The sequence below is a fragment of the Danaus plexippus genome (assembly GCF_018135715.1).
Source record: "Danaus plexippus chromosome 18 unlocalized genomic scaffold, MEX_DaPlex mxdp_20, whole genome shotgun sequence".
Lineage (NCBI taxonomy): Eukaryota > Metazoa > Arthropoda > Insecta > Lepidoptera > Nymphalidae > Danaus > Danaus plexippus.
The window spans coordinates 1,136,569-1,208,657 of record NW_026869853.1 but is presented as its reverse complement, the minus strand read 5'-3'; the positions used below and the strand labels follow the sequence as shown (position 1 = coordinate 1,208,657).

Here is a 72,089-nt window from a genome sequence, read left to right as displayed (position 1 = left end):
AGACAAATAACCAATTTAATCGTATATAGGTAATTATCAAGCGACACTTTGTCTTTAACAGACGCTGCTTTCCGACATTATCGCCATAAGATACGGAGCCTATCTGAGAAGAAAAATAGCTATTTCTGTCGACGAAGCGCTCGGGAATCATTTCTCAACTGCGTCTTAGAGAGAATATTGGACATGTGTAAAAATAAAAGACTGGTTTAAGACAGTAACAGAGATCTGAGTCTGAGTTTAGCAGTAATCATTGTCAGTTATTAGCATTTTAAAATAAATATAAACACTAACCTAACCAATTTTAGTTTATTACCAATATTTTATCGCTAATGGGTAGCTATTTCTATTTCAATGTATCTTGCTTTTAAACATTCATTATACAAATATACGAATTGACGCCATCTTTTTTTACCTTGATAATGTTTAAAAATATATATTAAACGATAGTCAATGTAAATAAAAACAAAACTGTTACATTTTAAAGTGCAGTATCACTTCTGTTTATTACAAGCGAATATTTGTTTGTTGTTATCCTAGTTCCTAAACTGTTGAAATTTCCGAATGAAAGGAATAAGTGATAGAAGAGAACGATGGAAATTATGAGCTTATACAAATAAAATAAACTATTTGATTTTTTTTACAAACATAAAGTGTTGGTCACAATAACGTTTATTAAAAATCAAACTTAGTGATGGTTTTAAGCCTAGTATTCAATAAATTTCCTCATATTTCATTTCATTAACCAGGTTGGTTAATGTCAGTAATTAGAATAATAAAAAATAGAGAAGCGAGTACAGGGTTTCCAAAACATCTCTAAGGGTGAAAATAGCCTTATGTTTAATAGTATGGAGAACAGCATCAAATTAAGTGCTGCAAATAGTAGGTATTAAAAATGTAATAATTAGCAATGATATGTCACAATTTAATAATTTGTGAAAATGTTCTGGTTAAAACCATCAGAATTTGTAATTTTTTAAATGCAATACTTAAAGGAGTCTTGCGATATCAAATAATTCACTTATAATAAACCATTAATGTTTATAGCCAAGAGGTTAGTCCTCAAGAGTAATTAGTACCTGTTTTTGTATTTAAATGTTCATTTACAATTGCCAACTATGTATACAAAGGTATGTTTATAAATTATTTGATAATGCAGCATCGGATTGTGAGGGCAGCCATCGAATGTACGGAAGCACAATGTACTGGACCACTATTGAACCCTATTAAGTATATATAAATATGACTAGCTTACTTTACTAGGATGCCGTCAGAACACGGCCGATATACAATCAATGCTAAAACTTTCTTAAGATTAAATTATACAATTTTCACGGTTAATTCTATTTTTTCTTTTCTTTTCTATTTTCTAATTCTATTCTAATTAATATTTTTCATGCAAGTGATGATTGTTGTTTACATAGAAAACGCAATTCCAGTTAGTTCTAATTTACATTTTTATTTCAACCTCAATAATAAAGGTAACTTGGAAGTTTAATTTTCAATTTAGTTCCTAATGGAAATATTTTATTGTTAACTACGTTAGTGCGTAATTAGCTAGGTCCACTACAAAGATGAAGTCTAGATTTGTTTGTGATTCAAGTACTTTGTTGCGAGCCATCGTTAATATCTGCCATAGAAGCGTGCCTTATCACGTCAGAGCGAGGCAAGAAAATTCCCTTCCTAATATAAGATTTTATAATTTATTACTATCACAATTCTTCTAATGATTATTATAAATTTAATCAAGTTAATACATTTTTTGTATCGCAATTAACGGTAGCAAAATTATATGCATGCCTCTAAAAGTTAAAGTTTACAATTTACTTACAAATAGAAATATTTAAAATTCTTTAAATTAATACGTACAATAATAATTCAATAATGGAATTTAAAATTATTTTGGACAAACAGAAGACAAAATTCATCAAGCATACTTTACAGTTTCAGTGAATTATTTTCGAAAAAAGCCTTAATATTCGAATAAAAGCCTTATATGATGGCCAACCATCATATAAATAACTTATCAAGCAAATATCAGAGTAGTTTCCGACAGAAATTTGCAAAAAAAATAGTAACCCCATCCTTTCGCTAATAAAATAAATATTCACCCAAAAACATCATATATATATCAATTGTAAATATTTTAACTTATAATGAAATGCCGCAATGAACTGCAAATATTTAATTGCTAAAATGTCCTTCAATTATGGTTACTTAATTTCCTCATATTTCAGACAAATGTCTATATGGCGGTGGTAATGCAAGTGACACAGTCTTTACAATCTTTAATTCAGTTACTTAAATACTATCGCTGAAGATGTATGAGTGACAAACTGAAAATTTACTGTGTTTAGAATAACGGTACAAACTATTAGTAAGTGTACATTCAAATGTTATTTTCAATACGGTTAAGTTAGATGATGTCGTGTTTTTAAAACATTTCCCATTGTTTCTACATTTTAGTCGAAAATTTCATTTTTAATCTATTTTATGTTAAAGTTTGTTAAAATTTAGATAAATAATAAGTATCTAAATAAGCTATAAGTCAGAAAGGCAAGAAACTAAATATATTATCATCGGAATCATCGCATTATACACAAAAATTACTATACAACCTTTAAATAAATAGTATCTCGTATATAAGACTAATACCTTAAGAATTTGCTCAATAAATAGGAATTCACCTCGTTCTTTCGGTAAATGTTGAAACTCACGTAGCCTTGCTTTGTGTAAAATGATTCCGGTGCGATGGTGATGAAGCTTTGTATCCGTGTACCGTCTACACAAACCCACCATTTAAACATAGTTCCTCAAATAGCACACGAATTTCTGGAGCCTTGACGATTTCTATTTGTTTTTTATTTACTTTTCCATAAATTTATTTTAGGAATATAATTATGTGGTTATTTTTAAGGAACATTTTTTTTATTCCAATAAGAGAGCCCTTTATTTTTCTAAAGACATTTCTTTTTGCTATTGCATATTTGAGGTTGTTTTAAAAATAAATCTATCTTCAAGTTGGACAATCAACTAATAAATATTTATTTTTCTTTAAATTTATATTTGGATTTATATTTATTTATTAAGTATATACAGATAAAATCCTTAAGGCGTCATTTTAAAGATAAAATATCTTCAAATCTTTTGTGGTAGAATCATTACTACTGCACTATTCTATATTTTGGAAAGTACTTCTGTTAAATAATAAATTATCACGAAATATTTCACTTAAATAGGTTTAGCTGTATATATATTAGTTTTGCAGAGCGGCGATGCCCCCTGTAGGACGTCCCCCCCCGCGGGGAGCGGTGTACTGGTGGTCGGAGAATATCTCCAACCTCCGGGTCGCCTGCAACGGGGCCAGGAGGGCATATACCCGGAGTAGGCGACGCCGCCCCCAGGACGAGGAGCGAGATGGCCGGCTGTACAGGATCTACGTCGCGAAAAAGTTGATCCTGCAGCAGGCCATCTGCCGGGCCAAGGAGGCAGCCTGGCTGGAGCTGGTGGAGGGTCTCGATCGAGACCCTTGGGGCCGACCATACAAGCGGGCGCGGAACAAGCTCTGCGCCCAGTCGGCCCCCATAACGGAAGTGCTCCAGCCAGCTGTTCTGAGGGGGATCGTGGGGGAACTCTTCCCCGACGCTCCTGCGGGATTCACTCCCCCCAGAATGGCCCGGCTGACGTTGGAAGAGGGCGACCGCGTTCCGCCCACCGTCACGGAGTCTGAAATGGAGGCGATTCTGACTCGCCTCCAGAGTAAGAAGAGCGCACCGGGTCCGGACGGGGTGCACGGGAGAGTTCTTGCTCTCTCCCTGGTGCACCTCGGGGAAGCCCTCAGGGAGCTGTTCGACCTCTGTCTGAGGTCCGGGCAGTTTCCGAGGGCCTGGAAGGAAGGCCGGCTTTGCCTACTCCCAAAAGGCAGCCGGCCTCTGGACTCGGCTTCGGCGGTGCGACCGGTGGTTGTGCTGAACGAGGCGGGGAAGGCCCTGGAGAAGATAATGGCCACCCGTCTCGTTCGGCACCTGGAGGAAGGCTCGGGCCCGGGACTGTCAGAGTCCCAATTTGGGTTCCGAGCCCGTCGGTCGACCGTCGATGCCCTCAAACGCCTGAGGGCGGTGACGGAAGAGGCGGAACGCAGAGGAGAGGTAGTGTTGGCAGTGTCGTTGGACATCGCCAACGCCTTCAACAGCCTCCCACACAGCGCGATACAGGTGGCGCTCGAGTACTTCGGAGTGCCCCTGTATCTGAGGAGGCTGATAGGCGACTACCTCTCCCAGAGGAGGGTGGCAGTCGAGAACCGGAGGGGGTCCATAGAGTGGTGGACAGTCGAAAACGGCGTTCCACAGGGTTCGGTCTTGGGACCTGTCCTGTGGAATGTCGGGTATGACTGGGTCCTGCGGAGTCGCCTCCTCCCCGGGATGGGTGTCATTTGCTATGCAGATGACACCCTCGTCTTATCCCGGGGACGGAGCTACAAGGAGGCGGCGCGGCTGGCCGAGGTCGGTACTGATCTCGTGGTCAGCCGCATAGAGAGGTTGGGGCTTCGGGTCAGAATCGACAAGACCGAAGCCCTCCTCTTCCGCGGGACTGGGCGGAAAGGACCCCCGCCGGGTGCCACCCTTCTCATAGGAGGAGGGAGGGTCAGGGTGAGCCCGACCATGAAATATCTGGGGCTCACCCTTGACGGAGGGTGGACCTTCGTGCCCCATTTCAGGGAGTTGGGGCCGAAGGTCATGAGGACGGCAGGTGCGCTGGGGAAATTCCTCCCGAACCTCGGAGGACCCAGCGCAGCTTGCAGGCGGCTATACTCTGGGGTCTGTCGGAGTATAGCCACGTACGGTGCTCCCGTTTGGGCTGATCGACCGATGAGCCGCGGGGTCAAGGCCCTACTGCGCTCGGCGCAAAGGGCACCCGCGGTGAGGGTGATTAGGGGGTACCGTACGGTCTCCTGGGCCGCAGCGACGGCTCTTGCTGGCGATCCGCCCTGGGATCTTGTGGCGTCGGTTCTCGCCGAGGTGTTCTCTTACGTCTCGGGTAGGAGGGCTCTCGGAGAGAACCCTTCGTCAGAGGAGATCCGGGCGGTTCGCCGGCAGGGGGAGTCGCGCCTTATGCGGGAGTGGGGGGAGGACCTGGCGGGCCAGCCGTACGGTAAACGTACAACGGCTGCGCTCCGTCCGGTCCTAGAGCGTTGGATGAGGCGGAAACGCAAACCCCTTACTTTCCGTCTGACGCAGGTTTTCACCGGGCACGGCTGTTTCGGTGACTACTTGTGTCGGGTGGCCAGGAGAGAGCCGGGAGGAGGCTGCCATGAGTGCGGCGCTGCGGTGGACTCAGCCCAGCACACCCTCGAGGTGTGCCCGAGATGGGCTGCGCAGCGCCAAGACCTTGTGGCGGCGCTCGGCGGAGTGGGCTTGTCGCTTTCGAGTGTCGCGGAGAAGATGCTCGAGAGTGACAGGTCCTGGATGGCGGTGTCCTCCTTCTGTGAGACGGTACTGTCCATGAAGGAGGCATCTGAGTGGAAACGGGAGGTTGCGGTTGATGCACCTTCCCTCCGCAGACGACGGACGGGGGCGCGCCGGGGGCGATATCAACGCCTCCTATAGCGCCCTTGCGCCCCGGGCTGGGGTCGGGCTGGTAACCCGGCTCCTGTGAAAGCCTGGCGTCGTCAGGGCGGTCCCAATTGCCGGGATCGCCCCCTTTTTCCGAGGGAGTAAGTCCGGTCTTTGCCAGGACCGGCCAGTCGCTGCTGTGCCCTGTCGCTGACAGATCCGGGGTGCACCAACATAGCGGCCGATGGCTTTCGCAGTGGTTTTAGTGAGTAGGGACCTGCCCAGGTCGAGTCTCACACATCCTCTCCGGCCCCACCAAGGCCGGTGAGACGGCTCGTAAAAAGAGTTTCCCTGCGTCATCAAAAAAAAAAAAAAAAAAAAGTTTACAAACTGGATTTACATAGATATATAAGAGAATTCCGAGTTTCTCAAATTAATTAAATTAAAACGCCAAAGTTAGTTATACTAAGAAATGCTAAGTAATCTCAGTGTTTCTGTTAAATTATTTATCTAATACCATTATAAGAGTTTATCAGTTTAACATTAAATTTTCTAATTTTCATAGTATTTGTACAAAATAACGTCCATGTTGAGGATGCACTGACATATTCATTGAATTGAAGATGTCTCTCTGTTCTGTTAGAAACATAGTAAAGATCAAAACATTATACTATTTCTATTCATAGTAGAAAAAACGAGAAGGTGGTATATGAAATTATTTTTATAGTATTGAATCGAGATGTGTAACGAAAGCTGTCGAGTTGCGCCGAGGTTAGCCGAAATCCTCACCTTTAGAAAACATCGTCCAATGCCGAATCAGTGCTCGTTCGAACATCAACGCAGACGGTTGTGCTGCATCGCGATATTAACGTTCACACGAGAGTCAAATAGAATAATAACGTAATTTTAGTTTTGTGACACCGACATCTCGCATGTTATTTCAATACGATATTCTACATAAAGTGGTATCTTTGTCATGTTTCTGTTGTGTCGATTTTTATTGTTTTATAAATAAGTTTAATTAGGAAAAGTTGTCTGTTGTGTTACACTTTTCGTGTTTTGTTAGGATAACTTAAGACACAATAAGGTAAACAAAATATTTAAAATTAATTGAATTGAAAACAATGTGAGGACAGTTACTTAAATCGTTAGTATATATGTATATTGTATATATATACGAACGATGGCTAAAATGGTTAAATGGCTAAAATGGTTTATGTAGCATAAATTTCACTTCATATGCCAGTAAAATTGATATTCGGAATACCTATTGTATTTTAATGGACTAATTTGTTAAATGCTGTGACAATTCAAGAGTTATCTAAATAAACCGTCACTTATCGACCTCTCAGAGATAAAGTCTGATAATATTTTTGCAAAACAGCTTTGATACTGCAAAATCAAACCAAAGCTCAATAATTACTCAAAGCTCTGATAAATTATTTGTATAGCACATACATATTTTTTAATTACATATCAGAATAACACTAAACACATTCACAAGGGACTTTGGTATGTGTACTAAAAAGTACAAGAAAATTTGCTAGTAGCGTGATTACAAAACTAATTTACATACAATTTTCTTTCTTGCATAATTCAATAGTAATATCATTAATTGAGGTAAACATTTTTAAAATTTTACTCAAACTTAAAATATGTTTCATACAAACTCATTCCAGGCAAAGGATGTTATATACAATTCTATATTATATTAGCTACATCTAGAGTATATAATAAACTTACAATTAAACATACGATTAAGATATTTGCTTGTAATTTTGCCTGTAAAAAGGTATTAGGCATGTAATTGTGTGACACTTCGTCTTAGTCTCGCGTTAAACAATTGGTATAAATGCATTTATACGTCCATAAGAAAAGAGAGGTTATAAAGTATAAATACGTAACCTTTAAATGGATAATGAACATTAATTAAAGCGCGAAGCTTTCGCGAATAATGAATATGGTTGTTTTATTCGTAAAAAACTATAAACCGAAACGTAAACAAATTGATATTGTAACTATTGTATTATATCATAAAAATAACAAGAAATATAATAGATTATTTTTAAGGGTAAGAACATAGAGAAAGGCGAAGGTTAAACTTGTGACTTTTGGGTACCTAATTTGAAAACTTTTGTATACGTTTTCACAGAAACAGGAGTACTTTTGTTGTCATATTGAATAAAGTTTTATCTTGGTACTGCGATACTTCTATTAAAGAGTTAAAAATGCACCTTTTATTATTGTTTGCTATATTTACTAAGATCATCAAAGTAATTGAAGAACTCGAACTTGTTATATTTAAATAAACGGTATTTCAATTAAATATAAGAATTATATTATAACAAATTAAGAGAAATATTAAGAAAATCGTTAATCCAACTTAAATAATATTGAAAAACTAGATTTTTCTATTTAAATAATTTTCATAAAACATAAATGAGGCTGAGACAAATATTTTATTCCATCAAAATTCACTCATAACATAAAATAATAGTTCCAATGAATTTTGGAATCCGATATATCGTATATTATATCTCAAAACAAAGCCATATCAAGTTTATTGAAACGTACGTCCGCCAACTGCACTGTAAAATGTTAGATTGATATATTCCATACATTTGTCCAATGTATTACTCACTCACATTGACAGGGAATGTTTTTCTGCTGTTATGACGGTTTACTCAAAAACAATCCATCATTTCATTATTAAAAGAAATTATTTTTTTTTTTCAAAAATGTTTATTCAATAGAAAGGTTTTAATATCGTCCGCTTAAATTCTGATAGAAGACATTTAAATATTGTAAGAATTTTTTAAGTCACACTGTGTTATAGTTTATAAAATGTTGCTATAATAAAAAATAATAATTCTATACGAGATGTTCCGAATTATTATTACTTTTATTATTATTCTAATACACGTCTATTAGTCTCTCTGGATAGTATCAACATACTTGTAAATATTGTTTTGTAGAGACTTGAACAGCATTTATTAATTCAACTCACAATTACACAGCCGCGAACAACTATATTAAAACATTAATATAAGTCCTAAATAATATTAAATACTACTAAAATTATGTAAATTTTCTTTGAATGTAATTAAAATTAAAATGAATTAATATAATTTGAATAGAACCTAAAATTACTCAAGGTTTAATCAGTCTTATTGCCCATTTATTAGTACCTACGATTGGAGGTACGACACTTTAATGGGCTTCTACTACCTTTTTAGGAACTTTGAAGTAGGTAATCTAATTTAACCGTCTAGAGTGGGGCGGTCGGAAACACGTTCACTATTACAAGTATAAGACGTTCCTGACAAAAGGAAGGGACGTTTATTTTCATAGAAAAAAATATCGGATATATGCAGAACAAATTTTGGGACAAATATTATAAGGTATATGTTATTCTTATATAAACACATGCTAATTGAATAGTTTAAGGAAACAGAAAAGTCGTGAGATTAAATAAAGTAACCGTATTTTTCTACAATGAATATTAATTTGTTTCATTAAATCAATCAAGTAATTATTCAAAACCGGATTCATTAATCTGAAATTATATTCCGACCCATTCTATACGTAGAGTTTATATAGAAGTGAAAAAATAAAGAACTATGACAAAACCCAATCAGGAAAGGTTCTATACATGTCACCCGTTATACAGAGAAAAACTCGAAGACATTATTTGATAATGAACAATTACCAAGACCACTTTGAATCAAATCAAATTAAAGTGGTATTGATTGGGTAGATTTTAATATTAAGGGTATAATAACAAAAATTGTAACGATGGAACGGACTATATATTATTGGAATCGCTAGAAATACCAACTTTATTGCTCACAAGGTTATTATTAAAACAAAATCATGTATTCTTTAAAATGGTGACTAAAATTGTAAAGTGTGAGGACCTACAACTGTAAATAATTGTAGACATAAAAAAAACTGTGGCCGTAAATCAATACGTATCGATAAGTTACTATTACTTGTTTAACTCCTCCAACCAATGTCAAAATGAAATGAAAGTCTATGTCCCACACCAGCCTTAAGGCTGGACCTATATTATTTAAGAATTGTTATAAATATAATAAATATATAATTTAAAAAACATGATATACTCCTGATAATGATTTCTACGATTTTGACTTATAGATTTTAACTAAAACGAGTCAAGTCAGATTTTACACGTACATTTTTTACACTTTCCTTACTACTATTACTTCTGGGCACCTTTGATTAAGGAATGAGGTAATGAAAATGTCTACTCATTTCCATTTAATCACATTTACTGAAATATTTTAGTTTTATTGAAAAACACTTCTTTTCAACATTTGACAAATTAATTACGCAATCGTCAATAAAAATTTGTTACTTTTGATAATATGATCAAGTTATAGATACATTTCTAACGATTATAAATACAGACCTATAGAAAGGTACACATTTGTAGAAAAGTAAAATATTTGAAAATATGTGTAAAGAATGAATGACAAAGAGAAATAAATATTATTTATTTAAATGTATAGTAAGTTTTCATACATTTCATCTGTTTATAATTTCAAGCTAAACAAGTGCAATAATAAAGTATGATTAGCTTTATGCGGCACAGTCCAATAATTAACTGTTAGTTCATACATGTGTGTTTAACCTGAAAGGTCATTAATTTTAAGGAGATTACGTTGATAATATGTCCTAAGCCTTCTAACCAGAATAGTAGATAAAACTTATAGCATAGTACGACCCTAAAGACAATTTAACAGCCAGTTAACCAAGCGCGGCAATGTTTGTTTGTTAAACGTGGTTGAAAAAGATTTTCTTTCTGTTCCATTGCCTTGTTGCAAGGCTTCGTGACTAAGGTAACATGACGTGTGGAATCATTGACGATGTTTAGCCAACAATCAATCTAAGTCGGCTTGTTGTATAGATTTTCAAGTAAACTGATTTAAATTTATTTAATATTTTACTCTGGAAATTTGAAAAATTTTACTCGTTAGTTTTAATTTTCATATATATATATAACGTTTTCAATAAACGTTTTCAAGTACAACGAACAAAATCAAGTTAAACATTTGACAGCAAATAAATAAAGCAAACCATTATTAGACTCCACCAAGGGTGAATACAATTTTGTTTAAAGTCCTGGTTAGAGTCCCATTCATGTAGATGAAACCTAATTATTAAAAAAAAATATTTATTACTTTTTACATGTGACTTAATTCAGAGATAAATATGTAAAGTATGCTAAAATAATAGATATCGTAACCCACTGCCAGCGACATTTTCACGCCAGTTTCACGGGATTTCATATATATTATAAAACAACGGTTATAAAATAATGCTGGAAAAACCAAAAGGAATTTCGGTATAAACTATGGACTATGTATTTTTTTAATGCTTAGGCTTTATTAAATTAAATTCTATTATCTATTAATCAATAGTAACAAATATACATCCATACTACCTCAATTCCATATATTCATTCAAAATAGATCATACAAAAAGCGATTTTTATCCACGGTGGATTAGGGATAAGGTTGAATGTTGTTCTTACAATTTTTCCCCCTATAATCTCCAAATTCAACTAAGTTTATTAAAAATGAATTACGTATTTTATGTTTCATTTTCAGAAAATTATTCAAGAATTGATTTAAATACAATTGAATAAAAAAAAAAATTGTAATAAAAAAATTAAACTTGCAGTGTATATAGTATGGCCCCGTGACTTTTGAAATAAATAGTAGGTAATGTAAGTAACAAAAATGTAAATCACCAGGAATTGTCGTTCATTATTTAATAACTTATTGTCTCAGCTAAAAGTATAAGTCACAGAAATTATAAATTTCAAATAAAACTGATAACACAATTTTTATTTTAACCGAAGCGTCGCCAAAATCCTCTTAATAAGCCAAGGTTTAAAACAAATCCGGAGTTTTTCACCAAATGAAATTAGTTGAAAAGGCACCGCCATTAAAATTACATTAGCATAAATAAGAATGCTAATCTTAAAGAAATAAATCTTAGCTGAGTAATAAAAAATACGTCGCCGGTCAATGACTGTGTGACAGATTTGTTTTTCCCATTATGTAGCCCGTTTAAGCTCTTTCCCACTCAAATGAACTAAATTATCGAAATTAAAAGCGCTACCAATTATTTTAAAAAACATTTTGTAATTTTCTTTGTATATTTTTTTTCAGTTTAGATACAATTTTAATATTAAACCAATTAACTCAAAATATAGGCCTTATATGTATGAAGCACATCTTGTTACTGAAATTATAACAAACTGATTATACTTCACACCTGTCATCCTAAGGTGACATAATTTATTAAAGATGTTAGAATGAATGGTTTAGGTAAACGAACCATATCAAGTGACGGGCAAGGAACTCCTATTCATATAACAGACATAAATTATTCATGTCGTCAAAACCCGGAAAGGTACTCCTCTGAGACCTGCCCAAAAGCGGCCATCAACTGACTAGTAGTGACTTTAACACTCTTCTACTAATTAGTCCTCAGAGAGAAAACTGTTCGCAACTGGTTGGGTCCCGTTTAATTTTGGGGATTCCTTTAAAATCTATTTTCAACAATATGCGTGTATCTGTGTCTAGATTTATTTTAAATCTCACTTTATATATGGAAAAGCCATAGATTTATGATTATTTGTTATTCTTTTAGGCAAAAATTACTCTACAAGTAGTTTCTATTTAGGGTCTTTTTAATACACACAAAAATCCTCTCATATTTAAAACAATTTTTTCTTTTTACAGAGTTCTGCGATAAAGCTGAACATTAAACGGTCTGAAAAAGGGACCAAAAATATTTCGCAAATGCTCACTGATTTTGGTCTGAGCTGCTTTTATTATAAGAAAACATTCGTTTCGAAAATATGCAAAATAAAGTGGGTAAAACAAGACTGTTTCGATAATAGATATATAGAAAACGATTACTTATATAAAAAAAGAATAATTTCTACTGATATATTATGATGCTCTTAGAATTACTTTTATCAAAAACTTTTCTTTATATTAAGATCTTACAAGTAAAAGACATGTTCCATACATTACGAATACATATTTTTGCAAAAATAACAACGCTGATATCATTTTCCTTGTATTTCAGTACAGGTTAACTATTTACATTAATAATAAAGAATAAAAAAACGTATTTCACCTAACAAGGATTAACGGATATTTGCCGCTGGGATATTGAATTTAGAAAAATACCTATTCCACAAGTTTTGTGACGACGCACAATACATTCATATCTGCTATTTCAGCTGTATTTCCTCTCACGGATATCGTTGGTTCCAAGGCCTATATTCCACGTGAATCCAAGAAAATAGGTCCACCCAAATAGAATGAACGACCTCTGTAGAAGATGGCGTAATATCACAACAGCTGTCGACGACGGTTATGTCAACTGGCCATCCATTCACGAAACTAATAAAAGATTCAGCATCGTCGTTCACCCGAAAGGGTCCTTCCAAAGCATTGGCCGCTCCTAACCGTGAACGCTTTGAGGTCGCCTTCTGTCATTATTCCGCGGTACATTGCACAAAATGAATATCGACTAGCGTGAAAGCCTGAAAACTTTTGTCGAGACGTTCTCAAACATTATGACACAAAATATTAGACTTACAAAATTAAAGGACTAATAATATTTATATTACAAATTATGCATACATTTTATAAGTTATAAATAGTCATTATGAAGATCGGATAATATACGATTATTTCCAAACTAAAGTTTGTTACGGAGAACCCTAAAGTTTCTGCTAACTTAATGGTTTATGTATGAATATGAAAATGTTTACGTAATGACAAACGCATCAGTTAACACATTTCTCAGAATTGATATTATTTTGTTCTACAAGTTAAGTTGAATATATACACCAAATATAAATTGCCAATTCCAAAATAGAAGGTTCACGCTATAAAGAACGTGAAGCGGTCAAGAACAAACGCTAACAATAAATAACCTTATCGGATAACGAATGTAGGCTGGTTTATATTCAATAAGAATAATACAAAACTACGTGTTTCTTTTGTGTTATGATACTTAAAAAATTTTGTGTAAAGTAAAGCTGCTCAAAGTCGTAAACAGGTAAAGTAATAATTTAACATCTATATGTCATGTTAATAACTATGATACAATAATTTTTGAAAACACGCTCTTACTCCAAAGTGCCCTAAATATTATGGGATATAATTATTATTGTTCAAAGCATAAACAAAATAGAGTTTACTCGATCATGTCATCACCCTTTACTGTAGGATTTTCATAATTTTTTAGACATGAAATATAATTTTGTCCAATCATTTTTTATGACCGTTTACTGTCCTGTCTTGCCATAAAATAGACTAATATGTATTTTTTTGCAACATAAATCATTTATACTAATAGGTATTCTTGTAGTGCAGTCACGTTTTGAAGTTAAATTTGCCGCACAATCCAGCCAGGGTCCCCTCGAACCAGTTCTCATTCCATGTGAAAGAATGTTATACAACATAATCGAAAAAGAATAATTCTTTACATCTCTGGTAACTTTACTGGATAAGGGTCCGACCGCTGTATATTAAAAGATATTATTTACTCATGTATTCTAAACGTTACCGAACGTCAGTTTTATATTTCTGACAGGGGACTGAAAGGTTAACCCTTTGAACACATGTTTGACTTGGTGGTTGACGTTTTAATGTGTCTATGAACGAAACAGTTTGCTAGGCTTTTAAATGTAATTAAACTCGTCATCATCTCTTGCAAATGTATGTTTTATAGTGAAATAAACTCTGTACTAAAGAAAAGAAATGCAATAAGTATAAGAAATATATATATATATATATATATATATTAGATTTTCACTAATGTTTTTATGGTTATGAGTTCAAACACTCTTTAAAATTCAACTAACTTTGACAATCTTTCTATCATAATTATTTATTAACCAATAAAGAGCCTATATTTTAATTAAAGAGTATTTTGAGATAAATTTTATTTAATAATATGACCAAATGTGACCAAATATACGACCAAATAAATAACGTTCTATTGTAGATTATTTTTCTATATCCACAAAGACATGTTAACGATATTTTTGACATGTAACATCTTTAGTCTAAAAAGTCTAATAAGTTCCACTCACTGTTCTTGTTGAGATATTCACGAAAAAATCTTATATAATTACAAACCAATGTTTGTCATTTTCAATAAATCATGAATAATTTTCGTCTTATTAAATTTTAAACGAATGATGGAGTAATTTCAAAGTTTACAAATCAAGATAGCTTTAATTTAGTAAAATCTCCAGAGAACGGAACTGTAGTAATCTAATGAAAGTCAATTTCCTCGTAGAAACCCTGTAGGATATTGGCTTTATTATGTCTGGCATCCGGTCGAAACTATTAAAGGTAAGATGATAGATCTATTGAACAAAGCCGCCTGTTGCTAGGCATTTCGATCATTCTGACACAACTGGCTATAGACGTTTGTTGATCTCTAAAACTTTAACTTGAATATGTCTTACTTTTACATATATATGGATGACCAGAAATACAAAATATCAGTATTTTATTAATCAAATGTTGCATTAAACGAAAACTTTATAAATATAACAAAAATAAGATTTTCTTATTATCAGATACAAGTAATTATGTATTAAAAGTAACACTTCATTCAAGCAGATATGGCCTCCTTTTGTTTACCTTAAAATTTGTTAAAATGAATACCTGGTAACCTCAAAATTTGTTAAAATGAATATTGAAATAAGAACATTACCATGTAAATGTGATTGTGTGAGCTCATAATGCTACCATGTGCTCCATGAAGTGGCTCCGACTGCTTGTGATGCTGGCTGTCTGCTGTGCTCAAGAAGGAGAATGGAACGAAGATGCGGAGGACTTAGGTAAGTGACTTCATAAATCGGTGATTATCAGAATTACTTCAAGATGCTTTTACTTTTACCAGACTTTTATAGATTTTTCATTATTGAAACTTTTTTCATATATATATATTTTTAACGTATGTTGAATATAACTACGTAATCTTTAACATAAATCATAATTTGAAGCATAAGAAATTAGTAAAATTTATTCAATTTCTAACACAACGAACATATTCGATCCGGATTCACGTAAAAGCCATTAAACGTGCTGCTTGGAGAGAATTAAAATAGAGAATACATTTCTAATTGCTCAGATTGGAGGAGAATGTTTTGACGGTTTTTTAATATGCTATCAAATCCGGAGCTGTGTTTATTAGAAATAAACTTTTTACTTCTGTTTAGGGTATTTCTTATAGATGTACCGGAACTTGATGCCGTAAACTTTTACTTTAGTAATTCTTGCTATAGTCGTTTTATTTTAGCTGTGTCAGTAGTACTTTTTCTTAATTTCTTATTTAAAAACATTTTTCTATGAAGTGAAAATTGTCTTAAAATAAGAAAATTGTGGCTTCCCTCATAACGATAATTTTCTTAAGTACGCCTTCTATTTCGGGGCGTAAAAGCAAAAAGTCCAACCTATTAAAAAGTATTTATGCATGGGCACCTCTATTTCCCCCAATTTTATTGAAACGATTAATTTTATTACGAAAATTTCTGGACAGCGGAACGAATGGATAAAATTACTCGACGTTCCAGGAATTTTCAAAAACAAAACTGTTTTTTTGTACTGACTGTTATTAAATATAGCGAAACGATTCATAATTCACACAGTTATTAAATGACACTATAGTTGTGTAATTGGATTAAAAAACGCAATAATAAAGCTTAACTTACTTGATAAAAAGAATTGGTAAAATATCTTAATAAGCGCGATGCTATCGAGTGAAATATAGGCAGCCAATTACCGTTCCCTTTCGCAATCGCTTTTATGTGCCATTGAATCCGTATTTTACATTACTTTATTGGAATACAAAAATATCAAAAGAAGTATCATTGTAAGATGAAAAATTATATAAGTGAAATTGCCTTCTGAATTTAGAAGAGGAGAGTTTTTAGTAAAGTATGGCTTATTTCGAAACGTCACGATTAGGATGTTTGAACAATGATGTTGCCAGCTGTTCTTTACCCACTGCGGAGCGTGTTGCAAGAGTAGGTCAGGCTTGACGCTTGATACGTGTTTCCATAATAATTTTATTAATATTACACCCGGAAGTCTGTCACGTTCAAAACCGCTGCTCATATATCTCCAGTTTAGAAAAAATATGATATATAGAGAGAACGAGAGACGTTAAAGCTTTTCTTAGCCCTTCTTTGGAGAATTTAATACTGTTTTAGTTTTTAAAGCTTCAGGTTATTGCTCTAGTGGGGGATGTTTTATAAAGAGAATTCCTCTCTAGTCTATTTAAGTTTATAGAGATTTCTTGCTTTTAGAACTTGTAAATTAGGCGCACGATTTTATTATTATTTTCTCCAGCTAAAACAACACGGCTATTATTCATTCATGTTTGGAGTATATATTATTTTATAAATTTATAAATATATATCCACTAATATCTTTTAATTCTCAATTATACCTTTTGAATAAATCCTTAAAATAGCGTAAATCCACACTTTTAACTGTCACGTTATCCACGTTTATAAGTGGAACAATTCTTTAGTGCTTTCCAACACGACACGATCGTTGCAAAAGAACTGATATTAGGGACCTAACCCTCTAATATGAAATAATTAAAATATTTCTTGGACTATGCGGAATAGGTGACACTTACATTTTGTTTTTGTTTTTTTACTTAACTACTCATTACTCATAGATACCATATTATTATATTGAAATTTTAACGTCTATAATATTAATATAAACGCAATTCTGATTTATGATTATTTGCTCAATAAAAAGTAATTTTCTTTTGTAACGTTTTGGTCACAATAGTTAAAAAAAGCAACTGTCATCAATTCTTACCACTATCATGTAATACATCTTAATTTGGATGATCTTCAAAAGTAAATTGAAAAGTCCTACTAAGTATGACTGATGGTGCATATTACTCGGCCCTAACACGATGACAGTTTTCCGTAAAGAAAAGAGGATTATTTCGTGCGGGAAGAAGGACGTTTTAATATTACGTCTATTTATATTCATGTCTTCTTATTGCCTGAGAGGTTGACGCTGAGAATCATAACTGTGTTGGGAAATACAGTGATATTCACTTAGTCGCTTATCTTCGTAGAGGCTTTGGGCATTGAAAAATATATAAATTTAAAAATAAGGGTTCTTTTATAATATTTTTTGTAGCTTGCTAAATATAAAGATAATAATGTAATAAAAATGTATATTTAATTAAAATTTAAGTGTTATTTACTTTTAATCAAATACCATACACTTTACAGAATACTTGTACCATTTAAATCTTCTATAAAATTAAATAACAATCAGATGAACATATATTTATTTTATTTACAGTGTCAACAGTGGATGTAGATGCCGTGCTGGGGCGTACAGCATCGCTTCCCTGTGACGTTACTCCAGATACAAATGAGGATAGAGTATACATGGTGCTCTGGTTTCGAGCAGGGAAGAGTACCGGCGGAAAACCTATTTATAGGTAAAGATAGTCATAGGACAACAAAAGTAATTATTTTAAACATTTTGTTTAATAGAATTCGTCATTCTTTGTCAAATTAAGTAAATAATTACAGAAATCCGTTTCGGAACCAAAATAACATTACAGATTTTGAGATAAAAGTTAATTCAAGCTGAAAACTGTAAAACATTGAATCACTGTTCAAATAAATTCAATCAACAGATATTTGGTATTCATATAAAAAAATATTTAACGCCGCCAATATTTTCAATTACAAACTTTTTATTTGTTTGGTACATTTTTCTATCAAAAAATTATAAAACCAATCATTCTGGTGTCAAAAGTGTATCTGTTAAGGGATGATTATTTATGCCTTTATCCCCTCATCTCTATAAATACCACATACCTCTAAAAGGTCTTTCTTCAACACACTTACATATCAATTTGAAACATTTCGCATATTTTATGTAGACATTGGATTTTTATATTGGTTGAAGATGTCATTAATAAGCTAGCCGATTTAACAAAAAAAGTAAGTGGTGTGACGGAAACTTCTCAGCATTCCATGTGTCACCTTTCGTGTCGGGTCTATCGCGTTGCAGGGAGCGGAGTTTTTGCAGTGCCTGGGACTTGCGACCCAGGTGTAGGTTTAAGGGGCCCCTATCTTATGCGCGTTAAATGCTCACCTCCACTGTCCAAGCTCCTCTCTCCACCGAATCAAATTTCAAAAGAACCTACTACGGCTGTCTTCAAAGTACGTTCCAAGAATGAAATGATATTAGTTCTGGATAGGTCCAAGTCTTTTAGTATGTTGTAGAGAGATTTAGCCGTTATACCTCTCGCTGTCACTTCTACCGCGTACAAATTCACGCGTACAAATGCACGACGAACCTATTTCAATTGAGTTCGTTAGTAAACTGGTTTACCTGGTCTTGACGCCGACGCACAAATATCCTCAGGAATTTAATACTTTTAATACGTTTATCATACATATGCATTATAATCCAATCCATCATTATAGTCCAATCCAGAGTCTGGACTGACATTCAATCAATCCTGGTAAAACTGAAAACCATCAATCGCCATAAGGATAGGGTGCAGCTCACCGTTGCGTCGTTTAAAATTGGGGTCTAGGAAGCAATAGCTACAATATGCATTTTTAAAGACTATAAAAATCCAAATCTTTCTCAACATACACATCAAGGATATTAGGATTAAATGTCATTTTGCATTTATAAAATGTAAATTAAATAACAGTTATTAAAATTACGGCTTGATCAAAATATAATGTGATGCGTTGTTCTTTAATTTAAAAAAGCTTTATTCTATTTAGTTAACCTCGACTAAAAATAGAGATAAGAAATTCTTCTTACATAGAATTAACATAAAAAAATATTCGCGTCAAATTAGTTTAAACTTTCCAGATATCACTATAAGGTACAAATTAGAAGTTTTCTTATGATTTATATAATAAAAGGAAATAAAAATGTATATACACCAATGTTTTTGCGAACGTATGCGGATTTACGATTCAATGGATTTATATTTGTATCATCAGTTATATGGAATACAAAAAGTGACATAAACCATTCCGAAAAGATATAAAACATAAAACTTTTATAACTGATAAATAAAGTTTAAAATAACAAAATTCTTGTGCTTGTATAAATATATTGTTATTTGTGCAATCGATGATATGAACTTGTGTCCGCTGCCAGCTGTTAACGCATAAACATAAGTTTATATATGTATATCATAAGTTCGGGTCTACCAATTTAATATAAAGGTTTTTTTCAGCCTATTTTTTTCAATTATGTTACATTATTCAGATGTAAAATATATAAAAAATCTGTCTGTTTAAAAAAAAAATACCAGACAATAAAAATTATTTTGTACTGTTTTTCACACATTACCTAATATTAAAGTTATTAATCAACTAGAATTTTCATTAGCTTCCGTTATATGTATTTATTTTACCTTGTCGACGTCAAAGAAACTTATGGCCTACCTATGAACTCCTCCAGAATTACTCCATTTTTGTATCCAATTATCTTTTGAAAATATTGTATTGCCACATAGCATTGGTTCATTAATTTTTAACTAATATATAACAGGAATTCTAATGGTTACATAAAACTAATATTTTCGGATAAACTACAAGTTTTTTTAATATTTAAAACTCCCGACGCTTTGGTTACTTTGCACCAACCGTGATTACAAGAAGAAAAGATGAAGAAGTCAGCCAGTTGGTCCTGTTATTTGTCTTCTACCACCATATAAATAAAATACCTTTTCGATTTTACAATAGACTCTCCAATACTGAAAGAATTTTTTAAATCGAACTAGTGGTTCCTGAAATTAACTCGTTAAAACAAACAAACAAACTCTGCAGCTTTTTAATTTTAGTATACTCGTAGATAACTGTCTTAATTTATCTTTAACTTTTCAAATATATATTCCTTCTTTCTTTTATTTTATCATCATCTTAAAGAAACACTTCCAATTTGTTTTTTAGATACATCACATGTGTTTTTTTTCTTTGACATTACAATTTTCAACATCTGTCTTTTAAATTCTTTATTTAAATCACCGTACCTATAATATTTTTCTTATAATATTTGTAGTCCTTTTAGTATATGCCACTTAATAAATAGAGGCATTTGTACTATATTCCGTCGAATTTAAATACTAACTTTATTTCCACTACTACAAGCTTGTGCTTTGACACGAACTCTTTTTTGGGGAGCACTTCACAATTTTTTTTCCATTTGAGACTATAATTTCGGAGCAGAATGTTGTTAATCAGGGTCCGTTTTTTTCGCATCTATAGGTTTTAAATTACTTTTTCTTATTTTAGAATCAAATGTTTGTAACCGCTGGGTCAAATGTGGTCGCATCTTATAGTATGACTTCGCCGACAATGTTCAACATCCCAACCCCTATCCTCTATAAAGTCTTTCATAATAGTCTATGTAGTTTTAAATAAGTCTTTCATAACCCAAATTCATCTTTCCAACGGGACCATGAAGTTTAAATATCTCTTTTTTATTACAATTCTTATGTAATCAATTTTGATAATCTGATTACAAAAGCAATCCTTCAAGATCTGTTTTTTTTTCTTTATCATTATATACTGTTTGTGAAGCAGACTCATATTAAATATGTTTATCATAATATGCAGAAACATAATTTATTAGTCAATCACTCATGTTTCTGTACCACTTCCACGCCATAGCTTTTATCAGCTCTTCCTCAATAAAACTATTTGTACCATAGGAAACAAAAATAATAATGAAAAAATTACAATACAATCACTTAAAGAAGACAATAAAAAACCTCAAATATATGATTATCATCGATACATCCTACTATTAGCGTCAGTTATTGGCAGAACAGTAACTGTTACCAAGTTATTGGCAGAACAGATGGACTTCATAATTATAAAATAGTTATTAATAATTTCGGATTAACTAAATCAAAATACAGCAAGATTATTTTTTATAATCCTCTTTATTAATTATTTTCATAATGTTTTATGGGTTTTAATAAATGAAATTTACTTATTATTTTTATCTTTACTGTTTTATAACATAAATAGAATATTATACCTAACTATAAATGTACAAAAAACATAGATGTCAAATATCCAAAAAACCTTATGGGATTGTGAACCTCTGTAGAATATTAGAATTTTTAAATTATAATTTCATGTTTTTTAAATTTCACACATCATAAATTTTAATTAACTGTTGCTAATTGGAACAACCGGCACTGGATCTGAAAAGGGAAATACTTTCGCGGTTTTCGTATCATGCATGCTATAAAATAACATCTGATAGTCGTGCGATGAAATTGTTAGAGCATCATAAATTGTAGGACGCTTGTTAGGGTGTATTTTATGTACTTGTTAAAATGAACTTTATTTGCAAGTAACAAAAAATATTTTCTTTTTCTTATTCATTACAGAAAATATTTCTGTTCGTGATATCGAAATATAATATTTCCCGCGTTTTTTTTTTTTTTGACATATTAAATCGTTGTACATTATGAACTATCAATATTTTGATGTATTAGAAGAAAAAAAATATGATTTCTATTGTCACATAACATGTTTACATTACATGTAAAATAAGAATAAATAATCATAATGTAATTGCCGTACATAAAAATGTAGCTAGTTGGTATCTTGAGCGTTATTATAAGTTTTACGACAGTTATTAAGGTAAAGCCACATTATGTCTTGGTTAACAGCATAGCTCCCATGAGTAAGCTTAGCAGTTTCTGAAATACCTTACCTAAGCCTAATGAATGCGGTTCTATTCTTTTATTATATAAGAAGCATTATGCTCATGCTCGTTAAATGTCTTAGTACGCCCATGCACAGTATAATTAACTTTGCTATTGTCTGGAATGTGTAAAAAATATGTTTGATAAAATGTATAACATTATGACCTGTAAACATTCCACAGTACTCATTTAAAATGAGATTTCTTTTATATTTCTCTTAATGTTTTCGACTCTACATCAATATATCTTTTGCATATCATACTTTAGAACAATTTGATAAAATAAACAATGTGTTCGATACTCCCGAGCTGGGGATGTCACAAAAAGGCTTTTCTATTAGTAACGTGTTAAAACAAATAAAAAAAGAAACGGAAAATTATGAAAATTAAAATATTAGTGATCCCGTAATCGAGAGTTATTTAGAGCACAAACCTATATGAAGTAGGAAAAGCGTATATGACTCTGAAATGGTTTTAACTGTGTTGCGCTTCAAATTAATTTATTAAGCTATATGTGTACTTGCTTCAAAAATACATGACATAGATATTCCTATCTGATGACTTTTATATTTTCGAAATAATAAAGATAATTTTCGAAATAACTTTATCAGTCAAGGCATTACATGTTATTGAAGCAATAAAATACTCAACGTAGCCTTTATGTTTATATTATATTTATGTTATTCTATGATAGACTACTTTTTGCTAAGAAAATGATTGGACATTAATTTATTAATAAAGATTTTTTTATGGCTATTGAAATTTAATATGCTTTAAATATTATACTGAAAGTAAATTTATAATCCTTTGTTTCAGTTTTGACGTTCGTGGAAGATCATTTAACAAAGCTTTACAATGGTCAGATCCTAATGTTTTTGGTCCACGGGCTTATTTCGCCACCGTTGCCAGACCGGCCTCTTTGACGCTTGACACTGTCCAATTGGATGATGAAGGAGTATACCGCTGTCGAGTCGACTTTAAGAATTCTCCCACACGCAATTTCCAAATCAGATTGTCCGTTATTGGTAAGCCACATTACACATCATATTCATTTAACTAATGTATTTGAATAAAACGGATATTAGTCTAAAGTTAGATCTATCCATTTGTAATTCTCCACGTTAAACATATTTTACATAAAGTAAAATATAATCACAGAAAAAACGTGTAGAATATTAAACATTTCCTATAATTATTTAGATTAACATAATATAGTTAGTTTACATTATATTTTTTTGTTTATTTTACACTTATTTGAATTCCACTTCATTATTTCATACATACATAATATGTGTATGCAACAATTCTTATTATTAAGTTTTATGTTTATAACCATCAACAACTTTATAACACATTTTCTCACGCTATTTTTGATTGCATAATACTAAGGATTTAATTATTATTTTTAACTAATATAGACAAATATAAAAAACATAAAATAATGCTTGTGCTAATTTATAAAGCATTGAATTATCTAAAGTTTTATCAAAAAGACGATTTATTCCAAAAAAATGTGTTTATATTTTCAATTCACCCAAAAAACGTTTTCACCCATCCGATAATAAGCAATCCTTAACCTCGAACATCCATACATATTAAATGAGGCATCGCATAATCTTCACGTTCACTCTTCAATAATAGTCTTTAAACATCCATATACTTTGAGAACATGTAGTTTAAATATAAACTGAATAAAATATATATAAGTACATACATTCGCAAGAATATTTCTTTTGCAAATTTTTCCGCGGCTATTACTATTTTGATAATGGTAAATTGCGTAATATGTTTTTCGTAATTTATTGTAATATAAGGGACGTTGCATAGCAAGTGCGCCATAAAGATCGACCCTCTCGAACTACAATGGGAATTGTAGCATCTGCTCGCATTCCCACGGACAAAACTTTAACTCACCACCCTGCCCTGCTGCTGGAAATTTATAAGAAGGCCTTATCTAAAAAGCCAACCTTTCAAAGGTTTTCTCGCAGCCATGCAAAACAAAGCTTTGTAAGATCCCCTTTGAATTTCGGCAGAGAAAATGAGAGGTTACACATGAGCATTGTATAGTCAAAGAATTCAGAGTCCTCTTATTACAATAAAATGCGGTGATATCAAGGTTCCAAAGGTTTTTTAGCCAGTTATTACATAATTTAGTTTGTTGGGTCTTAAATAAAAATGTATAACAATGTTTTAGATGTATAAAAATGTTTATTATAATGTTAAGACTTTCTCATTACTAAATTTAAAGACAATATTTCGAGCCATAGCATTTTGTTTACCTTGAAAATAGGGTTAAAGAGATTACAACTTTCTTGCAACTTTTCTAATTAAAGGGATACAAATTGATGTCAAGTTACTTTAGAATTATTTGGTCAACTTCAAAGTTTGTTAAGCAGAAAAGATAAACGTTACCAGATATTCAATTAATTACTTTAATCTAATACCATCAATATAGCACGAGTAATTAATGTTGCATCTACATGTAATAGCAGATCAGACATTAATTACGATATTTAGCATTCAAAAAGAAAATCAAACATATGTACCCTTAAACCATTTTTGTACTCAAATTAATTGTGAGGGCTTGTTTTACTCTTGAACGACTTCTGGGAACACATGATATGTTGTCAAAACCAAATAATAAAATATTTAAATACGAATAATAAATAATTAATAGTCCACGTACAAATCATTCCCAAGGCCACAGGGTTCGTATGGAATAAAAGAATGAGGCTAGTTGTTTAATTACAGATACCAGCAACCTTAATATTATGTAATCAAAAGGATATGGTAAAAGCGAAAGTTCTCAATTTATTTTTGTATATATTACACGACCGCATAAAAAGTCGTGAACCGATTTTTAGGTGAAATATTGAAGGTAACTTTTGACAGTGAATATATAGCACTAAGACTTCTTTTCCGCCAAAATATAAATTAAATCGAAAGGGAAGCCCACGGTGAACATAAGAAAGAATACTTTTATAATATGTTTAAAAACGATAACATAGTCTTCGTGTGTATCCAGTATAGTGTATGCATTTTCCATTTAAATCCTCCTCATAAGGGACATAACTTTAAAGCCTTTTTAAAAAACTTTTACTTCCTCTAATTTCTTTAAAAAATTAAGTCAATTATAAAAGTAGGAATTAGGGGAAAAATATTTCTAATAATTAAAAACATGTTAAGTAAGTTAATCAAAAAATATATTAAATTTTTTCATAAATTCTAAATAAAGGTTTAAAATTTATATTTAAAAAATACCTGCATATTTTGTATTAACCATGTTTGATGTAAAAAAAAATAATAATTTAGCTTTGAAATATTTGCCTTGTATTAAAATAAAAAAATATTTGACTATTCAAAAACCACCCTTTTTATATGTCATAAAATAATTTATATTTTGATAATCAAACACAGAACCCATTATCAGATAGTTCAATGAAAACAAATTCAATATTAAGTCAAACAATATAAATTAAAACGTCAACCGCAGCCTGTATACCATAAAGGTTCTTTTGATTTATTTGTGTTAATTGCATTACATTAGCGGATAATAAAATTAAAATCATTAATTTTATAAAAAATTGACTTTGTATTTTCTAGCTATTTATCCATCTTGATGAAATTTTTCCATTTCTATTCCATGATTTGTTTGAGGTTGAAAAAATATGTAATACACAAAACTGTATCGTTATTATTTACGACATATTTTGAACGACGTACGTGTTAAAGGCGCCCTGAACTATTATTAAAGAAATTATAAATTCTGTCTTTTTGTAAAATGGATACGTTGTTTCAATAAAACTTTATAATTAATTGTTTATTTTTAGATGGTTAATTCTTTAAGAGAAAGGTTATGGGTATTATGTTATATACTATTATATTAAATTCACATTTGTATTTAAGTTTAAACTTGGAGATACGTGATTATGTTTGAAACTAAGTGAACTGCTTAACACCAACTTGCAAAACTTGTTTTACAGTAAACGACTAAACAGTGAACTTAGTTTTGATACAATGTGACTCGTTACTAAGGCAATATCCCTTACCCATAAGATGTTTTAAGTTGCTCCTTCGAATAATATATTAGGAGGAACGTTTAATCTTATATACATGTATCAATCAAATCTTATCTATATTAAAACTGATGGTCCAAGTACTTTTTTAATAAATAATAAATTTGATATCCATAATAACAGTATTTTTTTGTGGTTATGATATAAAATTTCAAAATCAGTCCTTTTTAATTGCATATAGAAAATAAATTATTTATTGAGTCTGTAAAATTAAAACTATATTATTATACACTAATTAAGTAATTGAAAATAACTTATTATAGAAATATATCTACCTTATTTGATCTTTGCTAAGCAATTTACGTTATATGTTTCTTGTCTTCTCATAAAAGCAAGTTTTAAAATTTGTATTGGATCCTTTGTCATTTCGGATCAGTATTGCAGTAAAAAAAATCATGAGAAAATAGTTTACAACACAGGAACAAATATATTTGTATACAGTTGTAATTTTTTTATGCAAGTATTTATTTTGCTTTATCAGGGATTTGAGAATATTATAGCCGCTACCCTTTTTGTACTAAATTTATAAAACATAGAACATAGTCATGTCATCAACGATTTATGAATTAAAAACGTTAAATTTAATGAAAACTGTCGGTTATAGTTTAATGATGTAAACTCGTAGAGCGGTTACTGTGGACTGAGCAACACGATAGACCGTACGTCATTAAGTGTACAGATTTAAATTAAATCATGACTTACAAAAAAAAATAATTAAAAAGTATTATGAATTATATATTAATACATTTATTTTTTCCACTAAACCTTACTGTTTACATTTTAAATCAATATTGAAAAAAGAGAAACATAAATCAACTGATTAATTTAAAACAAATGAACTTCACGAAATTATTCCTAAATTTAACCAATAAATGCTCGTGTTGAGATTTATTTGTTTTATACAATTTTAATACCCCGGGGATATTCAGGAAAAAACAATCTGAGATATTTGAGGTATGGGACGGCTTGGTATGCCGGAATTAGATTTTAAACTCGTATGGGCTATTAAATTTATAACTTTTAAATCGAAGGATGAAATTTATAATAATAAAAATAAATACTAAATAAAAAAAATGATTTATTTATATTACGGATGCAATTTAGTCTGTTTGTTTGGCTATAGCACAAAATTTCTTGATATATTTTCTCCGAACTCATGTAAAAGAAAATGTAATCGACCAGAAATATTTTGACCCAAAAGACGGGAGGCAGCTTGCGTATAACCTTATCCAAATCTATATACCTGATACCTTACAATAACTCACTGAATATTATAATTTGAATTGTTGCTTGAACTCATTTATTTTAATATGAACGTAAACTAGTCTTTAAATAATATTTATAAATGAATATAATAAAATTTATTCCCTTTTAAAATACATTACATTTAATAATCTCTCATCTATATAGCTAATATTTTTAACGATTAACACTGTTACATTCAAAAAATTTAGGCACACGATACTCATGTAAAAAGCAGTCATCTCACGATGTAGGGATACGCTCTCGTGAATTAATAAGTACAACACGAAATTTGAATTTAATAAAACAAGTTTGCTAAGCAGCTGAGGAAGTATCGATCTCCTCTTATAAGAAATGAACCGATTGATTTGAAACGTCGATTGTATTCATGAATAGACTGAAGCGAGCGGTAATGGAAATTCAATTATGCCACATTTATAGGCCATTTTAATCTAATATTCAATATAACGATATAAATACGTCAAAGCGATCATATTTCTTTGACGATTAGTATGAAATATAATTTCTTTATAAAAAAATTGTTACGATAACTGAATACGAAAAAGATATAATAGATTATAATTAAACAGAAATTTTAGGTTTTATAACGACGCCTAGAAGTTACCTTCGAGACCTTTCCAAATTTATATCAGAGGCCAAAGAAAAACTTTATTCAAAACAAAATAAGGTTATAAAAGCTAGAGTAAAGCTAGTGATCAGTAAAATATTATATGAATGTGTTATAAAACAAAACTACTTAAACGGTGCCAAGCCACGAAATGCAACTGTGCGGGAACGACTCCGTACTATATTACCATACTTTTCATTGAATAACAATGCCTATAGGAGTACTTACATGAAGGATTTGTAGACTGTAGGAGGAAAGTTTTTTATAAGTGATCGTAATCAAATTCTCAAGAGATTCCTCTTCTTTACGGGTCATAATCAACATGGTCCTCCAAAACCAGATCAGATTACTTATCTCACCGTACTATCTGTAATGAACACTTTTTCCTACAAAATCGGTTCCAAATCTGTACTTAATACAAGTAGTTGTTGAAAACTCATAAAATTTTCGACCATAAAGTTGCTATAAACTAGAACAACTTGTTTGCAAATAGTAGAGGCGTTCGACCGAGTTCCACATAGGGGATCGGTTTTACTACCTCCTACCCAACAGTTAATGCATTATTCAGACGCTATAATTTAACCCGTAGTCTCTGTTATAGAATTTATTATCGCGTCAAATATATTACATCTACCACGCAAATAATTGTATCCGATTCAACGAATAATTCTCGCTGGTAAGGCAGAATGAGGATAGTCATGCGTAAAACACGACACACATTCACTTATTAAATGATTAGTCTTTCAAAGTCAGGAACACTATAGACTTACATACCTTAATAAGAAAATAAATAAATAAAATAGTTTAAAAAGGAATAGGCTGCGAACCGGATTACCATATTTTCCATTAATTTCATACATAGTACTAAAGCAAAAGTTATAAAGCAAAACTATCTTAATTACTTTAAGGCACTAAACAGCTAATTGGTATAACAGTAGGTGAAATGCAAAATCGATCGAAATTTAAATGCTATCAAACGTCATATCGGAAGTCAGTGTTGTTAATTGATGTCGTTCAGCTATGAAATTCTCTTTTAATTGGTTGTTCGCCATTTGTTGGTGGGACCTATTGAGGCTTTGAGGATAGTTAAGCCAACTTTTGTAGGGGCCTCGAATCGATTATAAATATTTGCATTAAGAGTTTGTCGTTTTAATGGGTTAAGAAAAGATGATTTTAAAATGAAATCGGTAAATCAAAAAATGGTTTATTTAAAAAAAAAAACTCTTTATAATTTTCATATAAGTAATTTATGATTTTGATATTCGTTATAAATACAAAAAAAAGTATAATTAATATATTATTTCTAATATACTGAAATGAATTGATATTGTAAGGCAGTATACATAACATGTAATTAAAATATTAAAATTCAATTTTAATCTTTATTGTATACAGTTTTAAATCCAACGACGTTTTTAATCCAACGACCAACTATATCACAATCGTTCATCTCTATTACGACTATTAATAGCCGAAACAAATCTCAATTTTTATAAACATTAACCTTTTACTGGATAAAATCGTAATTCACTCTGTAACCACCATTCGGTCTTTTCAATATTTTATTTAAATGTTCGTAGCCGTGTTTATTATGACTATATATAACTAACTGTATTCAATAGTTAACACAATGCTCTTGCTAAACAAACGGGTGCTGTTTATTAATGTTTTCTTCAAGTATGTGACCCCTCATTGAAGTAATACGAACAACATTTGGTATGTAAGTAACTGCAGACGTTTTTACGTAATAGACCCTCACTACAAAGACCTACCACGTTATCGGTAAGGACGACAGTTATTTTCGAGCTTTTAAAAATACAAAAATAATAGTTAAAAAAACACGCTTTTATAGCTCACCGAACTAAAAAATAGAAATATAATTTTCAATTACAAAGACATTATATTACAGTAGTAGAAGGTCAAGCAATTATTCATAGTTAAAATCACCTCAAAATAAAATTATAATAAAATTTAAGTCATTACGGGAATAATTTAATTCAGAGTAAAAAGCGTGGGGTACCTTTGACTACATTTCATATCTTTCCTCTCATAGATAGTTGCCACTGGAATGATTGTAACATTCAATATCAAGCACCCCACGCTTTTTATTCTGAATTATTTTATTCTGTTAATAACTTACATAAATTTTGTAAGAATCACGTATTCGTCTTAAAAAATATAGAAATTGTTGTTACCAAAAATAGTGAGTGTATTCATTGTGCACAATTTTGATATATGTAAATAAAAATGTTAAACTTAAATATGAACATTTATTACAGAGATTGCAAAATGCACGATCATGTTTTACAACTAGAACCCTTTCCGATTTTCGCCTCGAATGTTTCATTGCATACCATAAATATTTGTACCGTTTATATTGCTTGTTCATGTTTTATTAGTATATTGTTTTATTGAAACTCAAATCATACATTTAAATATATATCGGCGTTACTTAAACGTGATAATGTTACACACATATATATGTGTGTGAACTTATTTCACATAGTAGTAGATTAAATTGTTTAAAAATTGTATTTTATATTTACATTACATGATTATCAGAAGTAACTAAAGCTTAGAAAATATGTGCTAGAAATAATTTCACTTGTTCCAGTTCCACCACATCAACTGATACTATACGACAAGTCTGGGCGAGATGTTTCGGGCGTGGTGGGTCCGCTCGAAGAGGGCAACGAGCTTGTCCTCGTTTGCGAGGTCAGAGGAGGTGAGAAACTATTTTAAAATACTTTATTTTTATTTAATTCGAATTAAAGAGCTATATTTTAAATCGTACACATGATTTTTGTATTCCTTTTGTTAATTTTATTTTATATTACAGGCAATTTAAATAAACATTTGTTGCCTTACAGATTTAAGTGTCATTAAAGGTCTTAGACCTTTGTTCCTTATTTTTACTAAACTCATGAATTGTTTTCCTAAAATAAACATTTTGATTAGTTTTTGTAAATTTCAAAGTAAGCAATCTACATAAAGAGAATAATACCGAAATTAATCCATAAATCTTTAAATATTTACTCAGTGTTGTAGTAAAATACTTTGCTACAACATTATCTTCCAAATCGACTTCTAAATATCATCTTGGGGGCTGTAAACGTTTAGGAACACATGTGCCGCATTAAGTACGTGCTAGTCTTTCACGTTGGCTGCTAATCTATAAAAAAACACTTTTATACAATAGGTCTACTATATGATATAAAACTGGTAATTCTCTTCAATCTTACTTGTAAAACATTTTCACATAACGAAAAGCAACATCGCTATGACAGACTAATTACTTAAGGACATTCATCAACAACATCAAATAATCCATTATACCTCATCAGGATGATATCAGTCAAGAAATAAGCATAAATTTCCTACCCAAGTGGGAGATGAGAAATTAAACCGATTACTTTGATATATCGCTCTTAAACTTGCCGATAAGTCACTGGGAGATCGGCTCCAAATGGCACTCTCGCAAGTTATCTATCGCCTCAGGAAAGGGATGTCCAATACAAAATTATACTTGCGAAATAACTTGTTATTTTAGTTAACAGCATTCTCCCTGTAATATTAAAGATTTGACAATGCCTTGCCGCTAAAAAACAAGAAGTGGATTAGCTGTTGGTCAGTGTTTCATCAGTATATACTCGTTTATTATTAAAACTTCGTAAGGTTTTCTGTACCGTAATTAAAACAATATTGAGTATACAATTGTCTCATTTCTCTATATCATCCGATTGAATATTCATATCAATAATATATTGAAAAATATGAACGATGTGAAACAATTCAGCTAATTACAAATTATACGGACTTCTAAGTAAAAATTGAATCGCTTTCACATTTCGCAAAGTAAATCCGTGACAGGAATATTTTGTCGCTGAATTTCCAGCGCTTTCAAAACCTTTTAAACATGAATAAAATTAAACCCATTATTAAATACAACGTGGGAATTCTAAAGTTGTATGCGTCATGTTTCGTCAAGTCCCATAACATTACGGTAAGTTGAAAATCTTCTTGTATAAACAGTTGCTAATCCAAGGAGCTCTTAAGGATTCAAATCAGAATTATGCATAGCCCTAGGGATTAGGTTGTCATTTCATGCCGCTGCGGTCGAATTTGCTGAATCGCTTCATGATATAAGCTAATAGTCAAATTATACACTTTAACGTTTAATAATTTTGCCATTGAAATGTTTTTTAAAAATGACTACACAATAATAAATAGATTTAATGAACATAAACAGTTAATTTTGTTAATTTATACTATACAAATTCAATTGCCTTATAATGAGTATTATGCTATTGCATATATAATAAGTACGTATGTCATTAATAGAAAATTATATATCAACTTATTATTTTTTTTATATAGCAACACTCCAAAGTGGATTATGATATTTTCTATCGCGAAATTGAAATGTCTTTGGATTTATTCATAAGATAAACCAAGAAATAGATGACAATAATTACATAAAGAATATATTCAACAATCTTTGAGAGTATACAACATTCATTTGGTAAATAACTTAAAGTTCGGATAAAATCAATAGATAACTATGTCAATTTTAATACAAGTTTTCGTGGTGGAAAATGTTATTAAATTCTATTTCATTCATATAATACCTAAAATATAAGCAAAGATATGGAAAAGTATTTTTTATTTGAAGTAATTTAAATTTTTTATATTTCGGAGAAATATCGTGGCGACTCTGACTCAAAAGATTCGGGTCGAAGTGTGATAACACAATTACGTGAAAGCCACGCCCGCCACGACCACCCCAACTTAGTTCTGCCCTTCACACTGCTCCATTTAGCTAGAATTACACAATTTGAACTTGACGAAAGTATAAATTGGATAAGATATCGCTATAGCGTAGGTGTTTCAAGTTAGATTGCTCCAAAGAGCTAAAAGATTACAGGGTCTCAGCCTATTTTATTACGTTTTCACAAAGGTTCAGTCTGGTTGATAATATATATTGTTGAAAAACTTTCACAGATTCCGGTGACACAACTCGTTTATTTCATTTTAATTTATTTTCCATATACATTTATTTTATTTAATATTTTAGACCAAAAAGAGAGAAGGAGAAAAAAATGTTGCATTTTTCATTTAACATAAAACTTGTTAAAATGTTGGACTTTCATTAAAAGTAAGTCATGTAATAAACAATTTATTTAAAAACTTCATCCCGATAGCGCAACTTAATATTAAATAGAAGCATCTGCTAGAGGTATAATATTGTAAATGTAATCTTATAAACAAACATGTTTTAGTTAATTCTGTATTTAGTCAAAGATGGTCAAAAACACCGTTAGCGTCGGGATTATTATGTGGAAATTATACTACGTCTTGTAATAAAAACTGTGATTTTCTTAAATCCGTTTCAAATCAAAATAGTTTTTATTTTAAAATACTAGCCACAATAATGCAGAAAAAAAAATACCTAAAACTATATGCACTAAAAAATTAAGTGTTTTTTTTTTCATTTTATTTTCCTATTAAGCTGAAGTTTACTACCAATAAACACACAGACGCACCTTCTTAAACGCAACAGACATGTACTCGTATATAAGAATTGCCTGAACGGCCCGTGTATTCAGAGGTGGGAGCTTTTGCCACACAATCTGTGACTACTACATATTTAAAAGTAAATTGTATTTTGTAAAAAAAACTGAATTCATACACCTTACATCTCAGTCGAATTCACTGTATTATTTACACCATACCTTTATTTATAATTGGAGGTGTAATTTAAAACATTGCTTAAAGTGTTTATTTTATTCATATTCCCAGTAAGGCAGGGAAATTTAGCCTGTGAAAAGTCATCCCAGAATATTTAATTAAATCGTGTAAATAAAAGTTTCTCAGAGTAATCAAAGATTCCAAAGTTTCAAAGACTTAATAGTCTTCTTTGTTACCACTTAAGGATGTCTTTTTATACTTTAACATTCCAGCTGCTTTTAAGTTTACTTATTTTTATACGGAAACATTATATAGGTATAAAGCTTTTAAATTTCATAAAGCCCTACTGATTTTACTTTGCACTCAAAGCTATAAACTATAATATTTGAACATATTTAAAGACTGAATTTTAAAACACACTTTTAAAACATTCCTTAATGTGTTTTGACTGTAAGTCGCCATTTTTCCCTTTATTTTTTTATATTTATAACGCGAAACTAGGATATATATTAACTATACATGAGTAATGTAGTATTATGAAATTATTCTTTCTAATTAAAATCCTATCCTCATATTTTTTTTGTAAAAACAACTAAATTGAATCATTAAATAAAATATAACTTGTTTTGATATATGTCCATATTGTCATGTGGTGAACGCACGCTTCAACAAACTATTGTTTAACTGTCCACATGGCTTGCATTATCTACCAAAATTTGGCATCAGTCCAAGTACTCGGCCAAATCTAGTATACTCAAGAAGATATTATTACCAAATCTTGCCAAGTGATGGGAGGAAACCACATGGAAGAAAAATTCAATTTAAATATATTTTATATACATATCATTTAAGTACAGATAACCATTTCAAACTCTATTAACACAAAACTATAATAAATACTAACTAAACATATATGGGTTTTCGTATTTATTGAATATAAACGCTCTAACTGAGGTCTTTATTTCAAAAATAAGGAACCTTTAACAAGAGACGCGTCTTAGTAAACTACTATGGTCGTCAAACTGTAATTTCTATAATTTTAGACGACTTAGACCTTTGATTGTGGATCTCAATACCCAGTAACATTATTTTATTTAATTTTCCGTTTTTTCATGCTTTTAATAATTAATGCCCCTTTTAAAATTTGCAAACTATTTTTTTAAATAAATATTTTTGTTACATTACTTTGCTTGCATTTTATTTTCTTTCAATTACTACACTAGCGTTGTCTCAACATTTGACTTTTACTATTGACATAATTTGAAAATGTTGATAGTTAAAATCAAAGAGATCAATTAACTAAGTTTATATTAAGATAAGTTCTTATACCATATTAATTATTCAATAGTGTTTTAAGTAGATTGTAAAATCTTAAAAGTCAATATATGTATAAATTATATTATAATACATGTCTTTTCGTTACAGCCCGTTAAAAAAAACGCTTGTCACTCGGAAAGGCTTTTTTTTTAATTTATTATTGATGTTATAATTATCATTTTACATGTTTTATTTTTAAATTATTGTTTACAAGCTCTTTTATTGGATACCCATATTATAGAAATGCATCAAAAATAACTAGTTCACTATTTTGGATATGCCGCCTTTTCAGATTAATAATGACGTCACAACCATGCATTGCCATCAAAAACTTGTGTGTAAAATTTCAGTTCAATCAATTAACAACATCTGCTTTAATGTTGAGTTTCAAGACTTCACTTAAACGAAAATAAATACCTTGCAATTTATATAAAAGCTTTTAAAATTAAATATGATATGATCTTATTTTATCGCAGGTCGTCCAGCGCCAACGGTTATCTGGCTAATCGATAACATACCAGCTCCACAATATATAGGAGAGAAGACTGACACACACGTTGTTGTTAACAAGCTAGAATTACCTCATGTAAAGCGAATCCATCTAAACACCACGTTCAAGTGCAGAGCCTCTAATACCAACCTTGTTAGCCCACAAGAAAAAACAGTACGATTAGAAATGAACTGTAAGTAGCAAATAAAATATTCTTATATACTGAAATGTCTTATAAAATAATAAGATCTAAGACTTTCGCGAATTTTATTCATTTAAATGTAACTAATATTTAAAAATAAATATTAGTCTTATTAAATATCACAATATTATTCAAATATTTTTCTCTTTTTATCAACTTTTATTTGTTTTAATTTTGCGTAATATCATAACAGAAATTCAATTCTTGATGTAGATCTGATAAGCTGATCAGAGGTAATCAGTTTTATTAAAAGTAAAACCACCAGAAATAATTTTATACTTGATTTTAAAACCCATTAGCAAACGCGATTTCAGCTCCCAACTTTCAGTCATATAATGAACGTGTATAAATTCACTTTATTTAGAATATTTTGCATATACTTTATTTTTTATATTAGAGTTTCAAATTAGTAATTTCATACAACATACAACATTGTAAATCGATAGTGGATACAATAATCAGTAAATTTTACTTTAAAGGAGATTACATAGAAGAAATATTTTCTCTTGCCCTCCTGGAAAAGAACGCTCCTGTGGTGGGAACATTAAATAAATTACATGTCTTGAATCGTTTCTGATAGTAGCGACTCAAATTCTTTGTTAACAAACAAAGCTTACAGAGCATGAAACCAAAACACATTTGTTATAGTGAAACCAACGCTGGTACAGATACAGAACAAACCAGTGACGTTATCTTCGGAACGCTACGTCAGCTTATCGTGTGTGTCAGAGGGAAGCCGCCCGCCCGCGCAGTTGACCTGGTTCAAGGACAATAGAAAATTTAAAAGAGGAAAAGTTAGTTATAATTTTTATAACAAATTATATTCTTTAATATAAAAACATAATCGACGCATTGTTCTGTCATTTTATTTATAACCATAAATAGAAAAAACATGTTCATAAATTAAAATAGTAATTTAAAAAAAAAAATCGTTTCAATCATTTTAAAGCACAATCGAAATACTTAACTGTCAGTAATAAAGTATATTAATAGCACTATTGACATTCAACTGTTAATTCACCTTACTCTACTATTTTCAAAACGTTTCTTTCAACGATAGGGCTTTATGTGAGTTTCATCCACTTCAACATACTAATATTCCAACATTTTGAATAAATTAAACTATTTAAATACTTCGTTTTATATCTCTTACAGCTTTTGGCAATTTATTTTTTAAGCTCGTTTTATTTGACAGCTCAGTGGAGGTGACATTTTTTAAATACCAGCTTTTATATTTTTAAATTTAATGAATAGAGGCATAGGCTTTTTACATGAGTCGAAATGTAAACGATCGATGACAATTCACGAATTATTTTCCTGTCTAAGTAAATGTACCGTGTGGTTTTATTTTCCCTTTCATGATTTATATGTTATCTGCTTATTTAAAACAAAACACTAAGGTATTTTTAAACAATTTAATAATTCAACTATTTCAGTAATATAATTTTACTATTTGCTATAATAAAGAAATGATAGTTTTATTACTAAAACGACTAAGACGCGACATTTCAATTGCAGGTTTTAGATTGTGTAAACGAACTTTATCATATATACATACGTTTTTCACATTTATATTAAAACTGAAGAATTGTAGCCTAACAGATTGATAACATCATTAATAATATTGATTCATATTTATTTTAATATTTTTATTAAAACTATTCAACGGGCGTTTGTATCCATTAAAATTTCTAATACCGTTCTGTTCCATGTTCCTAAGCAAAATAGATTTTTACCAGTTTTAATGTATCGAATTTATTTTCCATTAGATAACAGATGCATCTAATGACACTTGGGTGAGCAGCACGCTGCAATTTATGCCACTTCCAGAAGACGATGGCGTCCAAATAAAATGTCAAGCAGATAACAACGCGCTTCCCGGACAAAGCATAGAAGATTCTTTCAAACTGGATGTTGTTTGTAAGTCTTAATATGAACTACTTTTCAATTACTTTATTTCATTCATGTTTTACTTGGCTTGTATTAAACAGTCGCATTGCATCAATATGTTGTTCACTTTAATTCTATATTTTATTTTGACTTCATTTATTCGTATTATAAACAACAATAGGACTTAATAGATACGTTCATACATTAATAATCTAACGAAATATAACGTGACCTTATCCATTTATAATATTTCACTGACAGACATCAACAATTCTATTCATAAAAATAATCAAAAAGCATCACACAAGTCGACATATTTTCCCCCGAATCATGAAAACACGAAACGTTATATACATTTTCTTAACGAAATTCGAGCCTGACCCAATTTGTACGCCCCACCTGTTTGTCAAGACAAGTGTATGACGCAATCTCCTTCTTAATTTGAGATATTCTATGGATATCACAAAGTAAGCAATAAAGGAGCTAAGCTCAACCAGTTTGCACATCTCTAACATCATTAAGTTTAATTATTATTGCTACTTAAGTACTCAGCACTTTGCGACACACAGTCGCGATGTTTATAGTATGGAAGGGAATAATTGTTACGAGCTATACGCATTTGTGCTGTGTAATGTTATATTATGAAGTTATCATGAAGCTAATTATATATTCTCATTAAATTAGCTTGCGCTTAAACCTTATCCTATCCTTTTTTTTTTTTTTTTTTGATGACGCAGGGAAACTCTTTTTACGAGCCGTCTCACCGGCCTTGGTGGGGCCGGAGAGGATGTGTGAGACTCGACCTGGGCAGGTCCCTACTCACTAAAACCACTGCGAAAGCCATCGGCCGCTATGTTGGTGCACCCCGGATCTGTCAGCGACAGGGCACACCAGCGACTGGCCGGTCCTGGCAAAGACCGGACTTACTCCCTCGGAGAAAGGGGGTGATCCCGGCAATTAGGACCGCCCCGACGACGCCGGGCTTTCACAGGAGCCGGGTTACCAGCCCGACCCCAGCCCGGAGTGCAGGGGCGCTATTGGAGGAGGCGTTGATATCGCCCCCGGCGCGCCCCCGTCCGTCGTCTGCGGAGGGAGGGTGCATCAGCCGCAACCTCCCGTTCCCGCTCAGATGCCTCCTTCGTGGACATAACCGTCTCACAGAAGGAGGACACCGCCATCCAGGACCTGTCACTCTCAAGCATCTTCTCCGCGACACTCGAAAGCGACAAGCCCACTCCGCCGAGCGCCGCCACAAGGTCTTGGCGCTGCGCAGCCCATCTCGGGCACACCTCGAGGGTGTGCTGGGCTGAGTCCACCGCAGCGCCGCACTCATGGCAGCCTCCTCCCGGCTCTCTCCTGGCCACCCGACACAAGTAGTCACCGAAACAGCCGTGCCCGGTGAAAACCTGCGTCAGACGGAAAGTAAGGGGTTTGCGTTTCCGCCTCATCCAACGCTCTAGGACCGGACGGAGCGCAGCCGTTGTACGTTTACCGTACGGCTGGCCCGCCAGGTCCTCCCCCCACTCCCGCATAAGGCGCGACTCCCCCTGCCGGCGAACCGCCCGGATCTCCTCTGACGAAGGGTTCTCTCCGAGAGCCCTCCTACCCGAGACGTAAGAGAACACCTCGGCGAGAACCGACGCCACAAGATCCCAGGGCGGATCGCCAGCAAGAGCCGTCGCTGCGGCCCAGGAGACCGTACGGTACCCCCTAATCACCCTCACCGCGGGTGCCCTTTGCGCCGAGCGCAGTAGGGCCTTGACCCCGCGGCTCATCGGTCGATCAGCCCAAACGGGAGCACCGTACGTGGCTATACTCCGACAGACCCCAGAGTATAGCCGCCTGCAAGCTGCGCTGGGTCCTCCGAGGTTCGGGAGGAATTTCCCCAGCGCACCTGCCGTCCTCATGACCTTCGGCCCCAACTCCCTGAAATGGGGCACGAAGGTCCACCCTCCGTCAAGGGTGAGCCCCAGATATTTCATGGTCGGGCTCACCCTGACCCTCCCTCCTCCTATGAGAAGGGTGGCACCCGGCGGGGGTCCTTTCCGCCCAGTCCCGCGGAAGAGGAGGGCTTCGGTCTTGTCGATTCTGACCCGAAGCCCCAACCTCTCTATGCGGCTGACCACGAGATCAGTACCGACCTCGGCCAGCCGCGCCGCCTTCTTGTAGCTCCGTCCCCGGGATAAGACGAGGGTGTCATCTGCATAGCAAATGACACCCATCCCGGGGAGGAGGCGACTCCGCAGGACCCAGTCATACCCGACATTCCACAGGACAGGTCCCAAGACCGAACCCTGTGGAACGCCGTTTTCGACTGTCCACCACTCTATGGACCCCCTCCGGTTCTCGACTGCCACCCTCCTCTGGGAGAGGTAGTCGCCTATCAGCCTCCTCAGATACAGGGGCACTCCGAAGTACTCGAGTGCCACCTGTATCGCGCTGTGTGGGAGGCTGTTGAAGGCGTTGGCGATGTCCAACGACACTGCCAACACTACCTCTCCTCTGCGTTCCGCCTCTTCCGTCACCACCCTCAGGCGTTTGAGGGCATCGACGGTCGACCGACGGGCTCGGAACCCAAATTGGGACTCTGACAGTCCCGGGCCCGAGCCTTCCTCCAGGTGCCGAACGAGACGGGTGGCCATTATCTTCTCCAGGGCCTTCCCCGCCTCGTTCAGCACAACCACCGGTCGCACCGCCGAAGCCGAGTCCAGAGGCCGGCTGCCTTTTGGGAGTAGGCAAAGCCGGCCTTCCTTCCAGGCCCTCGGAAACTGCCCGGACCTCAGACAGAGGTCGAACAGCTCCCTGAGGGCTTCCCCGAGGTGCACTAGGGAGAGAGCAAGAACTCTCCCGTGCACCCCGTCCGGACCCGGTGCGCTCTTCTTACTCTGGAGGCGAGTCAGAATCGCCTCCATTTCAGACTCCGTGACGGTGGGCGGAACGCGGTCGCCCTCTTCCAACGTCAGCCGGGCCATTCTGGGGGGAGTGAATCCCGCAGGAGCGTCGGGGAAGAGTTCCCCCACGATCCCCCTCAGAACAGCTGGCTGGAGCACTTCCGTTATGGAGGCCGACTGGGCGCAGAGCTTGTTCCGCGCCCGCTTGTATGGTCGGCCCCAAGGGTCTCGATCGAGACCCTCCACCAGCTCCAGCCAGGCTGCCTCCTTGGCCCGGCAGATGGCCTGCTGCAGGATCAACTTTTTCACGACGTAGATCCTGTACAGCCGGCCATCTCGCTCCTCGTCCTGGGGGCGGCGTCGCCTACTCCGGGTATATGCCCTCCTGGCCCCGTTGCAGGCGACCCGGAGGTTGGAGATATTCTCCGACCACCAGTACACCGCTCCCCGCGGGGGGGGACGTCCTACGGGGGGCATCGCCGCTCTGCAGACGTTTTGGAGAACGTCTCCGAAGCGACTAGCCCCTTCATCCACCCCCAACTCCGCACTCTCCGGGAGACTCCAGCGGCCGACAACGGCCGCTTCTTCAGCCAGTTCCCGGTTGAGCTTTGACAGTGCCCAACGCGGGAACCGACTTCTCTCCCGGGACGACGAGGAACTCGACGCTGGACTCCGGCGACCTGCAGGAGTGGAAGACACTTCGAACCGTATGTAGCGGTGGTCCGAGAGCGTCTCCACTCCTGCCTCAACCCTCCATCCCTCCACTCTGCGTGCGATGGTCGGAGTGGCGAAAGAGACGTCCACCACTGAACCTCCCGACCGTCGCACGCACGTCTGGACTGTCCCCGTGTTGAGAAGGGACAGTCCGGCAGTTAGCGCCCATTCCTCCAGTTCCCTCCCTTTGGGTGTTGTGTGAGGGTTCCCCCACGCCGTGGACTTGGCGTTGAGGTCCCCCATCACAACCACCTGGAGAGGCGCTAACTGCCCTACCACCGGCCCGAGAGAGTCGAGAAATCTCTCGAAGGCCGGCAGGTCGCGGTTCGGGGAGAAATATACCCCAACTATGGCAATCTCCCCCCGAACCGCCGCCACATACCCGTGGCCCCTCGCTTTGACTGCGAGGGGGGGCACGGCGCCCGGCCTCGTGACGATAGCGACGGAGCCGTCCGCGTCTCCCACCCAGTGAGGTTGGGCAGGGACATAGTACGGCTCCGACATCACCGCCACGTCAACGTCCCACTCCACCATGGACTGCAGGAAGAGATCCTGAGCCCCGGCGCAGTGGTTGCCGTTAGCCTGTAGGAACCTGAGATGTCCAGCCATTACTCGGACATCTCAGCTCCTGACGCCTGCCTCGAAACCCCCACCCTTTTCGGTTGGGCCGGGAGTTTCCCACGGGTGGATGGGGGGCGGCACGAATGACCCCCCATCACATGGTCCGCCGGCATGCTCGCGTCAGCGCACACAGCGCAGCGCGGTGACGCGGAACACTGGGCGGACTTGTGGCCCTCCTTGCCGCAGCGGTAGCACAGGCCGCTGCGGTCTTTTGGACTGGAGCACGCGGCCGCAACGTGCCCCATTCCCAAGCACTTAAAGCAGTGCTTGGGCCGTGCCTCCATATATGAGAGCCGCACTTGGCTCCACCCCACCAATATACTGCCCAGCTGCAGCAACTTTTTGGCCGCCACAGCCGGCACCTCCAGTAGGGCAGAGCCTGTGCCGCGAACCCCAGGTCGCACGTTGCGCACCCTGACCTGGGCCTCGGTGCAGCCCCCCTCCTGCGCGACCGCGGCTATTAGCCGGTCCGCGGTCGTCGCATCACTAAGGCCCGTGACTCTCAAGTCAGTGAACTTCACGGGCCTCGTAACCTCCACCTCCTCTGCCAGTGCGGACTTCAGCTTCGCGGCCAAAGCGTCTGCTTTGTCCGCACTGGTGGAGCCGGGAACCTCGATGATACGGGCCCCCGTTGCTGTAGCACGGATCTTCAGGGGCCCTATCCCCAGCTCCTTTCGGTCCACCTCTTTTTCGGCCTTGAGGAGGACCGACAGATACGATGCCCCTCGGGCCGCTGCCTCAGGGCGTAGTTTCAGCACTACGGCCTGGGAGCGCGGGAGCATCACTTTTTTCGGGCCCTCTTTAGGGCCCGCCTTCTTCTGCTGTGGCGCCGGCTTTTTAGTCATCGGCACCACCTCCTTCTTCTTGGGGGCCTTGCGGCGGACCACCTCCGTCCATCCCGCCGCGTTGGCCCCAACACCCGCTGCCACCGGTTCGGCCCTTCCACTAGACGTGGATGGACCGAACGCTGTCCAAATCGCCTCTTTCCCCTTACCCTTACCCTTACCTTTTCCCTTGGAGGACGGTGGAGGAAGAGAAGGGAAGTCATCCTCCGACAACACCATTACCGGTGCCAATGACGCCGTTGGAGGGGCCGATGACTTGGCCCCTCTTTGCATGGCCGCCTGGCGGATAGCCTTTTTGGCAGCTATGGCGACGGCGGAGTTGTCACCCGCCAGGGGAGGGCGGGTGACCTCCTCCCGCGGGAGCCGGGACTCTAGCGCGGCAAGTCGTCCATCGACCAGGTTGCCAACCAACCTGGCGATATTCGACTCTAACGCTTGCATCTGGTCCCGGCCGATCGGGCCCTCAGACGCCACCTTTGTCGCCTCCGCCCTCTCCCTCCGCATCTCCTCAAATTGGAGGCGGTGAGCGCGCACCTCCTCTTTGAGACCCGCGTTCTCTCGCTGAAGCCGACCAATATCGGCTCTAAGACGGCGGGTCTCTTCCGCCTCCGTGCGCGTCACAAGCACGCCCAGCGCCTCCCTGAGAAGGGCAGAGGCCTTCATTATTTTTGAAGAGTACCCCCCTTTTAGGTTGGTACTCTTTCCCACTAATTCTTTGATAAGGTCGAGGCTTTTCTCAGCCTCGACCATTATCGCCTCTGCCCCCATTGTCTCCAGGTCCAGAAGGACCTCTTTCTCCCTTGCCTTTCCTCCGTCCCTCCCCCTTACCAGCTTCTTTTCCATTAAAGAGTCGAAGCTGGCCTCCGACTCCTCCTCTTGCCGCTTGCGGAGATATTTTCGAGCCCTAGTTAGGGCACGACCGCGGCCTCGTCTCCCCACCGGAACCGGACTCCTAAAAATCTCGCCCCCAGTCTCAGTGTCGGAGCCAGACATCTCCGAAAAGAGACGTTTGGCTCCCACCTCCGACCCCGGACGCGACGACATAGCATCGTCCGCAACGAAACTCCCTAAATCTAATTTTCCCGGTATCCCCCCCCGGGCAACCCCCCCACCATCATCTTCCTTATCTACCATCCTAAACACTCCTACGCAACGACGAAAGCAAAGCAAAACAACCAAAATTACAACGAAAAGTGTATTTTTTCAAACCTTATCCTATCCTACCCTACCTACCCTAATTAATATGTACTCCTAGAGAATGCAATTAAATTGAAAGGAAATTAATTTAATTATTTTATATTTTTCTGGCAATTATAATTGTTAAGAGCACTTTTCTAGAAGCTAGTTACAAGTCAATGTACGTGATACTAGGCTTTATGAGAGCATTATCCAACTTTGTTAGAAAAGTTACTCATCTGTCCTGTATCCATAGAATGATCTTAGATCATGAACCTTAGTGACTAATATGTATGAAAAAAACTTAAAACCTCTCAAGATCCAGTATGACGTCGCAAAATGTAACTATTGGTACTTAGAATGACGTGCCTGATTTTTCAAATAATATAATTTAACTTATTTAATTTAAAATGACTAGCAACTTGAAATACAAGCTGGTCATTATTAATTTAAGACATTTTCTTGAAAATTGAGATAGGAGATCCTTTGTAAGCGTAAAAATTTTAATTGACTCAGACATTAAAAGTTAATATCACGTTAAGATAATTATATCATATTGTTTTTTATTCCGACTTTCAATATTTTTTTGAAGCTTTTTATATAATTCTGGAAAAAAGGTGGATAATGAGCCAGGGAAAAAGTTTTCGTTGTGCTGACCTTAAATTTCTTCTATTTTATAAAGTCTAATGTTTTCTAAAGTTTTAAATAATGTTACATATATAGTCACATTGTAACGTGCCTGTTATATACAGACTACAATTAATATTATATTTACCAGTTCGTATTGTAAGAATTTTCTTGTTTCCTCTAAATAAACATATCAACAATAAAGACAAACGCAACTAACACAGTAATATGTCATTGTAAAAGGCAGACGTATTTTATGTTGTTGACATATTGCGAGAAAATGCTCGGTCTAAGAATCTTGGGACTTGTTAAACTCAAAGCAAACGCGCAATTATGGGAGTAACAATAAACAGAAATACTGCACCTTAATTAAATTTGTACTCTCTTGATCTCATTCTATTTTCTGTAATATGTAACATTAAACAAATTACTTCCGACTCGTATTTATATGACAATAAACCTAAGTAAAATTTTTGATTTTTTTTCTATTCAACAGAAATTTCTGTTCTTATAAAATGTAATATGGTAAAATTTAAATGAAATTATGTTTATTAAGCACACAAATAAATCACTCATGACAGTATTTTGGGTGTCATTAGGGACAGATTTTGAATATTTTTGAGTTCCTTTGATCTCAAAGTTATTTGATATGATATTGTCCCGCTTTTACGTTCGTGTATTTTAATTTAAGTGTAGAGATGCTCCATGCTTTAAAATAAAATATAGGTATGTACCAGAGCTACCCAAATAGAAACAGTAAACTACTATATTATTTTAATGAAGTAGTTATTTAAGTTAGTATACTAGATTGAGTAACAACGTACAAAATTATAAACATTCGTCATTATAATATGAGTGGGATCATGTAATATAAACTCATATAAAATTTTTCATTGCCGAAACAACATTGTTTAACACTAGATTATGAAAGCGAACATCTAAAACAATTCTCCTCATTAAAAGTTTTAATACTACAAGTTTACGTGCTAATTAATTAAAACAACTCTCTGTAAAGATTAAATATATAAATAAAAATGTAAATATTCACCATTTTCCTAAATGATACATAAATATTTGAATGAATAACGTTTTGAAAATAGAAAAAAGCGAAATATAAGAAAAGGAAAACCAATTTCTCCGATAGTTAATATCCATTTAAGTAGAAAATATAAGCTGTAAAAGTATTAGCTTCGTTACAACATGGGGAGGCTACAGAAATATTAGCGTCTCTGCCCGCTGCGAGTCCGCTCGTAAAGACGCCCGCAATATTTTCCAATTATTGACTTGGTTATATAGAGCCAAGGGATGTTTAGCCGTTATTATCACGACTACAAGTGGTTTTATTTCTCTTTATGAGTTTTAATACTTTTATAAATAAGATGTAACTATTTTGACTGAGTTTAGAACTTTCAAAGTCTGTTAGTAGTGGAATCTTAAAGTTATTAAATTCTTAAAATTAAAAAGAAAGTTTTGCCTTGGTCGTATATATCTGTCTTACAAATGCAGCGAGAAAAGTAATGTTTAAATGTAAAAAAGATCAAGCAGCATTATAAAATACATTATTATGGCTATCCTTGAGGCTAGATAAACAGTATTTAACATTTCTCTACTATTCTCCCTTAGAAAAGTGAATCAAATCAAAGTATAATTACTCTGAATTTATTCTATAATAAATAAAACCATTCAGTCCAATGCCATTTCTTAATTAAATGAATAAATTTGGGTAGATTTGTAATGAGTTTTAAATTAAGCTAAAAGCTGTAATGTTAGTTTATGTTTAAGCAGTTTTTAAAGAAGTTTTTAAGCATATCCAAAACTTCCTTACGAAACTTGTTCTGAATTAATTCCGTCTAATTTAACTGTGGCCAGAACTAAGTAAAACTTAGACCATGTCAAAGTGAAGTCTTAAATTAATTCAACCTTATTTGCTCTCTACTTAAATGAATTTTTTCTTAAATATTTATGGAACACTACCATGAAGCGCCTAAAAATGAAAATTAAATTATAAATTACAAAACGTGGAAGATGAACAACCTACTTATGGCTTGTCGGATAAATTTTACAAATACCTATTCTGTAAAATAAATGTTACAAATATTATTGCTCAAGATATGGATGCATTACCACTTGAGGTCAAAATCTCGGTAAACGGATTTAAATTGAAATTCCATAATTGTCTTTGGGCATTAACATAAACAAGCGACGGACCGTTAAAGCCCCGTTCAGGGCATATGCGCCTGAACTTTCAGAACAGTTTATATAGTGCAAGTTGCGAACTAGTTTAGCCTAATTCAGTTTTGTCTAGCGACTGTTTACGATGCAAAGTCAGGTCATTCAACTCAATATCAGTAAATTAAAACTGTACTAATTTAATATTAAGTTATATAAAATAACCTATATGAATAATTTTTTTAAAATCGTTTATTTATTTATTTATATTTTATAAAATATGGATATCAAACGAAAAAGATCATAATAATTTTAAACGTTCATTTTTAATATCCGACGCCAAATCGGCTTAAAGGTACGGGGATCAAAGTAAATGCACTGCGGAACTTTACAAACAGTTTATCCAAAGCGAAAGTTGGGCGCTAGTTTAACTTTAGAGTAATTAAGTCGTATTTAGCTTGACGCATTATTTACACTATAGCCACTGACCTTTTAGGAACTAATTATTTTGTTGTGCTGTGTACATTTTTTTTTTATAATATTAAAAAGACATAAGGAAGAATAAGAATTAGACGCGTGCGTTTTGAAAGCCAGATACACGAAGAAAAGATAAAAGAACAAAACAATGCTAAGGAACGAATGCAGGGTACAAATAGCCGGTCTTATCGCCATCTCATGATTTCTTCCACACAACCAATGAAGATGCAAACAACGTGTTGGATTTGTAAGACCGGTTAAAAAAAATATATGTTGAAAAGAATGCATTGACATTTTTTTTAATATTTTTTTTTGTAGTGGAGAAAGCACACCTCAATTATGTTGGATATGTTATAAATGTGATTAAACTATCTTGGTTAATTATTTATCAAAAAGCATGCAACAAATCAAAGGATTATCCGTATAAATTTTTAATATTACACATTGTAATCGATCTTATATACAAACCAAAACATTAAAGGTATTCCATTATCGTGTGGATTCGAAGCCCCGAGGCCTGATAAAAGTAATTAAAATCTCAGATGTAGGGATCCCAACATCAACATAAAGATCTGACCAAAAACTAGTTCTAACCACTGAATACGCTACGCCAGTTTTAGGGTTCGATTAACGCTTTTACGAGGTTTAAGTTTGACTTTACAGTGTGTTTACATTAGATAACTGGAATTTAAATTTAAGTTTTAGATGTTCATGTGTATTTTCTGAGTAATGTGTTGAACGTTTATGTTTAAAAATTGTATACATTATTACTAGTATTAATAGAATTTATATTTTATAATTCATAGATTTATTGTACAGTCATCAAAATGATCAAGTCCATTACGACAGAGAAAATTAATTTTCAAATATAAATAAATTCTACTTACTTCTGCTCGGTGTACCGTAAAGCATTTAGAGGGAGAATTCCGCTCCGATTTGAATCGTTTTAGTAACAATTTAACAGAGAAACCGTAAATGTTTATTTTGAGGACGTTTCGCGCTGCGGGGCGACATCGTTATAGGTCTTTAATGGCCAATAAAGTGTCAACGCGCGGCACCGGGCACACCCTTCACCTGAACGAGCCAGATGTTGACTCAGGTCTGAAACAGTCGAGTCGCGTCATTTTCAACACGCAATCCCTGTTAATATTCATTTAATATGATTGTTTTTTAAGGATTGCGTACTCACGAATTATAATAATATGAATAAATTATAATAACATGAATAAATTAATATTAGGTCTAGATATTGCATAATATAGGTTTTAATGTTTATTCAAGTATGCAGATTGCCAGAAATTATTCGATGTTTCAGGGTAATTTCATAACGTCTCCAATACATATATTCAGTGTTTAGCTTTGTGTTACTGACAAAATTTGTTTTCATTACGGTAAATGTGATTAACCCCAGTCTAGTTGGTTGATTAAGGTTTTTTTAATGATATTATAAATTATATGCCACATATTGCATCTTTCTATTGGCAGTTCCTTGTAAAAAATCAATGATGATAATAGTAAAGATTTTTATTTTAGAAAAAATATCCTAATGCAACATGAAACCATTAATATGATTCATTAAAAATGCCGTCGTAACCATTATTATACATACCAATAAAACACTTAAAGTTGTTTTAATAAAGATACCAAAGATACAAGAGTTATTGTCGTTCCTTTTTTTATGTGAAAGGTGGCAAACGAGCAGACGGCCTACTTGATGAACCGTAGTGACCGTCGCCCATGGACATCCGCAACATAGATGTTGCAGATGCGTTGCCAACCTTGATTGTTGAGGAAAAGGGAGGAGTGGGAATAAGGAAATGGCAGGAAATGGTGGGAATTGGGAAAGTGCAACCGGCTCACTCACTTATAGGACGAAACGCAGCCACTAAAGGCTACTTCACGCCAATCTTCTGTGAGAGGGTGGCCTTTCCCAGTCGAGCCGTCCCATGTTCAAGCTGTAGTAACTTGACCACAGCTAGGCTCTACCACCTCAATGCTTGTGAGAATCAACGTGTCTAAAAATTTCTGTCTGTAATCTGAAGTGAAATTTGTTACAAATAATAAGTTTGTATTTAATTCAGATTTCCATATATTTTTATGGAAAAATAATATATTTACGAATTTTACTCTAACAAAAAAACCACTGTATAAAGACCATTCAGTAAAATATATATGTTTTGATTCTCATCATTTCGATTCCCTTTTAATGTTATAATTATGTTGGCGTTCTTATAAATTTCCACTCAAGCATATAACCTTCTCCCATCGGTTGTTATTAGAACTGATTCGAAGAAAGCCCAAGACGTAATTTTACTTAAGTGATTTAATATAATGAAATATCGACCTAAACTGAATTCGGCTAAAAGGGGAGACGGTCCATAAGTTTAAATGGCTTATAAAATCTTGGATACAATTAACTTTTAACAATTTTATGCTTTTAAAAAAAAAATATTTGTTACTTATATTTTTTCTAGGTGTATATTACAGTGTAAACTCTTTCAGCTAATAAATAATACTTTCATAAATAGTAACGGACTCAAGCCCACGAAGCCAGACTACAACAGACTAACCTGTCAATATTTTACCATGCATAACCTCAAATGAACATAACGTCGTCAATGCTATTGATTTATTTCTTCATGTATTCTCCATCGTATTTCAACAGAATAATTTTATGAATAATTGTAATGTTGTAAGATTATTAACTTATTGTTTTATACACTTGAATTTTCTAACGTGACTTCGATATTTAGTTTTCTATCACTATTTTCTTTAACGCTTTTGTTTGTTTCAGATCCACCCGTCGTATCATTGTCATTAGGCAGCACATTAAACCCTCACGATATTAAGGAAGGCGATGACGTTTATTTCGAATGTTCAGTGCGCGCTAATCCCAAAGAACACAGAATATCCTGGTACCATAATGTAAGCAATAATCTATATAAAACGTAACGGATAAGTTATTTACTAGTTATTAAAAAAAAGTACCATTTATTCACCGACATTTATATTATAAATAATATTTTTCAACTAATCTACCTTAGAAGCAGTTATGTTTACCTATTTTTCTTCACCGAACACTCACGTCATTAGTACACGAGATGTAGGTAGTACCCGCACGTATGTATAAGTAAAACACCAAATTAAATTGTTAACCTCACACGAAAACTCTCTAGAATTATGATACTAGCTTCGGTTGCTTAATTGGAACTGATCTCAGCACAGTGATCTAATTCACGCCCATCTCACACTTACCTCGAATATGTTTACCGACTAACTTAACCCGATTTATAAAAAAGTCTTAAATTAAAATAAATCCTCTTATAAAAATATCATTTTAAGGTGTTAAAAACGTTTATATTAAACCTATGATCCAAGCCTGTAACGAATCACATTGCAATACATTTTATACAAATATATTTGTACAGTTGAAATCATATAGTTTTAAAAATATATTTTAATTCACAGACCTTGTTCATTACAAGAGCATAGTTTTAGGATAACTATTAATGTCGCCTTCACATTTATTTTCACGAGGAGACGGAATCAGTAAAAAAAAAACTGCTCTATAAAACACGGTTCATATTTCATGAAGAAAAAGAAAATAATATTTGAAAAGCTCACAATCTGAGAAGATATAACCAGAACGTAATTTAACATCGCATGATATTATTATTAGTCACATATATAAAAGAAAGTCGTGTTAGTAACGTTATTTCTAATTCAAGAACGCCTGTTCGGATTCGGCTGGAAATGTGTGGGAAGGTAGTTTGGAATCAGGAGACGGACATAAGATACATTTGAATTCGTTCCACCCAAAAAAAAAATGTAAATTAAATCCAAAATCTGTTTATTTATTGCCTCTAAATCAAAACACTTCGCCTGGTCAGTCATACATATATGATTATAAAACTAATGCGGACAAAGTCGCGGGCAAAAGTTAATCTCTTTTTATAAAATCGTACTGTTTGTGTTGAATATGTTATATTAAATATAAACAATTTAACATATATGTTTCTGATAAAGAAAAACTTTTAAAGGAAACATTGAGAATCTGTTTTTTGTTACATTTTGTAGCTTATTAAAAGAATTATGTTAGATTATTTATAACTATAAGATATAATTCGATATTATTTGGTCTCATCACAAAATTTTAGCTTAAACAAACTGCTATTTGTTAACTAAAACTTATATAATCTTAGTATCAATTGCGCCAATTCGATGTATAATTTTATTTGCAGCTTTTAAAAACTTGACATTTCGAATATTACAACAGCCTATTTACTTCTCATTCTTTACCTGTGCTTGGAACGACTATTTGAAACAAAGCCAAACAGCACTTATTTTCCTGTTTCTGTTCTATACACAAATCAAATTGGATGATTATTAAATAATAAAAATATACACTAAACCAGAAATATTGCTCTTTATTTATAAATTTATTAGAGGAAAGATCCCAGACCATTTGCTATTTAGCACATGGCATGTGAAAAAACTTCTATCATACAAATTGATTCATTAGCACTGGGTTTCGTCATATGAACCTAATTGCACTGGTAGTTAATAAGTAGCCGTTTTTATAAGCAGTATAATCTTACTATACACTATGATTTTACTGCTTTAATAATAGAAACTGCCTTATTCCATTAAATTGTTCAAAGAACTCAAGTGTCACACTCTGCCTTGAGAGACATTCAAAATTGGAAACGTTACATTTCATCTCTGCTTGAAAAAAAAAGATATTTTATTGTACAAAAATACGCAGAAACTTTTTTAAACAGAGGGTTAGTAAAAAATATAATACGCATAAAAGCTCTGTTTAAAAAAAATTGAACGACTTATTTGAATTTGTAGAAAAAGACATTGTTATTTTTTACTAACACATATATTTCGTTAATTATTATTTATATATTAAAGGAAAAACCAGTACTCCATAACGTGGTTTCTGGCATCATTGTCAGCACCAAGTCATTAGTGCTACAAAAGGTTACAAGGGACTATAGCGGAGACTACTCTTGTCGTGCCACCAATGCCCTCGGAGAAACAGCGAGCCAAGCTACTCATCTTAGTATACAATGTATGTATTTCAATTTATTTTTGTAATGATCTATTCAAACAAAATTCATTCTAAAGAAAATTTTAAAATAGACTACTATATTAAATGAAGTTTCATATCTACGTATTTTATAACAATCAATTCTTTTCATATTCTCCTATTGCAATCCCAACAGCTATTCTTACTGTTCACGTTTGCAGATCAAATGCTTTAGAAACATGGATTTGCTTTCAAAGCTATATGTTTAGTGAATGCTTTTTACCTACAGACAGTATAATTGACGGCAACAGTTGAAAATTCATGGCACTATGGACTTCATAGAGTTATCCAAAAAAAAAATTGTTGTACCTAGGTAACACTGAAAGTATTTAGAAAATGAAAAACGGCTTAATGCAGGAAATTGCAAATCCTTTTATTGTTTTCCGAAGTAATCTCCATTCCTCTTTACACATCGTCGCATTCGATAGAACTACTTAGAAAAGCAGGGGGCCCATTCTTCCTTAGGGGTATCTTCTATGGCATTTTCGTACGCTTTCACCGCATTTTCAGGGCTCGTAAAGCAAATTCCTCGAATCTTATCTTTAATTTTTGGGAATAAATAAAAGCTTCAGGGCGCCAGGTCACGGCTGTATGGCAGATTACTCATTATCTCGACACCTGCCATAGTCAAATAATCAACAATCCGTTTTATGTAGTGCGCTAAAGTATTATCATGGTGAAGGAGGATCCTGCTTCGAGGGCGCTGCTGTAATTTTTTTTCAAGACAGCAGGCAAGCAACAATTGACATACCAGTCTGAAGTGACTGTCCTTCCATGTTCTAGTATAATTGTCGCGAAATAACCTTGCCGACCCAATAACGAGCCAATCATCTTTTTTCTTTGACTTCTTCCTTTCTTTGCCTTAGTTGGCCAATTCTCGAAAGGAAACAGACACTGAGCTGTTTGTGTTTTGTTTTCGGGTTTGTAGCAATATATCCGACTTTCAACACCTGTGACGATAAATGAAACTAGTATTATTCGGATTTACTAGGCGGATTTTATTATTTAAAAACTACATAATCCCGACGTTTCGGTTACTTTGCAGCAACCGTGATCACACCTCGTCTGCCCGTGATTCATTTAAATGAATACTCGCGAAAATCTTAGATCTCATCAACCTGTGACGATTTTAAATACAGCATTTCAGTCACCGCCGTTGAATTTATCTTAAATTTAGCGACACCTCGTCTGCCCGTGATCACGGTTGCTGCAAAGTAACCGAAACGTCGGGATTATGTAGTTTTTAAATAATAAAATCCGCGTAGTAAATCCGAATAATACTAGTTTCATTTAAATGAATACTTGCGAAAATCTTAGATCTCAACAACCTGTGACGATTTTAAATACAGCATTTCAGTCACCGCCGTTGAATTTATCTTAAATTTAGCGACACCTATCCATGCGAAGGTGTTTTTGGTCTTCCGTTAAAATATGGGGAATCCATTTGGTACAAAGCTTCCTGACGCCTGAATGTTCGTGTAATATTTTTTAAATTTGATTAATACCAATGCCTAGGCTTGCGTGTATCTGCTGATAGATCACTCTCTTATCTTCCTGTATCATGCATCGCACAGCGCAGATGCTATCTTCAGTAGTCGCTGTTAAAGGACGTCCCTCACGGGCATCTTTATTGAGATTGCTGTGTCGACTTTTAAAGTTGTTAAACCAATTGCAAATAGTGGCACGAGATGGAGCTTGATTAAGAAATGCCAATCTCAGCCTTTTATAGCTTTGTTGTTGAGAAAGGCCACAACAACAGTCATAATAAATCACTGACTGAAAATTTTCTCGCGTTAGGTACATTTTCACGTGTGACGAGAGTTTTAGATTTGCCGCCAATTCACAAAAACAAATGACAAACGAAGGCAATTTATTACATTAGGTTACCAAAGAGTTCTAAAATAGAAATTCAAAATTATTTTTCATAAACAAAGTTTTCAACTAACCTGTTCTAACCATTTTCAGTGTTACCCACGTAGTTTAAATGTTGTAAGTTGAATGCATTCAACGAGTCATGTGTTTTTGATTAGGCTGAAGGTAAGTCATTTATTTTATTTGCAAAATATAAAAGTATAGATAAATGTCCTATTTTCATTTATATCTAATATCTCAGTGGTTGAAGCCAAAGTACGTTTATACTAGACTTAAATTATAACACTTATAATGATTTTAGTTCAGTAGGAGCCATTTTAAAACCAATAAACATTGTTTTAAAAGTATTCATATTACGTCATAAGTTGATACAATATTCAAAATTTATATCCGTAATGCTTTCGAGAACTTAATGGAATAATTGGCTCACTTCGGCTTATCGGCTTTATATAGATTTATAAGAATAAAACAATTCTTTTAGATTATTTTAAAACGCGACTGCTAATACCCCTAATAAAGGTAAATTTTATCCTTGAGAAAATTAAATCACTTCGTACGATACAAAATCAAATCGTTTTAATATATTATTTATCAATCATTGTAACTTTATTGATATTTATTTTAAAAATATCATACGTTTTAAATAATTTTACTGCGCTCTCTATATGACATGACATTATTTTGTCAAATTTTGTAAAACAACTAGGCTTTACATTAATAATATTGATTCAAATAGCCGATGCATTAATTAATAACTTTATTAGAATATAAGAAAATACTACACAATCAAAGGCGATAGTAGTGTTAGTGGTTGCTCTAAATGGGATTTTTGACAGCATCGTTAAGTCATCAATCACACAATAAGCATAAAAGCAAATAGCATAACACAAAACAAAAGGTGAATTCATATTTCATGACTGTTAACGAATGATGTCAACTGAGAACCCTATGTTGTATAAATATATGAGAAAGATTATATTGTGGTCTACTATAAGTTAACATAAAATTCGAAAATCTACTAAAGTAACGCTATTATAGTAAACTTCCATTTGCATATAAATATAAGGGTAGGTAGGTCGCGTAAGATTGACGTTGTCGATTTGGCCAATCACTCGACATCAAATTTTAATTTCCTATTTTACGACACCCAAAAATCTTGTACTTATACCGAAGGTTTTTCTTTGAAAAAATTTATATGAATTATGACAAAATAATTGAAAATCGAAAAAAAATGTGGAAACATATACAAAAACAAGTATAATAGCGATTGTTAAAATATATTTTCCGTATTTCGTCAAAGAGATATCCGTTTAGTAAGCATTTGAAAGGAATTAATATTTGAGAATTTAATGAAAATCTTTGCCAGAAAGGGGAGCAATATTACGAGTATACTCTAATGAATCACAGTCACCGACTGAGTCCGCCTGAGAGGAACAGTTGGCTATAAAATTTATATATCGTCTGATTTCAGTTATGATTTAACGAACTGTATTCGAAGGCTTTCACTTTTGTGTGTTAATAAGAGCTCGTTTTACAATTTACACAAGCTGCGAGTAAACAAAGTACAAATTTTATATTGTTTTATGTTTAGCATTAAATATAACTCTGTTATGCTAAAACTTTTGCGCGTCGAGTTTGATTTAGAGCCAATTATTTTCACCTGCCGGATTCCCATAATATATCACATGTTGCTCAGTACTTTGAAGCACCAGTCACATTATTCTTAGTTTTGCAATACTAAGAGTGTATGTTCTATTGTATTACTACTACTTTTTTATTGAGTCTTAAGAAAAATAAATACTTTTTGTAATACATTAAAGAACAGTTAAACAGAGTCCGACAAAATATTTCACTTAATTTATGATCTATGATACGGTAGCATATCATCCACTACTTTTTAGAAGTAAGTATGGTTTCCGCGTAAGGATGGATTTATTTGCCCTACAACTGTTCGTGTAGAGGAAAGCTAGATAATTATAATGGGCATTTATCATAAATTTTAAACATGTTAATTGTCCATAGATACACCAGTTTGCACGCACACTTCACCTCAAGTGTTAGGTGCACAGATAGACGAGGCTCTACTTATACGCTGTTCTGTTACCGCCAATCCCCCAGATGTCACCTTCTTTTGGCAGTTTAATAATAGTGGGGAGAGCCTAGACGTATCCCCGACTAAGTTTGGTAAGATTTTCAACTCAAGTTATATAATTTATTTAAGGTAATATTTGGTTAAATAGGTTTTTTATAGTGAAAAATAAATTAATTTAATTTTATAGAAACCATTTAACAACAAAGTAGATACAAATTAAGATTAAAGGATTAATTTTATGATAATATTTACGTAACGAAATTTATGATGACTAATAGTAAATGTCAATACGTGTAGAAATTTTTTGTAATGTTTCTTATTCAAAATAACTGTAAAACGTTTTCTTAAGTAACATAGTTTTGTTATATTTAGCTTTATATAATAACATAATTTATTTCTCATAGATTACACCATTATATTCAAATACGTACCAACAATTGAAATATGTTCTTGATTATTTGTCTTAAGTATATATTTTTTATTGTAATAATAATAAGCCGTTAGATAAATTAGTGGTATTTTTGAATTTCTGGTATTCGAGTATACTTTTTTATTTTCTTCACGGTAACCTTACTTTACCGTATTATTTATATGATTTGAACAAATGTTTTCACGCATGCATTGTACAGATTTTTTATCGGATAAATTTAATGCTTCTGTAAGCTAAAGTATTTGTAAAAATTTGTAATGTTCAGATCGGGATATTTTGATTTTTTTTATGCGAAAGGTAGCAAACGAGCAGACGGCTCACTTGATGGACAGTAGCCACCGTCGCCCATGAACATTCGCAATATAGATGTCCATGAATGCATCAATAACTTTCTTTGAAAAATAAAGTTTTAAATCGAACTTACTTTTTATCTTACTGGTTAAATATTACACGTAAAGTATGATATTATAAAAGCTCGATTAATCAACTAAATAATTTCAGAATAAGAGTATAATTGGGATAATGCGTTTCTTTTAATAAACTTTTTATAACACAGGCACAGCCAACGGCAGTACAAGCGAGTTAAGCTACAAACCTCAAAGCGAACGCGACTATGGAGCTCTGAGTTGCCGCGGTACAAATTCAGTCGGTAGACAAGACGAGCCATGTGTATTTCAAATAGTACCCGCATGTGAGTTACATTTAGTGATAAAATTAATCACTGTAAGTACGATATCTGTGGGAATGTGTGAGAGGGTTTTTGATATTGTTGGTCAATCACAACTTGACGGAACTTTAAAATTAATTTGTATTAAATTTAGTAGATATCCATTTATCAAGTGAGTGTTAGCTACTTATTCCAATTAATTCTATTTATCTGCTTTAATTCTATGAAACTACATAAAGCTCGATAATTGCTTGATAAAACTAGTTAGATTTTATAAATCATATATTTCGCCTGAACTATTGAGATAGTTATTTGAGTGTTAGTTAAAAACTACATTGAAGTAAATTTTTCTTTTGTGTCGTTGAAACCATCGCCGCCGCTCAGAAAACAATGACCTAGTTTCATTTAGAGTAACGTTAAAACTAAAATGAATTTATACTGATAAAATACAGTCACTATTCACTACTAAATTATAATATTCAAGGGATTTCTCATATTTAATTTATAAATTCAAGGCTTTTGCAAAAATTTTCTTTTCATATCATATTTACTAAAGGAAAAATTTAAGAAGGCTGGTGTTTTTATCGTTTTATAAAAAATAATAATAATTTTAGAAAACTGCAGTTTAATAACATGTCAAAATTAACTGAAGATTTATTTGCTTTAACCCTATCATCGGCGTTTTTTAACACTTTGTTACATTATATTTCAGCTATATTGTAGTTAAGTCATTCAAATTGAATTTAAACCATAAGATTATCTTTACAGAAAGTGAACTTGTTCTAACGATACATATTTTATATTATTACTTTTCATTTTTATTTAAGTTTATTTCAAATATTTCTAAAGATTTCTTACATAAAATAAACGATAATACGTTATCATCTTAAAAATTAATACATTCTTTCATAAACGAAAGAATCGCCCTTTTATAAAAAATGCGACCTTTTAATTCTATTAACGAAACCTCAAACCGAAAAAGGACAATACTTGTTATTACATGAAGATGATTTAAAAAATTAAATTAACGAAAACACATTAATATATCAATTATAATATTATAATTCACAAATTATACAGTCACCTACATAAAAGTGAGAATCGTCTAGCATTATATAAATAATCGCAAAATGAAAAGATAACATTGTTAAATTTTCCAAAAAATACGTTTTAAGATAAAGAGCCGCATAGGAAACAATAAAGAAAATCCGAAAAATGTTAGTCTTACTGCAGTACAAACGATACCTCCGCAATAACCCGCCTAAATACAAATAATGTTCTTGGCCCATATATTCCTTTTAGTTCTATCTTGCCGGTATTTTCTCAGCGTGATACTGCATTCAATGTGATTTTCTACAATATAGAGTTATAATCCATGAGCTGTAATGGAAAACTTTCAGGTGGTAGCAGCAGGCTATTACATTTTAGTATCGATTAGTTAGTTTTCCATCGTACCGCAGTAAATTTAGGGGTGGCCGGTAAACACTAGGTTTTTATCGCTCCCAATAAACTTCCGAAGCCTACTTATAATGCCGTTTTATATTTTATACACAGCTTATATTTCCATTTTAGGAGTTTTTTATGATGCTAAATAAAATGAAGCTGTAACTTTTCGAGAAATATAAACCCAGATCAAGTGCACATCATAATATTTTTATAAAAACAAAAAAATGTTTTTAGGTAATCTAATTTAATGTCATTATAATTTGGATATGGGAACTAAAATGTGTTATGAAATTACTAGGAGTTGGAAATCACCTGCAGTATTAATATATCCGTTTTATACTTAGAGCCTGAAATTTTCACCCCCTGTTTTAAGTCCAGAAAAAATGACTGTTTGTTGTACATTCAATTTTCTTTTGAACATAAATAAGTCAACATAAATAAGTTAATACATGAAAATGGAAATTATGATATTTTTCTGTTGATTTTAACATATTTGCTGCAATTGTTTGTTGTTATATAGGGTTTTCCATTAAGGGCGCTTAATCTTTGAAATGCAAAAAAAAATACATGTAGGAAAGATATTTGCGAATTTTTTTTTTATTTGGAAGGTCTATCGACCCCATTATGTATGGAATATGATATCATTCAAATGACCGCCACGGCTTCGGTTGGTGGCGCGCACACGAAAGGTCCAATTTTCGATGACTCTGGCGCACAAATCGGGCTGTATTTGATCGATGGCGTGGCGTATGTTGACTTTGAGGGCATCGGTGGTTTGCGGCTTGTTGGCATAGACCTGCGACTTAAGAAAACCCCACAAGAAAAAGTCCAGCGGGGTCAAATCGCACGATCTCGGTGGCCAGTTCACGTCGCCTCCGCGCGAGATGACCATGTCCAGAAATTGCTCGTGCAGAACTTCCATCGTAGCGTGTGCTGTGTGGCACGTAGCGCCGTCCTGTTGAAACCACATGTTGTCCAGATCCATATTCTCGATTTCAGGCCAAAAGAAGTTGGTTATCATCGACCGGTATCGCTCACCATCGACGGTGACGGCCACACCATTATCGTTTTCGAAAAAATACGGACCAATCACGCCTCCGGCCCAAAATCCGCACCAAACAGTCACTTTCTGCGGGTGCATTGCCACTTGGTGAACCTCGTGTGGATTGGTCTCGTCCCAAATACGGCAATTTTCCTTGTTGACATAGCCATTCATCCAAAAATGCGCCTCGTCGCTGAAGATGATTTTTTTGCCAAAATCGGCGTCAACTTCCAACTGCTCTAATGCCCAGTCAGCGAACACACGGCGCTGTCTATGGTCATTAACCTTGAGCTCTTGGGTCAGCTGGATCTTGTACGGGTGCAGGCTCAAGTCACAACGCAAAATTCGCCAAGTTGTCGTCTGCGAAAGGCCGAGTTCCTATGCGCGACGCGGAATTGACTGCCGCGGGTTTTCGAGGACACTGTCGCGCACAGCGGCGATATTCTCGGCAGATCTCGCGTTACGTTGACGCACGGGAACCGGCTGATTGTTTACTGACCCGGTTGACTCGAATTTGTCCACCAATCGACGGATAGTCGACTCGGCAGGACGATCATCGCGACCGTAAAACGGGCGAAGTGCGCGGAACGTTGCTCGAACTGAAGACCCATTTTCATAAAACAATTTTATGATTTGCACGTGCTGCTCGACACTGTAACCTGCCATGGTGGTTTGGGAGGACGGAATGAACATAACACACTGCATTTGACAGCTGTCACTCAAACAACATGGCCGCAATCAGCTGTCAAAGTTCAAGCGTCCCTATTGGAAAACCCCTTACTATAAAATTGAGTTAATGAAATATATAGATTTTCTGGATTTTTTAAATTGCACAAGAAGATAAGATGAACTTCAGATACTTTTGGTCAGAATAAATACACCAAGGATAAAATTGATATTTTGTGGTTGTATCTGTTAAGCTGCTTAGCTCTTGTTCCTTTAAAATACGTTGAGGTAACAATATTTTAATGAAATATCCAGATACTATATAGTAACAACAAAAGAACCATTTATTCTTAAGGAACCATTATATTTTTATACATTAATGATAAAACCTTCAATATATATTATAATAAATATTTTTTACAGTAAATTATTGTCTACTAATTTATTTCAATTTAATCAAAACTATAAACACTTGTTTCTGAGATATGGAAATCATAATGAACGTTATTAAACTCCATATCGCAAAAACGCAGACAGTCACTTGTATATGTAGTTTTTTTACTATTTACAACAGCTCGCCCAGCCCCACCTAAAAACTGTTCTCTTCACACCGGATCCAATAGTTCTGAGGGGCTGAACTGGTTGATGGTACGCTGTGTTGCTGGATATGACGGTGGTCTACCTCAAACCTTTTTGCTGGAAACACTAGATCCCATCACTAGCAAGACTAAGTTCAATAGCAGCGCTAACGATACAGGTAAAACAATAACTTTGTACCGTAATATAATAGTAACAATTGAAATATTGCACATGTAATTACTATTTATTTTGCCAATTTAGGGATTATTTCTTTCTGTTTTTTTAATTACTTCTCGCAAGCAAATGATAGATCACAATAAACTGTTTCACAATTTAAAGCAAATGTTGTAACTTATCAATGTATGAGTTTTTAAAATTAAAGAAATTTTAAGGTTTTTTATTTTTTATTAAAGTTCAAAGATTCTATTATGGAATGTAAAATTCATCGAAGCAATCAAACTGACTTGGAATATTGCGTTTCATTCGCTCTGCCAATTAGGCTATCACATCGAACGCGAGATTATATATTTCTCGATATTTGAGAAGTCGCAGGTTCAAACTCCGCTTGATGTGATGATTTTTTCAATGTATGCTTTGTATTTGAATTTTAATTCAAGTTTTCATGGTATTTCATTTATTGTTTATTGTCACACTAGACAACTGGTCACGTAACACTGGTAATTACATTACAAGGTACATGGAGGTTTCAACTCAATCAATTATCAAACCTTGTACAATATCTGCTGACCTTATCTACTTGTATATAATTAAAGCGTAGGCAATCACGTAACAATAATATAATACATGGGATGTGACTCCGTCATTAAGTTACGCTGAGTTATTAAGCCCCCATATGATTCACCGAACATGGTTTTACTAATTCCCGTACTAACCTATAGGTGATGGAGTAAATTCTATTATAGTAAATACAAAATTATCCAAACATCCACATATGCAAAATATAACATCTTCTATTGTAAGCATTTATCTCCCTTTGTAAGTTCTTAATTTTCATGCGTGTGCACTAGCGTTACGTACATGGGTATGTTATATGTATAATTTCTGAGTAAATAATTTGCATGTCGTTTTTAATGATAAAAATTTATATAACTATATTTAAAAAAATCTGGTATCTCTCAGTTTTTAATGTAATTAACTGCCAAGAACGGAAAAAGAATCATATTAATATTACATGAAGAATGGTATCCCAATGGTTAGATCTCGGAATATTCATTTCGCAGATGCCGAGCCAGCTCTTTCTTTACATTAAAATGCAGCTCAGGATTTTAAAACGAACGGATACCCCGCGGACATCACAAGCCGCTTTAATTAATGAACTTTAAATGTTAGGGTTTTGAAATTTATTTATTTAGCGCCTATGTTAAAATTCAATAAGGATATAAAATGTCTCCATTTTGATGAATATGATTTTGTACAGTGTATTAAAATTACTGAAAATCTAATTACTATCTATACGTTCACAACCAAAAGCTGAAATTCATTGCTCTACCCATATGTAAATATAATATATACAAAATATATTTACTTCAGATGGTTTAGCTACTTTCAAGTTAGATCTCTCGCAAATATCGGCTGGCGAGACCGAGACCACATTTAATCTACTCATCTATGCAAGGAACCTCAAGGGAGATTCGGAGAAAACTCTGCTGGAAAATATTGCTTTCAATGACGCCGCCAGGAGAACGGGTTAGCTTAATATTTTAGATATTATTACAAGGGATCAGTGTAAAATCATAACAAGATTTCGTCTTAATATTTGCATTAATTGACAGTTCATACTCAAGACTAATAAATGAATTATACTTACGTATCATTTATGTAATTCGTAATTTAAAAGATAATTTTAAATACAATTGTAATTATAAGTAGTACCAGTTTCCAAAACTACTAGTTACTAGCTACTTTTATTTTTAAACACTATTTTAACGTACATATAATTCCAATTCCAATTCCAAATTCCATATCATTCCAATTAAAACTTGCAAATAAAAATTTTAATTAAATCTATATATAATTATTTAGTTATACATATATAATAATATATATATTTATCACGTATTTAAAATATGATCTGTAATTATGTTCACAATTAATTTGATCTAAGGGAGCGAAACGTTGTAATATAAAAAAAATGATATTTTTTCATCCAAATTGTTCCACAAGAAAGTTCTAAAATATTCCAAATAATTTCGAACCCCTTATTTGCATATATAATATGAACTCACATTTTCATCAATCACTGTTGAACCGGCATAAAAATGTAGATGATATGTAAAAAAACTATGAAGAATACCTATACAATTTGAGGAAAATATATTATTGAAATTGGCAAGAAAACTATTTTAAGTGCCTTTAAGCAGATTATTAAAATTGTTTTTGCTATAATTTCTAATAGATGGCAAAAATGTATTGGGAGGAATAACGTTTGGAATGGTAATTGCTGCGTCACTTGGAGCCGTGTTTGCCGTTGGAGGAATAATTTTCGCCGCGCTCTGTGCACGTCGAAAGAGATCTCATCCAACTCATAAACATCCTCCAGGTGATATGCTGGAGTTAAGTGATGGGTGCAGAAGATATGTTGTAGCATACACTATCAAACCATCGCAAGAACTTAAAACGCCTGATCCACAGCCAGATATTTTAAATCCACCAGGTATTTTCAGCAATATTTAAAACAGACAAGTTTTCTTGTACTCTATTTATCTTTTTTATTTAAACAATTTAATTAAGAAAATAATCCAAGAGGAGGAAAATACTTGTATATTTTTTTATTATAAAAAGGAGAACCGTTTACAATATTTACAAAATGTAAGTTAATTAAGCTTTGACAAATTTATCACAGTCAATTCATATAACAAAATAAAGGAGTTTTTGTTTTCGCGGTCGGAATAGTCTTTTTATCTTAAGCAGAAAATTGCAAGTGAACGTAGAAAAACAAACCCAAGGGAAGCAAAATAGCAAACTCCAGTTTATATTACCGCCCCTTATTTGCCCTTTTTCAACGCCTTCTGAATTATCGCGTTCACTTTGTTAGTCCTGTAAAAATATAATTCTTTTAATTTTTTTCTAAAGATGGCGAAAGTCAAAAAGCACCAGCTTCGACGGTTGAAGCCGATGAGTGGCCAAGTGTAAAAGAAGTTAGAGGTATTCATATAAAAAAACTTTGATTGATTTGTCTAGACTTATTTTATTCACTGTATCTTTTTTTAAGGGGACTGGAATAAAACAGGAGCTGTCTTTTCAGCAGAGGACCTTGCACTTTTAGATTCAACTGGACATCCACAAGAGGTATTAAAAAAAAGTACTAAAATATTTCCAAAATTTTAAATTTTAACAAGATATATTTTTTTAGATAACTTCAAGAAATGAATTGGTTCATAACAGTCGGCAGGAAGACGCTCTTAATCAGAATTTATCTCAACCTATATTAGCAAGTAATTTTAGGCCCAACTTTTTAGTAACAAATAGTCCAACATTAGGAAGTCCAAACTTTGTGTGTCCTAATGGTAATATTGGATCACCTTTTGAAAGTCAAACGCTCACACTAAGCGGACCAACTTTAAGTTCTAGTAGTCTGTCTAATTCTACGTTACATAGAAAAGGCAAGAGTAATACACGAAGAAGAGAACATGTTCTCGCAGAAAACTTGCCGGGTCCTGAGAGCTGTGTTTAAAGTGATGAACGGACTTAAAGTCTAATGGAGACTTAAAATTCATTATTTTAGATGAATCTATATTTTCTTGTAATATAGCAGGCGTTTATGATAACTAGCTTTTTGGCCCAAATAACGCATACTATAGGGACATTGTAAGAAACTTATGTGTTTAACTTTATATTTGTGTTTGTGTACATTTTGAAATAAATGACAATACAAATGTTACTTCTTGATTATATTTTCAAGTTTGCTATTACATTGTTACCTAGATGTTAGTAGAATTAATTTTGCTGGTGTAAAAATCTTTAAGATAAAAATTAGGTGTGGCGATAACCAACATAGCATGTATTATCAAGACTGTAAAATTTGTAAATATAAAAGTGACTAGAGGTATTATGAGTTCCCGTTAAATGATGCTTGAGGATCTTTTGTTAATAACATTGGTTGTGTGGATGTATATACGGCTAGGCTTAAGTTAAAAAATATTATTTACATCTCATTTTCTCAAACGATGACACGAGTTATCATACATGTGAACATTTTTTTTTGTGAATGTGATTAATGATTATGTTTTATAAAAGACGATGAATGTCGTGTTACCTCCAGCGGTTATGTTTGAATAAATTCTTAGTTGACTTTTTTTTTCATCAACTGTAAATATCTTTTTTCCAAATTAAGTAGTGCCATTTAATATAATCGAAATAGTTGCTTGGTGAAACATATTTCTATTTTGTGTTAATTTTATTGATAGAGTTTAACTGGATCGGCTCGTTTTGTATGAAATATGTATGTCTGTTGTAGCTGTCAAAGCAATTTTTCTGTGGTCTTTACTTGTAAATTTTATATTTAATAAATATTAAAAACTTATAAACGTTTTATTTTTTATTACAATATCTGAGTCTAAGAACATCATGTCTTTCTAAAATTTGTCTACAATTGCTTTACCGTACAAACAAAAAATAAATAATATTTTAATTAAACATGTTTCTTGATATACTTTAGACCACATCACGAAATGAACAGGTAAGTTGCATTCGTAATTCGTTTTAAACACGCTCTCTCCCGTCTGGCTAAAGCGGCAGTCAAATCCAATAAAATGTCCGGTTACATTCCCCCTAGCGATTAATTTAAGTCAAAGCTGCACTACCACCTAGAAAATTAGAACCACTGATGATAGTATATACAAAACAAAAAATATATAAATACAACATTTACAGTTCTAAAACTATGTTTATAAACATATATATGTGTAAAAATTTACAAATCGGTGTAGATTCAACAAAAGTTATTTGTTTTTTAATGAAATTGCAGAAGAAATGAGAATAATTTCTTTTAAATTAAAAACATAGTACATTTCGATAACAATATAAATTAAATTTTTATACTTTTATCAAGAAAATATTTGTCGTGCCGTTTATTCCACACTTTATATAAGCGGTCCAGTTATCGGATTAGTGGAGTTTAACGTCATCCTAAATAACTTTATTCTACTATACGATAATAATACTATCTACCTTTAAGAATATTAATATCCAAAATATTTTATATATTTTGCTTCCTTTTCGGTAATCTTTATTTATTAATTGCTATTATAAATAGAATTATCAGTAGTAGCAATATTTTATTAGTCACTTTTTCAACACAGTCTACGATAATGTATTTTTATAAATTATGTTTTACAGCGATTATAAAAAAAATGAAAATAATTAATTTATTAAATAGGACACACATAAAATATGTTAAAGAAATAAGTTTAATAAGTTTTCCTCAAATTATTTTCAGAAATATTATATATCAATATTTAAATATAAATAATGTCGGTAAATAATATTTATATAGATTAACACTTGACTTTAACAACAATGAACTTCTTTTTGCATATATACATACAATAGAATATGGTTTTATTAATAACGATAAGATTTTAAACCAGAAAAAATATAATATCCCATTTCAAAAAGGGATCATAGGTAACTGTCTTTTAAAATTTTGCATTCATTAAATATACTTGTAATGACGATAAGATTGGGTCTCAGTATTTTTATATATCTTGTGTCGATGTTTAAAATAAATAAATATTTTAATTAAAAAACCAGACTGCGGAATAGCTATACCAAGATATAAAAAAGATCAGAAGTTATACTTATGATGTTTTGCTTACTTCTTTTGTGTACTTTCTTTTCATACCCAACTTAAATAGCGTGGAAAAAAAGATTACACATAAACATAAAAATACTTACAGTTTATTCTCCTTTTCTTAGTTTCATCGGAGGCGAGTCATACAATTATTATTATCAATGATTATTAAAAAACATACAATTTTTTTAACAAACACTCACATAATAAAACTACTTATTTATATGAAAATTTCTTACTGGATTCACTTGAAACTGTATGTAGGTACCATCAGTGAATTAAGTGAGCACTTAGAGAGGATTTTACCTTTTTTTAGAATATCTCCATGATATAAAAAAATAAAGTTTTATAATTCTCTGGCCATCACGTAATTTTGAAGACATAATTTTAGTGAATAGCAATATTTCAGTACATGATCCATCCTACCCTAGTACCCCGGACCAGTCTTTCCGCATCCAGTCTTTTTGTTAGAGGCCCCAATCTACCCTTTACTCTTATTTCATTTTAGTAATCCCAGTTTTTTGTGTACTTTGCATCCTTTTAATCCAGCCTTCTTTTTATCATGTACATACTTACTTCATTACTATTTTCTACAGATAAAGCTTGCACCAAGTTCTACAGCTGCACTCATGAAATCCCTGATGCCTAATCAACAGTCTATCTTCACGAGCTTTAGGAATTCTTTTCCTGCCTATTCTTGGTTTATTTTCATGGCTGCCGCTCTCTGTAAATCGCTTTTCCGCAAATTGAACTGCATAGCAGGAGCAATTCACTTCTATACTTTTTTTTATTTGAAAATTGCCTTGTTCACTTCAAATCTTATTTTTTAAGCACTGTTGTCAATCAAGTAATCTTATTTACTCATTATCAACACGGTAAACGTTAGTCTTATATAATGCGATGCCTATAGTTTTATGCAAAAAGTGTATGATTCCCACAAACTTTAAACTAAGAAGAGAAAATACAAAACGATCCTTAAATAAAGTTTCTTAGGATACTCCTGTGAATCATAAATGCTTTGTAATTTTTAGGTTGCATAAAAATACCAAAAGTTCATTAGAAAAACCATGAAGCGTTACTTCTGCGCTATCTGTTGAGATAGTAATAAATATTGGGATACATAATATTTTGCAAGTGGCGTATAATTTTAAAATGCTATAATATGAAGAGATTTCAATAATACCTAGTGGACATTAATTTTGATAATAAAATTTTAAATTATGCAATATTATGAAGTATGTAAGAGCAATAAAAGAAAAATAAATTTACACTGTACTCATTAGCTTCATCAGAACCAATTTGCATACACTTAAAATTAATTTGATGGTGCTTGAGATATTAATGAAATCAGATACCAAAAAAAAATTTTTGACAGTTAAAATGGGAATTAAATAAAGTTCTTATTACTAAATGAGTTAAAAAAAAGTTTCTAAATTTAACTTCTAGATTTAACATTTTATTAATTTCTAAATTTAACATTTTATTTATGTTTAAGCAATGGCAAAAAACTTTTTTGAGCTTTCATACATTTTTTTCATTTTTATGAAACCCCAGATCTGATTTCTTATTCGGTTTCATATGTTTTCTTACGACCTCAAATAAAACTCATTTAAATAAAATTCCCTTCAAAAACTAAATAGCCATCGATCTAAGCAAATAATTATCATATTTCACGCAGAATTTATACAATTTGATAAAGTCATTATTATTTGAACACATAAAACGTATTTATTTATGATTAAAATTCATGTTTTAGTTGTTTATTTTGTCTTAGTTTTGTTTTTAGATTTAAGAACAATGGAAGGTCCTCTTTAATTTTGATTATTAAACAAAAAAAAAAACACATTTATTTTCAATTAAGAAAAAATAAATTACAGAACCTCTTATAAGCTAACTATATAAAAATTCATCCTTATAAAATTTTTTCGTTGCCTTGAAATGAATTAACCTTCAATTTACACCTCAATAAATCTGTCTTACATTAAAAAGCTATGATGTCAACCTAATGAATATTTGATCTAGTTCTATTTCCGCACTTTAAGAGATTTAATTTGTAATGGCTAGTTGAAATATTTTTTTGCCTGTTGAAAAGCCAACAAATTATTTTTTTCCTTATGAGCAATATCCAAAAATAACTATTCCTATTTTCTAATCACGTAGTCTGCCTCGTACACAATTAAATAGAGTTTTTGATACCATATATCTCTGATTAAGATTTGATTTATATAAGATCTGATGATATGTCTATCTATTGCTAAATTCGCAAATTGAATTTTATACATAGTTAATATCAGTTTCAAACAATAACAAACCTTAGGCGTAAGCCCTTTATATTAAACATTATTTAAAGTGAATTAGTGGGCGAATGTTCTTTAATCTATAATATAAAATAATTTTTGACACTTGAAAATATATCGAAATATCTTACCTATATACAATACTTATAACTTACAATCTACCTACAAATAATTTTATACTACCTGGTTTAAATTCCCAAGTAAAATTAGCTTTCCCTTAATGAAGAAAAATAAATTCCTCGAGAGGATAAGTAAAGATTAAAATACATTTCTATTGATCCAGTTAAATTACCATTTGAAGATAGTAATAAATGACTTTTAGATCTCCGTGGTTCTTGATTTTTCTTTAATAGAAATTACATAATAATATTTTTCTATCCATTGTCATAGAAGAGGTTTGGAGGGAATCAATTATCCTCTCGTCTTGTTTAGATTAACTACGGAGAAAAAAATCTTTTAAAAAATATACAATACTCACACTGTCAGATAAAATATCTTTTTTGTCTAGTACACCTGCTGATTATAGAAAGACATGCTTGTTCGTCAACTTATTTGATGAAAAAAATCAAATTATAGCTTTTGAAAAAGTAAGAAAAAGGACGATACAAGTATATTTTCACTACACCTATAGTACAAACACAAATAAAATGTTGGTACTGTTTTACAACATTCATCAACGCGTTTTGTTACTTCTACATTACAACAGCCTGATATAAAATAAACTCCTATAAAATAGTTAAAGTCTAAATCTAGCTGTTAATCCCACAATAATAACACGTTGATAAGCTTAATTTTCTGTAAAAAAAATATTTTACATTTTTATCAAAAGGGCCAGTGAACGAGTTGACCTTGAAATTTTTTTCAAACATTTTACTTGAAAGAAAAATCAGTAAATCTGCGGCAATAACTTTTATACCGTAGCATTGCGTAAAATATTCAAATATATTTTGTATCTATTTGACACCGGAAACAGTTCCCAAACAACCTTATTAATGACTGGTTAATTTAAAATATATTATAACAATGAATATAAGTAAACGAAGTTAATTTCAAATAGATTTAATAAGTAAGAGGTACAACTGATTTAATAAATAATAATATTTGTTATACAGTGTACTGTTATTGCCCTATATCAGTCCTTTACAATCAGTACATTGATTAATATTAAACGAATTGGGACACTGTACCTTCGATTGCTAACTTAACAAACTTTACAGACTCATTGTATTACGCGCTTGATTTTATACTTCTTTTGAAAACTTTACTCATGTCAGAGACATTTAATAATCAAACCAAAAAATATATCAGTAACTTTATAGGTTTTAGGGCCTAAAGCCTTATCGACAGATAATAGGCCACAAAAGAAATAAAAACAAAGAAGTTATTCTAACTAAAATAAAAAGTAAAAAAATTGTATAAAGATATTTTCCCTCTCAGCCTATTCATTTTCCACCCTGCATAATGTCTAACTTAGGGTTCCATAATGAGCGTTTCTCGAGTTCCCTAAAAAGTTCTTAAACCACATGCCATCCCTTTTCCTCTACATATATTAAAATTTTGTTAAACCCCAATAATTTGCATCGTATATCATAGAAATATATATATTTTCATGACAAGATTATTATTCGATTGACAGTCGCAGGGCTACAAAGTAGTCTTGTTTATTTTAATTATTTGTTTAGTTTGAACTCTTTATTTCTATGTTATGAAGTAACATAGCAATAACAAACCGGGGTTAACCACAGTATATAATTAGATAAAATTATAGCTGCATATTGATGTGTATTCACGGGTTATATTGTAATATATTTTAATTTAATAGTAAATAAATTATCTTTGAAATGAAAACATTAGTGTAGACCAATTGAAAATAATATAAAATAGAGCTACTGCTCTTAAATTATGTGCGATAGCTCTTGAGACGTGAAAAAAATCCCTAGAAAAATATGCCAAAGGCAGGTATGAGCACATAAGAAATTGATAACGCTATAAACAATTAAAAATGAAAAAAAAGGCATTCCATTTTTTGCCAATATTTCAAAAACTATGAAATTTTAAAAATTAAAAAAAAATGTTTTGAAAGACAGACTAGAAAATTTCCAATAAAAAACTCGTGGAACTCACTTTCCATTATTTATAATTTTAATTTAATGCTGAAAATAGATCTGCGTGCTATATTTTTAGGACAAAAACTGAAAAATTCGAGTAAAGTTTTTTAATTATTATAAACAAAGTATAAATATTTAATTAACTTTTATGGCGCTAACTTTTTGAATATTTTTACATACATCACTAAGAAAGGCTCCTTGAAGACTGTAAGAAAGGCTCCTTGAAGCGATTTATTTTAAACGTTACATCAACTATATTTTCACTAATAATAAAGACAGAAGTTAGAGAAAATTTTGTTAGTTAACAATTATTAATTAATTAAGTTGTTAAAAAATTTAGGTACTTTAAGTAAAATTTCGATAGGGAATAAATTATTTGTAGTATTCGGAACACACCATAATTATTTAATTTTAACAACATAAAAAAAAGTACCGTACTCGCTTTTGTCGCCGCGAGTATAACCTAAACATAATTGTCAAACACAGAGACAAAATAAACATAATTGTCACTATAACACAGCCGCCACACAAAACAAAAGTCACGAAACTAACGAATCAATTTCC

At 33.5% G+C, this 72,089-nt stretch overlaps 1 protein-coding gene across 1 annotated transcript; it reads left to right on the top strand.

Moving 5' to 3' along the window:
• Positions 1 to 14,964: 14,964 nt before the first annotated feature.
• LOC116773225 (nephrin-like) lies at positions 14,965 to 65,855 on the top strand. Its single transcript, XM_061528500.1, has 17 exons — positions 14,965 to 15,459; positions 17,960 to 18,101; positions 23,183 to 23,391; positions 30,927 to 31,037; positions 35,794 to 36,000; positions 36,658 to 36,803; positions 37,779 to 37,929; positions 50,214 to 50,344; positions 52,337 to 52,496; positions 56,409 to 56,570; positions 57,465 to 57,599; positions 61,304 to 61,486; positions 62,860 to 63,015; positions 63,725 to 63,982; positions 64,402 to 64,473; positions 64,541 to 64,617; positions 64,682 to 65,855. The coding sequence occupies exons 1-17, from the start codon at positions 15,369 to 15,371 to the stop codon at positions 65,000 to 65,002; spliced, it is 2,712 nt and encodes a 903-aa protein (XP_061384484.1). The 5' UTR covers positions 14,965 to 15,368; the 3' UTR covers positions 65,003 to 65,855.
• Positions 65,856 to 72,089: the final 6,234 nt, after the last annotated feature.

Excerpts from the sequence above, each read along its gene's own strand:
- LOC116773225 (XM_061528500.1), top strand. The coding sequence starts at position 15,369 with ATGTGCTCCATGAAGTGGCTCCGACTGCTTGTGATGCTGGCTGTCTGC. Across the intron at positions 18,102-23,182 it reads GGCGGAAAACCTATTTATAG|TTTTGACGTTCGTGGAAGAT; the intron begins GTAAAGATAGTC and ends CCTTTGTTTCAG. Across the intron at positions 23,392-30,926 it reads AATCAGATTGTCCGTTATTG|TTCCACCACATCAACTGATA; the intron begins GTAAGCCACATT and ends CACTTGTTCCAG.